Below are 72089 nucleotides of genomic sequence, written 5' to 3'. Positions count from 1 at the left end.
AGTTACCTAAGTTAGGGCCTGCTAGTATTTATTTTACAAACAAAACAAAACACACACACAAAACTGAGGCCTGAAAAACTTTTGAGATACAATTTAGGTATACAGAACAAAACAAAATGCACAGATTTTATGGGTTTAGTTTGATGAGTTTTGGCAACGGCATGCATCTATTTGGTCACCCTCAAAACAGAATTTAAAACATTACAGCATTTCAAAAAGTTCACTTGTGCCGCATTCCAACCAGTTCTCCCTATGACCCCCAAAAATCGCTTCCTTATTTTAATTACCATGGATTACTTTTGCCTATTCTGACAATTCACGTAAGTGAAAATATATATTTTTTGTTTTTTTTAATTTTAATTTTTTTATTTTATTATGTTATGTTAATCACCATACATCATTAGTTCTTGATGTAGTGTTCCATGAGTCATTGTTTGCATATAACACCCAGTGGTCCATTCAGTATGTGCCCTCTTTAATACCCATCACCAGGCTAACCCATCCCCTCTCCCCCCTCCCCTCTAGAACCCTCAGTTTGTTTCTCAGTGTCCATAATCTCTCATGGTTCATCTCCCCCTCCGATTTCCCCGCCTTCATTTTTCCCTTCCTACTATCTTCTTTTTTTTTTTTAACATATAATGTATTATTTGTTTCAGAGGTACAGGTCTGTGATTCAACAGTCTTACACAATTCACAGCACTCACCATAGCACATACCCTCCCCAATGTCTATCACCCAAAAATATATGTGTTTTACTTAACATGACATTTTGGAGACTCATCCATGTTGTTCTGTGTACTATAGATTGTTCCTTTCTACAGTGAGTTTTATCTCTTTGTATGGATATACCACAAGTACTTCAACTATTATCCAGTTATTGGACATTGGGTTGTTTCCAGTTTTAGGCTGTGATGAATAAGGTTGCTATGAAAATTCTTTTTGACAATTTAGAAAGATATTTTCAATTTTTTGGGTAAATGTATAGAACTAGGCTTGCTGGGTGTTTGGGTATCTGTATTAGAAGCTATCAAACAGTTCCCCAAATGGTATCATCATTTTAAAGTTCCTCCTGCAATGTATGAAAGTCACAGTTGTTTCATATCTTGCCATTGTGTGTTGAATTTGCATTTGTGACTAATGATGCTGAGTATCTGGTAAGATCTTCTTATGTGAAGTATCTGTTTGAGTACTTTGCCCATTCTTTAATTTGTTGCTTTGTGTCATTGTAGGTTTGGAGAAATTTTTTACATATTGTGGATATAAGACCTTGGTCAGTTAATGCAATGAGAATATGTTTACCAGTGTGTGTCCTATTTGCTTTCTCATGTTTTTTTGAAAATTAAATTGATTTTTTAGATTTATTTATTTATTTGAGAGAGTGAGCAAGGGTGAAAGAGAGAAAGAGAGAGAGAGTGGGCTGGGGAAGGGGCAGAGGGAAAGGGAGAGATAGTTTTAAGCAGACTCTATGCTGAGTGCTGAGCTGGACATGGGACTCAATCTTACAACACTGAGATCACAACCTGAGCCAAAAACAAGAGTCATATGCTTAACTGACTATACCACCCAGGTGCCCCCAATATTAAATTTTTTTAATTGGTTAAGTCCACTTTGTTAACTTATTTTTTTTCATTTTGGTTAGTGTTTTCTGTAGCATGTCCAAGAAATCTTTGTCAAAATCATGAAAATGTTTTCCTGTTTTAATATTTTATTTTTTTATTTACTTATTTTAGAGAAAGTGAGAGTACTCATGCAAACAAGGGTGGAGGGACAGAGGGAGAGGGAGAGAGAGAATCTTAAGCAGCCTCCTCGGGAGCCTGAGATCATGACATGAGCTGAAATCAAGAGTTGGACGCTTAATCAACTGAGCCATTCAGGTGTCCCATTTTCCTGTTTCATACTAGAATCTGTTTGTGTCTGAGTTTCATATTTAGGTCTATGACTCATTTTGAAGTGAGTGTGTGTGTGCGTGCTATAGATGGAAAAATAAATCATGCATATATCCAGATTTTTCTTTCCCTTTTAGTTTGACCTGGCATCTTATCTAAAAATCAATTGTGGGTCCATTACTATTATGGCTGTATAGTTAAGCCTTGAAATCAGATTGGGACAGTTGTCCAATTTTGTTCTTTTTAAAATTTGTTTTGTCTTACCATATACATTTTAGAATCCAATTGCTTATTTTGTCAAAAAATCTTTTTGGTAGTTATTGCATTCAATATTTGTATCAAATTTGGGAGGACTGGCATGATACATCTCACCACGTATTTGTGTCTTTTTCAAGTTCTCTTGATGTTGTTCTATAGTTTTCAGTACAGAGGTCTTTCTTATTTTTTTGTTAGAATTATCCTAAGGCATTTAATGTGTGTATTTTTTATGTGATTAAAATTAAAATTTCCTAATGTTTTCCAGTTTTTTAATGTTAGTATATAGAAATACAACTGATTTTTAATACTTATAATTTTAACCTTGTATTTTAGAACTTTTTAAAGTTCACTTATAAGTTAAATTGTAAGTTTTTCTGGTAGATTCTATAGTATTTAAAAATATAGCAGCATTATCAACAATAGCCAAATTATGGAAAAGCCCAAATGTCCATCAACTGAAAAGAAGATATGGTATACATATATTTTATATATATAATGGAATATTACTAAGTCATCAAAATAGTATCTTGCCATTTGCAACAACATGGATAGAACTAGAGTGTATTATGCTAAGCAAAATAAGTGTGTCAGAGAAAGACAAACACTATATGATTTCACTCATATGTAGAATTTAAGAAACAGAACAGATGAATATAAGGGAAGGAAGAAAAAAAGAGAGAGAGAAGGAGGCAAACCATAAGAAACTCTTAACTGTAGAGAACAAACTGAGGATTGATGGAAGGAGGTGGATGGGGAATGGGCTAAATGAGTGATGGGTATTAAGGAGGTACTTGTTGTGATGAGCATTGGGTGTTATATGTTAGTGATGAATCACTGAATTGTACTCCTGAAACCAATATTACACTATATGTTAACTAACTAGAATTTAAATACAAATTTGAAACATACAAACAAACAAAAATAACGATAATTTAACCTTTTTTTCTAGTCAGCATAACTTTTACTTCTCTTTCTTCTTCTTTGTCTTATTTCATTGCATAGGACCTTTAGTACCATGGTGATCTCTGAGTTTTTCACGAACTTACCCAAGTTCATGCATAATACAATATGGAGGCCATGGATAAAACTACATAGTTTGTCTCCAGAACCATGTTCTTAACCCCTATAGTAGATGTTGTTATGGACTACGTATATTCATCCTTGAGAACTAAGTCACTCATTCCCCTACCTGCTAGAAATATTAGTGAGTAACAGTTCTCAGTTGATTCCATTTTTAGGAATTGCCCTCAGCTAAAGAGAACTACCCAGCCCAAATTTGTACTTTTTCCCAGAGTGGAAGGACAGATCCAGTGATTGGTAATACAGAGGCGAAAGGTTCAGCCTTTTTGCCTCAAGGCAGGCAATTTCCAAGTGATGATGCATCTCCAAAACTCTCCAGGGGATCTTGGGATTGGGTTGATGCCTTCTAAATTGCATTTCTCCCTCTAAACAATCTTACTTCCTTCCCTCCTCCACAAAAGTTGATGCTGAGGGCACTTCTCAATCATCTTTCTATATAAAATCTCTGTTTTTCTTTCTAGGAACCTGATCTAAGATACCCATCATGCTTTGTAGTTACTAAACTTATATTGTGAATATCATTAGAGATTGTATCAAATAATATTTGCTGTGAATTTCAAAAATGTCCTCATTCAAAGTGAAAGACTTACTTTACTTAGACATACATTTTATAATATTGCGTGCAAAATGATGAAAAGATTGAAAAAATATTCCTGAGAGTTTGTGAAATTATGCTACTGTAAAATGAGTTTGTAAATTTGAGAAGTTTAGTTAGTGCTGGACTATAGGATTATTTCCTACCACTTGCCCCTCACAATCTAACATTTTCACAGCCAAAGTTATCTATTTTCCCATAAATGTGCCACACCCTGGCTCCTCTTCCAGGCTTTTTACTATACTAATTGATGTTCTCTCTTTCTTCACATAGCAAACTGAAGTGACACCAGAAGTAAGCCTTTTCTATAGTTATGTTGACGTATTTCATTGTGAAGGGAGCATCTCCAGAACTAATTAATTCATATGATATCATGCTTATATAACTCATTATCATAGGTTTGTCCTCTTTAGTGATAACAGCAAGGACTGGGGTCAGCCAGATCCAGAGCTTCAACTTTGATAGATAAAAATTTTGAGAAAGGTGTGAGTGTCAATAGAGTAGTGTCCAGAACACTCTTTTCTTGGTTTATACATTTTCCTATAAGTGCAAGTGCAAAAGTTCAAAGCCAGACTTCAGATGTCAACTCAACTCCATCTTAGCTATTCAACGTTTATTAGTAAGGAGCTGTCAACCATAGACTTCAGAACATTCATAGTGGTATGATAACTAGCTCAGGGTAACAAAATGAATTAAATCTCTGACCTCATTCTTATAGATTTTATTTATTTATTATTTTAGAGATAGAGGAAGAGAGAGAGGAGCAGACTTTAGGCTAAGTGCAGAGCCTGATGAAGGGCTCAATCCCATGAGCCTGAGAGCATGACCTGAGCAGAAACCAAGAGTTGTACGCTTAAGCAACTGAGCCACCCAGGTGCTCCTTCATTCTTTTATCAGAAATAAATGTCTAAACATGTATAAATTAATAGCATTTCACAATCCTGTATATGATTCAGGGTTATTGTTGGTGCAGCAGAATTTGAGAAAGAACTGGAGTGCTCGGAGCCATTCTGAGGAGCTCTTTGGTAAGAACCTTCCCTTGAAATGGTTCTATAATAGCAAATGGATTTTTAGTAAAGGTTCATGGGGGATTTCCATAAAAAATCAGAGCCTCTAATAGAGTAAGTTTATAGCTTCATTTGTACTACTTTTACAGATTTTCCAATATTAGATTCTGGTCCAGAGAATGAAGCGCAGCTTCTACTCAGTGATTTTAAGGGAACCAATTCCAGAAATGTGTTATATGCAGTGCTGTCAAGATAATTTGACAAATGTTTTCTGGAAGAACAACATAATCTCTCCACAAAAGATATTCTTTATCAGAACACAGTTGGTGGGCGCCTGGGTGGCTCAGTTCGTTAAGCGACTGCCTTCCGCTTAGGTCATGATCCCTGGAGTCCCGGGATCGAGTCCCGCATCGGGCTCCCTGCTCAGCAGGGAATCTGCTTCTCCCTCTGACCCTCTTCCCTCTCGTGCTCTCTATCTCTCATTCTCTCTCTCTCAAATAAATAAATAAAATCTTAAAAAAAAAAGAACACAGTCGGTGGACACGTTATTTCTATTCTGTCAGCATCTCTTCTTTAGGTGAATCACTCCTGTCTACCCAATATGATCCTGGGAGACCCTGAGAGACTCATGATGTTTCACAACCTCTGACCATATTCTCTGACCACAGTTATTAGCTTATGACCCAAGTTGGGCCAATAATAAAATTCCATCTTCTTAGACCCAAAGATTTGTTCAGAAATGAGCATAATACTTAAGTTGGACAAGCAGAATCTTCTGTAAGATTGATTCATGCTTATGGGTGGAGATAATACCTATCTATGTTGGGACTCTAAAGCTAAGAAGAGGTGAGCCAAAGATGGCCAGTGGTAGCCAGGGCTATCTTACTAACTCTATGAAAGAAACCTTCATTTCAAGTGAAATGAGAGCTTACAGGTAGATGCAAAGAAAGATTCCTGACAGAATGTGTTGAGTCCATGCATCTGACTGAACATTTAGCTAGCTGTTCTCTTGGACATCCGTTAGTGCACCAATGAAATTTTTTCCCTGCCTAAATTTGTTTGAATTAGATTTTGCCACTTTAAACACATTCAGTCTTATTTAACAAATTATTTGTATGAATTGTGCATTAGTTGAACTTATTAATGGTTCATTCCTCTTGCCCAAATTCTCCACACCTAACTCGAGTCAGGCTAATCCAGGACCATTGCATATAGTTGTATTGTTTCTCTCTAATTGAAGACATACCACAGGAAGTTTTTCTTACAGTAATATCTTTAAGTAGAAATCTACTCTGATCAAAAGCTTAAAAAATGCCCATTGCTCCCAGATCTCCTAGGTTAATGAAAATGTGAAAGTGTTATAAACAAATAATTCCAATGTCACAGAAATGGTAACAAAACTAATACAGGGTTCTACTTAGGAAAAACTTCCTGCAAAAATATGATGAACAGAAGTTGTAAGAACATGACTATAGAGGTAGCTGTGGAACTTTATTCTTATGAAAATAGAAAGGATTCCCTCATGTATTAATGTCCCTTGTTTCTTTTTAAGTAATCTGCAATTGTTGTTTCTGTGCTATTAGGTAGAGCTAATCATTGATACAATCATGTAAGGTTGAATATCAGTGATTAGGAAGAAACACTTTATATTTATTATATAATATACTCCTTCAAAGTCAAAAATCAGTAATAACTTGGAGTTTCAGAAATCATCTTCTCAGTTATGAATACAAGTAAGAAAATGATTTAAGTTGTCTGTAAGAAATTGCTTGTAAACTCAACTAAAACATAAGCAGAGGACCTGAATAGATATTTTTCCACAGAAGCCTTACAAATGGTCAACAGATACATGAAAATGTGCTCAACCTCACTAATCATCAGAGAACTGTAAATTAAAACCATAATGTGATGTAATCTCACACCTGTCAGTATAGCTGTTACTGAATAAAACAAGAAACAACAAGTATTAAATGGGAGAAAAGTGCACAAAAACCCTTGTGCACTATTGGTGGCAATATAAATTGCTCTAGCCACTATGGAAAACAGTATGGAGGTTCCTCAAAAAATTAAATATAGAGTTACCGTATGATCCAAGAATTTTACTTTTGGGTATTTTTACCCAAAGGAAATGAGAACACTAACTCAAAATCATATTTGTACCCTCGTACTCATTGCAGCATTATTTACAATAGCCAAGATATAGAAGCAACATAAGTGTCCATCAGTGGATGGATTGAAGAAGAAAATGTGGTTGATGTGTATATAGTAGAGTATTACTCTGCCATAAAAAAGATAGGTATCTTATTATATCGATAACATGGATGGACCTTGAGGGCATTATGCTGAGTGAAATCAGTTGGACAGAAAAAGACAAATACTATATGATCTAACTTATACATGGGATCAAAGAGCAGACAAACAAAAAAACTCCAAAACCTGAATTCATCGATACTGAAACAAGACTGGTGGTTGTCAGAAGCAGGGGCTGGGGAATGGATGAATTGGGTGAAGGGGGTCAAAAGGTATAAACTTCCAGTCGTAAAATAAATAAGTCACAGGGATGTAATTCACAACATAAAGACAATATTGTATTGTATATTTGAAAGTTGCTAAGAGAATAAATCTTAAAAGTTCTCATCACAATAAAAATATTTGTGATGATGCATGGTGATGCATGTTAAGTAGACTTACTGTATATATTTCACAATAAATACAATTATTGAATCATTACGTTGTATGCCTGAAATTAGTATCATGTTATATGTCAATTATATCCCAATTAAAAAAAGAAATTGCCTGTATTTTACCTCAAAAATGTTAATTTCATGTGTTTCAACATAATAGAAACCTAATAATTTACTGATTATCTAATACTATTACTGATAGTATTAGATCTAATCTAATTAAATCTAATACTATTACTGATAGCAATACTAACATCACTAATAAGAGAACACTTAGAAAAAGCAAGTGTTGTGATAGGTAGTTTATCTATTTAAACTCATATGACCTTCAAGACATTTACTATTATATCAATAGGTGTAGTTATTTCTGTATTATACAGTTGAGGAAAATGAGTCACAAGGGTTAATTAACTTGCTCACACTACAAAGTCAGTAACCATGGGGCTAAGATTTGACCCTGATTAATCCAGTTCCTGAGTTTGCACCCATTAGCCACTACGCTACATTATCCCACAAGGTAACACTCCAGAGTCTAGGTTTGTATCTCTCCCTTTCCACTCATAAGGTAGGTGTAATGAAACAAGGTAGGGCTTCTTGAAGTCTTTCATCCATCTTCCTCTGATTTCTTATTCAGGGACCACTTTTGGTGTTAACAAGTTTCAGGGCTTCTCTGATGCCCTGAATTGATCTTGGGTCAACAGAATCACAAATCAAAATCCTTACTTAACAAGGATTATTCTTTGATAATGATGTCTCAATCACTTCCTTTTTACTTCATTAGTGAAGGAGGGACTCCCACCCTAAGCTTATGAGAATGACCAACATAAGACACTTGACACCAGGCAGCTGAGATTGACAGTATTTCATTAGTCACCTATACTCACAGCCTGGGGGAGGAGGATGCCGCATGCCACATGGGCCACAGGGGATTGTGCTCAAGACAGATGATAAAGCAGGTCCTTGGGAGGAACTCTTTGTAGTATAAAGAGGGTGAGGTGACCCCCAGTTCCCACAGGAGGATATGATTGGCTTGTTTGAATAATTCCACAGGCTGGCAGGGAACTACTCAGGGATACTCAAGAGATAAGTAGGAACTATGCCTGGTCCTTTTGACAGGGAGGATTATTTGGCAAGGGAACCTTAATCATGGAAGCAGAATGAGGAGGAGAACATCTGGTTAGGCCATTCAAAGCTCTCCCAGTTTCCCCAGATGTCAAGGCAGTACAAAATGTTGGGCCTTAATATTGGGCTTTAAACACAGTTGTCTGGCTTGATATTTTTAGTAGGATCTAAAAAGCAAAACAAAAAAAATCCAAAAAGGAAAACAGTCTCCATGCTGACATGTTTGGACAAACCTGAATGTGAGAAAATGTTTCCTGTAGCCAAAATAGCTATGAGGCTTATTAATCATAAATAGTGATTAGAGGCATTATTTCAATATCTTGTAATCTTAAAATCCTACTTTATCCTCAGATTTTTATGGGAACCTAAATAGTTGGGATCTCTAAATGATTTGAAAATTTCCAAGTTATTTATTGAAATGTTCAATGTTTTAGGCTAACACCAACAGGAGAAGGCTATCTTCAAATATCTTCAAACACCTGCTTTGAAGGTCATCTAGCATGAGTCTGAGCTTAGACTCTGCTGATTACCAGCTTTGTCATCTTGGGCTAGTGTCCATTTTCCCAGTTTCAATTGCTTGATTTTCAAAGTAGATCTAATAATATCTACCCGGAGGGATTAAATGAAGCTTGAGTGTGGTAGCAGATATGAATAAGCTAGCACTTCAAGTGGCTCAATAAATATTAGTCCTTTCTTCCTGCCCTTTCCATTTAGCAAACCTGTTTTTTGCCTCTAGATATTATTAACAATTATTAGATGCTACCTTACTTTCTGTGGTGGGCAGATGCAGTTTTTATAACTAGGTCCCTTTATCAGGCTGGTGTAAATGTAATCTTTGAATCAGTCAAAAGGTATCATATTCGTATTTAGTACAAGCACATAGTAATTCTATATCTTTTAATCCATGAAATGCTTAAAGTCTTAAAGTTGAGAAAAAGAGGCACCAGGGTGAAACAGAAATGGCCAAGTCTTCACTAGTCTGTGGATTCCATTTGTAATATTTCAATTCTAAACTGATGGTGCTGGTGGGAAGTAAAATGTCAATAACTCCAGTAGTTAATCAAATGTTTCTTTGTTAGATAAAGCAGAAGGGAAATAAAATATGTATAGCCTGTATTTAGAGTCCAAGATAGTCCCATAGCACTTTTCTGTTAAAGGTAAATTTTAATTTAGTTTGTTCATCATATGTATGGAGCACCTGTTTTATGTTAGTGATTCTATCCACTGTTTACTAAATATCTTCAATATGATGTCCCATGGACACCCCAAACTTAAGATGTCCAACTTGAAACTTTTATCTTGTACCCATCCCCAAATTATTTCTCTTTGGCCCATTTCAATGAAGGGATTTGCCAAATATATAGCAAACTAAATTGGAACCAGGTTTCATCCCTGACTCCTCCCTCCCACCCTTCATATCAAGTCATTCCTGTTGTCCCATCAATTCTTACTCTTAATCCACTTTGTTTTCTATCTTAGAGCCTCTATCTTAGTTCAGGCCACTTTTAGCTTTAATCTAAATCAAATCATTCAACAACAGCTCTGTTGTCATACACATTTTCCATATAGCACCCAACGAACTTCTTTTATTTGAAAACTTTATACAGTGTAGAAGATGAGAAGGTACGAGCACAATGACAAAGGTCCACTTTAGCCCATCCCTTCCACTAATTGCAACTAAAATGTCTGCACAAAATACATAAGCAACTACCTAAGGACTCTCTAAAGTAAAAAAAAAAAAAAAAAGCAGGTACAGTAGAGCTGAAACTTGGAAAAGTGACTGCACAGAGATGAGTTTCCTGACATTTTTTGTCTTTTTCCTATCATGCCTTAACTTTTTTATGCCCCAGTCATGTGGCAGCATGACAGCAGTGGTGGAGTCTTCAGCTAAAACTTTGAAAGAAGCTCTGTGTTTCTGGCCAGTGGAACTAAGAAAAGGAGGCTTTCAAGGATTATTGAAGGATGGATGCTGTAAGAGAGAAAGAGAATCTTGCAATCCTATGTATAAGAATGTATAAGTCTTAGCCTAAGCCTTGAGCTACATCTGTGTGGGACAGACCCACATAGTTTAGCTAAGACTTAGATAAACAAAAAGAGATTTGAATGACACATGTGTCTTTCAGTGCTGTTCCTGAGGAGTATACATGTGGAATAAATACAAACCAAAAATGATGAAGGTTCATAGAACTAAACTGAACCACCTTGAAGCACAGAATACTTGAAGCACAAGTATCTGTCTAACTCTTGAGCTGGTCCTACATTGGGCAGACTCAGATCAGCAGAGCAAAGACTTAGAGAACTAAGCTGAGAATTCAACCACTTTCCAGAAGAGAAGGCATAACTTCAACTGAAACCTAATTAGATTGATTGACTGCTAAAAGCAAAACATAAATATTCTTCAGAGGACTTTAACAAAATCCAACATCCAACAACTTAACCTTCACAATGTCCAGAGTACAATCCAAAATTAATTGATGCAAAAACAAAAGAAATAACAATAGTAACAATAAAAAAATAGTAAAATGTGACAAAATCTCAAAGGAAAAATAAATATATGCCAAGCTTGAAATTAATCTAAATGTTAGAAATATCAGACAAATACTTTAAAGCAGCTTTTATTATTCACATGTAAAGAAAACCACACTTGAAATGAATGATAAAAATGAGAAATTGTCAACAGAAATAGAAACTCTACAAGGAACTAAATGTGAACTTTAGGACTGAAAAATGCAATATAAAAAATTAAAAATAACTAGGTTGACCCATTAATAGAATAGTGATAACAGAAGAAGAATAAATGAACTTGAAGATATATCAATAGGATTTGGCCTAAAAGTGGAGAAAAGATTGAAAAAGAAAATGGACAGAGACTCAGGAGTTTGTTGAACAGTGTTAGAGGTTGATCATATTTGTAATTGGAGTTCAGAAGGAGAGGGGGTGATTGAGGCTGAAAAAAATATTTGAAGCAACAATGGTTGGAAACATCTTCAATTTTGTGGAAGACAAATATTTACAGTTTGAAGACTGGCAAATTCCAACTTGGATAAAATAAAAAAAATAATGCTTGGATATATTATATCAGCACACAACCAAAGATGAAGAAAAAGTCTTGAAAGTAGCTAGAGAGAAGACATTATATGTAGTGGAAGAACAAATTGAATACTAGTGAATTTCTCTTTAAACATCTCTAAAGCAGTGAAAGAAAGAACTGTCAATTCTGATTACTATTTCCAGTAAAAATATTCTTCAGAATTGAAGGTGAAATAAAGAAATTTTAAAATAAAGGGAAACTAAGGAGTTTTATATCCAGCAGGGCTGCTTTACAAAAAATGCTAAAAGAATTTCTTCAAGCTAAAGAGAAAGGATACAGAGAGAAATTTGGGTATTTAGAAATAAAAAAAAAGCAACAGAAATGACTGATATCAGGATAAATATAAAAGATTAACTTGGGGCACCTGGGTGGCACAGTTGGTTAAGCATCTGACTTTTGATTTTTGGCTCAGGTTGTGATCTCAGGGTCATGAAATAGAGCCCTATGTCAGTCTCCATGCTCAGAGTGGAGTCTGCTTAAGACTCTCTCTCCCTTTGCATGTCTTCTTCAGAGCATTGCCTTTTCATTTCTTCTGCCCATTTTTTGACTTGATTATTTGTTTTTGGGTGTTGAGTTTGAGAAGTTCTTTAGAGATCTTGGATACCAGCCCTTTAACTGTAGTGTCATTTGCAAATATCTTCTCCCATTCTGGGGGTTGCCTCTTTGTTTTGTTGACTGTTTTCTTTGCTGTGCAGAAGCTTTTTATCTTGATGAAGTACCAAAAGTTCATTTTTACTTTTGTTTCACTAGCTTTGGGAGATGTATCTTGAAAGAAGTTGCTGTGGGAAATGGCTAACAGACACATGAAAAAATGTTCATCATCATTAGCCATCAGGGAAATTCAAATAACCACATTGAGATACCACCTTACACCAATTAGAAAGGCAAAAATGGACAGGGAAAAATCAACAAATGTTGGAGAGGTTGTGGAGAAAGGGGAACCCTCTTACACTGTTGGTGGGAATGCAAGTTGGTGCAGCCACTTTGGAAAACAGTGTGGAGGTTCCTCAAAAATTTGAAAATAGAGCTACCCTATGACCTGGCAATTGCACTACTGGGTATTTACCCCAAAGACACAGATGTAGTGAAAAGAAGGGCCATATGCACCCCAATGTTCATAGCAGCAATGTCTGCAATAGCCAAACTATGGAAAGAGCCGAGATGCCCTTCAAGAGATGAATGGATAAAGAAGATGTGGTCCATATATACAATGGAATATTACTCAGCCATCAGAAAGGATGAATACCCAACTTTTACATCAACATGGATGGGACTGGAGGAGATGATGCTAAGTGAAATAAGTCAAGCAGAGAAAGTCAATTATCATATGGTTTCACTTATTTGTGGAACATAAGGAACAGCATGGAGGACGTTAGGAGAAGGAAGGGAAAAATGAAGGGGGGGACATTGGAGGGAGAGATGAACCATGAGAGACGATGGACTCTGAGAAACAAACAGGGTTTTAGAGGGGAGAGGGGAGGGGGGATGGGTTAGCTCAGTGATGGGTATTAAGGAGGGCACGTACTGCATGAGCACTGGGTGTTATACGAAAACAATGGATCATGGATCACCACATCAAAAACTAATGATGTATTGTATGGTGACTAACATAATAAAATTAAAAAAAAAAAGACTCTTTCTCCCTCTCCCTCTCCCTCTGCCTCTACCCCTGCTCTCTCTCTCTCTGTCTCAAATAAATAAATAAATCTTAAAAGAAAAGATTAACTTTATCCTCCTAAATAACCACACACACACACTCAAATCAAAAGTTATTATATTGTTGGATCAGACAGTTGATGTATGCAGAAGTAATTCATATGACAACTATAAGATGAAGATCAGTGTGGTGGGGAAAGGAATTGATATAGTTGCCAATATTTCCATTTAACATAAAATAATACAATATTAGGTGTAAAAGATTAAGAATGCATATTGAAATCTCTAAAGAAATCACTAAAATTAATACAAAGAGATACAGACAAATGTCCAATCAATAAAATAAAATAAAATATTTTCTAAATCTTCAGATAATTCAAAAGAAGAAAGAAAAGGGGGAATAAAAAAACAAAATAAAAAGGAAAAATAATAGAATCATGGATATAAATCCAACCATATCAATGATTGTATTAAGTGTTAATGGTTTAACTATTCTAATTTTTAAAAAAGGCAAAAAAAACTGCCAGAGTGGACTAAAAAACAAGATCTCACTCTATGCTGCCTACAAGAAACACATTTTAAACATAAAAATGGCAGAGTGAAAGTGGGTGGAAAAATACATGTCATGATAACAGTAAGCATTAAAAGGCTAAAGGGGCTATTTTTACAACAGATAAAATAAAGTTAATGAAAAGAGTACTACCAGAAAGAAAAATAAATATTTCAGTACCATAAAAAGAGATATTTTGATACGATACAAGGGACAATTTATGAGGAAGACAAAAATTATCAATGTACAGGCACTTAATAATATAACCTCAAATTACAAAAAGTGAAAAATGACAGAGGAACATAGATAATTTTACAACCATAGTAGAAGATTTTAACAATTGCTGCTTCTCATGAATTAATAGATCGGACAAAATCAGTAAGAAAACAGAATATCTAAAAACCACTATCATTTCAGATCTTTATATGCAGTAGCTGTACCATACACCTTCTTTTCAAGTATACATGGTACAGTCATTATAATAAATCACAAATTGAGAAAATAAAACAATTCTTATTAATTGTAAAAGGATCAAAACTATACAGAGTGTATTCTCTGATCACAAAAGGATTAAATTTGAATACAATCCAAAGAAAATATATAAGAAAACACCAAAATCTGGAAGTTAAACATTTCCAAATAATTTGTGGGTCAAGGATGAAATTGCAAGAAAAATTGGAAAATATGTTAATAAAAATAAAACATATCAAAATTTGTATACTATAATTAAGACATATCAGTTATTTCTAAGTATACTAGAAAAGAAAATCTGCCTTAGTAAGCTAAAATGAATCAGATAAACAAATTTTATGTATTTTACAAAAAATACAAAGTGTAGTCCTAAAGGTTAAAAGTAATGACATCAGACATCAGTTAATTCTTAAATGAACAGAAAGAAATTAAGAGTACCTGAAGTGATGAATATGTGGGTAGAAATATAAGATTGTATATATTCTTTTCTGTTTTCGTTTCACTTCTTCAAATGGCACAAAATTGCATAAAGCCACATTACATTACAGCCCACTATTGTTGGATTTATAAGGTATATTGGATTTATAAGGTATATGACAGTAACAGTAAAAACAAGGGAGAAGGAAATGAAGCTATATTGTAATAAAATTTCTATATCTTACAACAATTAATCTAAAGTGGTTTGTGATAATGACTGTGTGATCCACATAGAATATAACTAAAAATATGCATACATAAATCAATAGAGAAATTAAAAATGGTGATAGAAAATATATATTTGCCATATTGCTATTTGATATATTGCTATTCATGTCTTTTTTTGTTATTCTTTCTTTTTTCCTATGATCTTATTTTTCATATGTATATGAAAGATATATATATAACCAAATATATGTAATACTATATGTATATATATTTATAAAATACAAATGTACACATAAATAACACCAAGTATACATATATAATATCATAAATATTGTACTATATATCATATTATACCATTATATCAAATATATATATGTGTGTATGTATGTGTGTATCTATATATGATAACATGGCAGGAGAGGAGAAATAGAGTAACAAAAAAGACATGAGACATATTAAAACCAAATAGCAATATGACAGATGTAAATTCAACCACAACAATAAATATACTACATATATAGACTAATCCTTCAATGAAAAATCAGTGATTGCCGGAACAATAAAAAGCAAGGTTCTACTATATGCTATCTTCAAGAAACACATTGTACATCCAAAAACACCAAACAGGTAGAATTAAAAGGATAGAAAAGGATAAACCATGTGAACAGTAACCATGAGAGACATGAAGTAGCTATATGAATATTAGATAATAAAGACTTTATGACAAGAAATACTAGAGGTCAATATATCTGGCAGATATGATAAATATAAATGTATATGCATCTACCAATACAGACCTATAACACATGAATAAAAATCTGATAGAACTGAAAAGAAAAATAGACAATTCAAAAATAAAATTTCAATACTTTGCTTTCAAAAATAGAAAGAAATCTCTAATGATATGAAAGCCTTGAACCACATTATCAACATTTTCACTTCACTGACAAATATGCTATGCTCCATCTGATCACAGCACAATGTGTATGCTGGGCCATAAAATAAGCATCAGTAAGTTTAAAGGGATTGAAATAATACAAAGTATGCTCTCTGATCCCAAAAGAATTAAATTAGAACTCAACAACAGAAAGATATTTGGGAAACCCTCAAATATTTGGAGATTAAATAATACATTCTACTAAATAACACTTCGCTCAAAATCACTACAGAAATTAAAAAATGTATATTATTAAATGAATGGAAAAAATATCAAAATTTATGGAATGAAGCTAAAACATTATTTAGAGGTATATTTATAGTGTCCAAACACCTATCAGTTGGTTGAGCGACTGCCTTCGGCTCGGGTTATGATCCTGGAGTCCCAGGATCGAGTCCGTGTCAGGCTCCTTGCTCAGTGGGGAGTCTGCTTCTCCCTCTGACCCTCTTCCCTCTCGTGCTCTCTATCTCTCGTTCTCTCTCTCTCAAATAAATAAATAAAATCTTAAAAAAAACATTTGAAAAAGTAAAGAGAAAAAATTTAAAATCAATATTCTAAATTTCCAACTTAAAATACTAAAAAGGGTAAATTAAACTCAAAATTAATAAAATAAATAGTAAAAATTATACAGAAATCAATAAATTAGAAAACACAAAAGTAGAAAAGAATAAAACTAAAAGTTAATTCTTCTAAAAGATATTCACAATTGAAAAAGTTTAGCTAGACTAAGACAAAAAAGGAAAGACCCAAATTTCCTAAATTTTTTGTAAAGAAATTAAAATATTGCTATGTAGTATTTTGAACAACTTTTTGCCAATAAATTAGATCATAAATGGAATGGAAAAATTCCAAGAAAGACAAAAATTCCCAAAATTGAGTAAAGGAGAAATATGTAATCTCCCAACATTGAAAAACCCAAAACAAGTATCTTCACTGGAAAATTTTATCAAATACTTAAAAGAGGAATGAATACCAATCTTTCACAAACTCTACTGGAAAATAGAGGAGAGGAGCCTTCCTAACTCATTATATGAACCAGTATCAACTTACCAAAGCCTAACAAACATGTCACAAGAAAACTATGGACCAACATTCCTCATGAATATATATATTCAAAAATCCCTAGCAGAATATTAACAAACTGAATCCAGCAACATATAGAAAGGATTATACACCATGACTAATGGAATTTATCCCAGAAATTCAGTGTCGGTTTAATGTAATACAGCATAGCAATTTACCAATTAATTAATATAATTAACCAATCAACTAATGCAATATAGCATCTTAATAAAGAACAACAATCACACAATCACCTGAATAGATACAGAGAAAAGGCATGTGGTAAAACCCACCACATGGTCGTAATTAAAAACTCTCCACAAATCAGAAATTGAGAGGACTGGATAGAGGACATCTACCAAAAACCTATAAATACCATCAGACTTTATAATGAGAGACTAAAAATATTCTCCTTAAAATCAGGAAACAGGCAAGGTTGTTCACTCTTGAAACTTCTATTCAATGTTGTACTAAATTCTAGACATGCAATGAGCAGAAAAGAAAAAGAAAATTAAGACATCCATATTGAAAAAGAATTCAAACTGCCTTTTCCCACTGATGGCATGCTCTTTATGTATGAAACCAGGACTAATAAATTAAATCAAGAAGTTATGAAAGATAAATGTGCAAAACTCAACTGTATTCCTATCTACTAGCAATAAACAATCAGAAAATGAAATTGACACTTTACACCATACCTCAACTCAATACCCATCAACTAGTGAGTGGATAATCACATTATGATATATTGATACAATAAAATACTATTAAGTAAAAAAAAAGAATAAAGTATGAAACACACAAGAACAAGGAAATATGCCAATTATTATGCTGTGTGAGTAAGTCATGCAAAAAAAAAGAGTAGCTACAGTTTGAATCTATAAATCCATAACATGATTTATAAAACATATTCTAGAACACATAAGTAGGAAGAAGTTTCAGTGGCTGTCTGGGGATGGGCAAAGGGTGATGAGGAACTTTTGATGGTTGTGGATTTCTACATTATCTGTGGTGATGACTTCATAGGAATATACATATATTAAAACCGATCAAATTGTGCTCCTTACACAGGTTTGGGTTATAGTACTGCAATTATACCTCAATAAGACCTACCAAAAATACATAAAACCTTTATGGTAGTCCATGGTCATCTGGAAAATTTTCCAAATTTTTATTATTTTTTCAGCATGACAGGTATCAAAGAATTCTTTATTCCCTTGAATTAGGTTTAGTTTTGAGTGACAGAAAATCTAAGTGAAAAATGGTTTAAATCAGGGGTCAACAGCCTCTGTAAAGGGCCAGATAGTAAATAATTTAGGCTTTTCAGGTCACCTGGCCACTACTCAACGCTGCTTTTGTAGTATAACATCTGTTGTAAATGATACCTAAATGAACGACGTTACTGTAATGAATCCAGTGGAACTTCAGTCACTAAAAACAGAGGGTGGGCAGTATTTGGAAGGGTGGGCTGTAGTTTGCCTGTCCCTGGTTTAAAAAATAACAGTTTTTGGGGTGCCTGGGTGGCTCAGTCGGTTAAGCGGCTGCTTTCGGCTCAGGTCATGATCCTGGAGTCCCTGGATCGAGTCCTGCAGAGGGCTCCCTGCTCAGCAGGGAGTCTGCTTCTCCCTCTGACCCTCCCCTCTCTCGTGTGCTCTCTCTCTCTCATTCTCTCTCTATCAAATAAATAAATAAAATCTCTTAAAAAATAATAGTTTTTGTAAACATAGGCAATCCAGGAATAGGATGATGATTTCATCTATCTCCTGGCCTTTTTGTCATCCTTAATATATGGCTTCTACTTCATGGCCCACAGCAGCTGCTTCTGCATCAGCCATGTACATATTTCCACCAACAGGAAGCAGGAAAAGAATGAGAAGCATATTCTCCCCTTTGGATACTCCTAGCAAGTCATACACAGTTTTATTTACATTTCTCTGTCTGGAAATTAATGACATGACCACACTCAGATACAAGGGAAGTTGAGATATGTAGTCTTCATTTGGGGTGACCAAGTGTCCAGATAACAGTGTTCTATGACTAAGAAGGAGGCATTAGGCAAAAGGTTCCTTCTACACCCTTCTAAATATAACATATACAAAATCTCTAACGATGAGAAGGAATCAAAATTGAAAATAAAGTTTCAGACAGGAAGTGTAAGCTGGGCTTTTTGTTTTGTTTTTAAATAAAAGTAATATGTTTGGTCTTAGAAGACATTTGTTTACATGAAGGAATTTAAGATTCCCTTAATGATATAGAGGCAATGTCAAACATCGTGTGTGAAAAATTCTATGTATTGGATTCAGACAGGCCTGGATTGGAATTCTGGTTCTAACATGCACGTTTATGTGAAGCTTAATAAATGTCCTTTGAATCCTACTTTACTAACCTGTATAATGGGCAGATATATTTTGTTTAATACATGTATACCTATGTATTTGGACAGGGAGAGTACAGTTTATCCATTGAACATTGTAGGCATGGTATGACATGATTCTCTTTTGCTCTGCTCCTCAAAGATTATGTCCATTTAGGATGATTAATTTCCAGTATCTACGTTTTATTAAATCTGAATATGGAAAGCATGGAGGAATTTGAGGGACTGGGAAACTTAGGTGTGAGTAGAAATTTTAAAAATTCACATTGTGTGGGGCTCCTGGGTGGCTTAGTTGTTAGCCATCTGCCTTTGGTTCAGGTCATGATCCCGGGGTCCTGGGATCGAGCCCCCAGTCAGGCTCCATGCTTGGTGGGAAGCCTGCTTCTCCCTCTCCCACAACCCCTGCTTGTGTTCATGCTCTTGCTATCTCTCTCTCTGTCAAATAAATAAATAAAATCTAAAAAAAAAAAATCACATTGGGTGTGCTTAAATATAGGTAACTGATAACATCTTGTTGCAAGTAAAGCGAGCCACTCACGGCAAAGCCATTCCTGAAACTGACATGTCAACACATCACCAGAAAAATACTGGGGTTGGGGTCTGAATTTTGAGCCATGCTTGCATTTATTGTCAAGAAAGTCATGGCTATTACACATTTAAATGAGATTATTATCAGTTTGTTTTGAAAATAACTTGCGACCATAATTGTATTCTATTTTAAAACAGCTTAGTTTGGTAATCCCTGCTTGACAGGTGACAAAGCCAAGACACAGAACAGGTACCTGCCTCATAATGATAAGCAGACCTTTGCTGCTGCAGCATAGTGCCACTGTGGGAGTATAAGAATGTAAGAAATAAGTGGTTGATCTGCCTTCAAGAAATTTACAATCACGATGGCACCTTGTTGGTACTGGGTTAGTCATTCCTTACCTCTGCAATGCAACCATCCAGATGCTGGATATTTTAGTGGCTACAGCAGTGGGTGGAACACTCAGACACATTTGCTTTCAAATTCTCATCCCCAGTCCTCCCTGGATACATTTAGTAGCTATAGGACCTACAGGAACTGTCTGCCTCTGGGGTCATTTGGGGGAGTAAAGATACTAAGGGGTGACAGCTGAATGCATGGCTTAGTTGTTACTGTAACTATCACCCTGGGCTGAGAGATTCAGGTTGCAGGCCAGGGAAAAGTACAAATTGGGGCTGGTTGCCCACCACCTCCAGCCTAACCACAAGCTCCCTGGCGATAGGTGATCCTTCTCTTAGGTCATCCCAACCAGGTACTCTCCCTCACCCAGCAACTGGCTAGCCCCAAATATAAGTCTGGAAACTTTTAAAAACATCAGTTTGGTCTAGCCTTCGACCTCCAGAGTTTCTGATTTAATAGGACAGGTGTAGGGCCTTGGTTTGGAACTCTTGAAGAACTCCCCAGGTGTTTTTCATCTGCAGCTTGGGTTGAGAGCAGCATCTCAGGGGGGTTCCCTGATTGGGGCCACAGGCTGCCTTCACCTTCTGGTCCCTCCCTTCATAATGTGAACTTGGCCCTCACCATTGCTGTCAGCTTGCTTTGCCTGATTCTCAACTGAGTTTGGACCTCCTCCTGGTCCTGCATAATCTGCTGTGTGTCTTTTCTTCATTCTCTTCTACCTCCCTGGCTTTGGCTGGCTGCTTGCTTGCCCTTGCTTCCCAGGTATGTCTAGGGTAAATCCACGCCTTGCTTCAGTCTCTCCTACAGGCTGGCTCCCGAGTCCTTTCCTGACAACCATGGTCTGAAGCTTAGCGAAGTCTTCAGAACCTCACTCCTCAGGGACCCTTCCTTGAGGTTCCTCCTAACCATGGGCGCCTCCAATGCAGACCCAGCTTCTGGGGGAGGCAGCAGCTAAGGGCTGCAGAACTGGTCTCCCAGACCCTAGATATTCTTTGAGTTCCTCTTTATTTTCTCCTTTGTATTTCTCCCAAGGCTTTTAGAAATACATAGTGAGACTCTCTGATGTTCCATTTGTAGAGAGAGAGAGAGAGAGAGAGAGAGAGAGATGGGGGGGAGGGACATTCCAGAATGTATTTTCCCATTTTTATTAGACATAAATATTTAAATTTGATATACTTTATTCATTTTTTCACATTCTATAAAACCTAGTGTGTTTTTAGGATTCTATTAAAAACATTGACTATTTATTAACAAGGGTTTAATATAAATTATTTAATTTAACTCAAATACCTGTATCTTTGATGAAATTCAAAGGAAAAACTGTTATCCATACAAAACTCCACTTAGTGTTTACTGAAATTTGGGTTCCTGCAGCTCACGTTATTATGCAAAAGGAACTTATAAATGTGATATATCATGTAAGTAAGAGAAGGAAGTGGAGAAGCCATTTTCTTAAGCCTATAAAAATGGAAAACCTGGGGCGCCTGGGTGGCTCAGTCGTTAAGCATCTGCCTTCGGCTCAGGTCATGGTCCCAGGGTCCTGAGATTGAGCCCCGCATCGGGCTCCCTGCTCGGTGGGAAGCCTGCTTCTCCCTCTCCCGCTCCCCCTGCTTGTGTTCCCTCTCTCGCTGTGTCTCTCTCTGTCAAATAAATAAATAAAACCTTAAAAAAAAAAATGGAAAACATTGTCTTCTGTCCATGCTCTCATTTGTATCCCCCAGAGATAGTTGGGAAGGAAAGTTGGAATCAAATTATCATTTAGTTATATAAAGCTACAAATTAATAATTACCACTTCACTTCCTCTTCCTCAATATTCTCCAGTGGAATAATTCTGGAAAATCTGGAAATAAGAAACTGAAGGTATGGGTTGAAGTGGCTCATTGAATGTTACTGTCCTCTATTTTACCATTATATAGGAGATATTAAATGGGTAGAAGCATATTTATTATTTTACCTCAATTTTCAATATCATGAATATACAGCATAAGTCCCATGTGTGCCAGTGACTGACATTTACATAAAATTTCCAAAATAATTATAAGAAAAATAGTCCTAGAATAATATTCTGCCCTGTTTCCTGTCAAAAATTAGTCAGACTATGTCAATACACTTTATTGCTTCCAATTAACGAGTCATAATTCATTTGTCTATGGTTTCACATTTAAACCATTTTTTCATTCCATTTATTTTATTTTTATGCCGATGTAAATAACATTGTAATGGCTTATTTTGTGCATGTTCTTTCATATTTTGAATTTCTTCTCTAGTAGAGATTTCCAGAATTATAAACACTGGTTACATATCATTAAACTTTTTAGTCTAATTGATAACCCTACCAGTACGATCAGTTCTCCAGGCTTCCTAAAGGAGATGAGAGAGATTTTAAGAAGGTACTTATGTTGGTAAGTAGTGTTCAGGTTGAGGAGGCGAAAGAAAGTAATCTAGAGTATGTCTACTCCTATTCTGCGGTGAGTTGGTCCTTTTTCCAGAGAATGGCAGTTTTAGATCCAACCGCTAACTGATGTTTTTATGATGTTGACAGGTTGGGGTAAAACCGCATGAAAGATTCTTACTGTGGAGAGCACCCACTGTGAACTTTGTTTGGTTTTTTTTGGACAAAAAAAATTGACTTTTAATTTCTTGTTATCCTTATTTTTCCCCTCAAGTGTATGACAACTTCCATACCCACTCCCCAGTTCCCTCTCAATTGGTCATGTAAAAGTTATTCTTTAAAAGCTACTGCGAGTTTTCTAGGTCCGGATTTACCTGATGCTAGTCAGTTGACACGCTATAGAAGCACCCTCTCCAGTCTCTCTCCTGGTTAGAGGTCTAAGAGGCTAGGCTAAGAATATCATAGTTTGGTGGCACAGGATGCTCAAAGTCTGCCCTTAGTGAGGTTTAAATTTGCATCCAAGGGTGGAGGAGGTGGCTGGTTCCATATCTGTGACCCCAGCACCTAGCTCAGAGCTTGGTACCAAGCAGGGGCCAAAGGACATTTGTTGAATGCAAGGAAGCAGCTACACAGAGCTTACAGGTGAAATTAGGAGGGAGCTAAAGGAACATCTTCCCAACTCAGACCAAAGCAACAAACCAAGGTGTAGCCCTTCCGGGATAAGCTACCATGAAGACCCTGGAAACATCAAGGAAGTGCCTGGTTGCAATGGAGGGTTGGGCAAAAGAAGATGGGGCTCAGTTCTAGTGATTTCCTATTTCTAAGCCTCAGTCCACTGTGAACTTTGAAAGGAACTGACATGCAGAGTAAAATATATAAATAAATACTTTGGAAGTGGGAAATGTCCAATATGGCCACCTTTATTGTTTGGGGACTTCTGTTATTTGGCCTCTTCTAACTGGTCACTGTGCCCTGTGGCTGATCAGATCCAGTTGGGTGGCCAAGGGAAATGAAGCTGTTCAGCTCTTACAGGTGCATGCGCTACTTCTTGGGGACCTTATTTTTTCCACCAGTTCCATGTACATCAGACTTCTGTGATTAAATGTCTTTACCGTTCGGTCTCTCAGCTGTGATCAGCAAACTCTTAAATCCCAGGCAGAACTTCCAGCGGGGTGCTATAGTATATACGACAGCTTCTCAGTATGTCTGTGTGCTATAGAATTAAGATCACAAATACTTTCCTGGCAATTATTTTATTGGGACTGAAAGGATATTTGATCTTAGTCTAGTGTCCAACTAAGATTTATCCCTCTTATAATTTTACATGGTTAAATCTATAACTAATCATAATTTATCTTTTATTGGGAGAATAGTCAATGTGTTAACTGCCATGAGCAACTTCTTTCTATTCATTGATTTTTCTTTTTTTTTTTTGGTCTCAACACACTGACTTCTTTTGTTGACACCGTTGCAAAGATCATCCCTCTGCATACGTTAAGAGGAGAACTTCTAGGCAGGTGGTTTTAGGTATGAGGTTCTATGTCAGGATTGAGTTATTGAGTTTGGTCAGAGAAGCCAAAGCTTGTGTGGTTGTTGCTGTTTTTGCAAATTCTTACCTCCTCTTTTCAAAATGAAGGATACAGTCCCTTAAACTTTTCCAGTCAGCCTCCTCATCTCCACAATGACATTCTTCATGCCTGGGGTGGGGGGTAGAGCACTCTTTATTTTCCCTCTCCACAGCGCATGGTCCCAGCTGTGTGGCTCCCTTCATGAATATGCATGAAATCAGATATGACATTGCCCTGCTCCCATTAATAATCTTGTCATCGGACTGGTGCTCCAGAAAGCTCCAGCCCATGGCTTCTCAGAGCAAATGTAGCCTGAAGAAAAACAAGACAAAACAAAACAAAACAAAGAGGTCATATCGTTTCGTTTATCTTGGTATTTGACTGGGATTCAGGATTCCAACATTTTGGGCAAGGGCTCATGAGGGGAGCCAAGGAGGGCTGGAGGGGGAGGGAGGGAGCACAGCGGAGAAGAGAAGTCCGCCCCTGTGTGAATGGCCTGGCTTGTTGGGAGCCCAAGCGGTGGGTGTAATGGTATGCCAAGTGACCTTGAATATAGGCGCTGTGGGTAGCCCCAGCTTTTTTGTAAAAGGAGCATTTGCAGGGGAGGTTTGGGTTTCAAGCCTCCCAGTCATCAATCATCCCAGGCCATTCTTCTCTTTGACAGCTCAGTACAAGGCCTGACATTTGACACCCAAGACCCCAGGACTTGCGCACAGACACAGGCTGAGGCCCTAAGGGAGGGGAGGAGGGGAAAGCGGGGAGGGGGGGGAATGGCCCTTATGTTTTTTTGTTGTTGTTTTTCTTTCTTTCTTTCTTTTTTTTGAAGCAGCTAACTGAAGAATATACCAAACAAATTCTAACTGTCACGGGAACTGATTCTGCAGAAGAGCCGCACAGTGAATTTTCCTGCTGCTTTGTAATTTTTCATGCTGTTCAGGGTGCTTAAAATAGCTCCATACAGACTCTGTGGGGCAAATACTGGAGCCTGGCTGGCCACTTCCCATTTGGCCAGATTGAATCCAACCTCAGCATTCAAGGATAGATTGGTGGACAAGGGGGTTATCACTTTTGGGACAATGGCTCATGACACTGTGACCTGAGTGTCATTACATCATACTGTCACCTCAGAGGAAGGCCACCCTCAGGGTACTTTCCGTTTGGAAAATTGAAGAAATAAAAAAAAAAAGAGGATAATAATTCAGGTTCAGATATGAGCTCACTGAAGTTCGGGGTCAACTAATGCAAGTGTTTCAGGGATCAAATAATGGTAATTGGTGTTAAAAAGAATTATGTAATTTATGGTTCTAAGACTGAAAGAGTCTAAAAGGTTTACAGCATGCAACTCCCAGGATTTCATGGGTGAAGGTCCAGGTGGCTCAGCCTCAAATCCCTATTCATCTCTGGCCAGTTAAACTGAGTGCCAAGCCCTGAGCATGTGAGGCCAATGGTGTATGATTAAATTCTTACCCAAGTCTGAGACCTGACAGATCAATTGATCAAGTTATTTGTTGACACCGACTGTATGTCCAGCCCCATACCAGTGTCCTAGAAGCTGCAGACCCTCTAGGAGACAGTGCCGGCCCACACAGATTCTACCGTCTATTTGGAGAGATAAAGCACACATTGATAAGATAGTGCATAACAGCAGGGTAAAAACAAATGTATTCAGATAGATCAACGAGGTTGTCTCAAGGATTACTCAGCACATCTTTCATTCTGGAAGCATCGGCATACCAGAAAGAGGCTTGAGACATCATATATTTCTCTCCAGTGGAAATGTGGGAAAAATTGGGGTGGGGGGAGCTGCTTAGGAAATGTAAAAAGTTTTCTAAGGATATTTAACAGTACGAAGTTAGAGATAGGGAGTTCAGTATTCAGTGTGGTTCAGAAAAATTAGAGAAAATGTACAATATCAGTGGTGAATGGGAAGGCTAAATTTGAAATATTTTCATTTTTAATTCATTTTCCAGTAAACTCTAATGAATATATGGAACTTTTTATTGATAAGCAACTGTTATGAGTACAAAAAAATGGGTATATTCAGTGGTTATCTGGAATCCTAGACCACATTCATTTTGTTCTATAGTTTTTTCTCAGTGTAGAAAGTCCATTAAGATCCTCTTTTCTTTACCTAAACTTCCACAATGGTTAATAACGTTCCTGCTCCTGTGAGAGCAAAGGTGGATCAGCTTTTGAGCTTAAGTAAGGCTCCTGATCATAGACTGATGGAGTTCCTCGTCTGTGTGCCCACAATACCTTGCACTCTAACATAGCTCCATATCTCCTGGGGGTGGGTCTCTGCTTTGTCAAAGGAGACACTAAATATGCTATTGCAGGATAAATAAATATATGAGTAACTATCTGTTTCTATTTCCCTTAGACAAGCATGTTCATTATTGTTTTGGAGTGCTAATTTCTGCACTCTTAGATTGGCACAAATTTATTAGACATTGAGCTTGGTTTTGTTATCACTTTTGGGAGTAAATAGACTTATTCCTCTGACTTTTCATAAAATTCTTGTCGGGAATGGACTATTTGGGGCACCTGGGTGGCTCAGTAGGTTAAGCGTCTGCCTTCAGCTCAGGTCATGATCCTGGGGTCCTGGGATGAAGCCCTGCTTTGGGCTTCCTGCTTGCTCTGTCTCTCCCCCTGCTTGTGCTGTCTCTTGTGCAAGCTCTCTCTCTCTTTCAAATAAATAAATAACATCTTAAAAAAAAAAAAAAAAGGAATGAACTGCTAAAAACTTGCCAGACTCTAGTCTTCTGCCATGGAAAATCACTGTTTTTTGTTTCCTCCATAAAATTTGCTCTTCTTCCTTTACCTTTTCTTCTTTGTTCCCTATTTCTTTTTATTTGCCCTTCTACTTCAAAATAAATTGCTATTTATAATGATGTACACTTGAGTTTCACATAGTTAATTCCTGCTCAAAGTAGGTTTTTAAAATCAAGTTATTTTATTTACTTTTTCAAGTCTTTGGCTGTTCCATCAGTGTCCTCATCTATGTTTGGAGAAATTTGTGCTGTTACTTTAACCTGCCCTGTTTCTTTTTCCCCCTGGAAAACTCCACCCACTGCTGTCAAGAATCCTAAGCCCAAATCATGACTTTTCTTCCCCACTTGGGCAAAGAAGTAAGGAAATCTGCAGTACTGCAGAATGAAAGGTCTTAATCTTGAGGAAAATTCTTTGATCCATAAAATAAGAATTATGCTTAGCCATGAGCTTTTGAAAACAGTATTCTTCGTTTTGTGCAAAAGATCTACAGTTAGAAGTTTGAAAATGTCATAGAGTGGAGATGATTAGTTTTAATATAAATAGAATGGCGCCGTCAAAGGCAAATGAAAGACAAGTGCTTGGTTTTGTTTTAAAACATAGACATTTCCTACTATTGACAAAAAAAAAAGGAGGATTCAACATTTGTAATTAACAATATTGAATACCCTAATTTTGACACTTTCCAACTATGATATCAGCTGGGCTTTGGATACACTTAGGGTGAAGAATGTATTGTCGCACAGAGGAATTCTGTGGTTATTTTTCTCCTCTAGGCTCACTGTGTGTCACCACTAAATTGGAATTCAAGAGATGAGTCTGTATTTCTAATCATGTTGATATTTCCCATGTAGCTTTCTTAGTCAGCTCCTTGGATTCTTCACACAAAACTATAAAAGGTCATCAATTATAGGGACCTTATGTAAATAGTGGGCTGTTTTGTGATTCTATTCTGAGCAACGTTTATATACATCTGCTCAAATAAATTAATTTTCTTGTCCCAAATGACTCATTTAGTGGAACTCGAAGTTCTCATGCCAATGCAAATAGAGGAGGGGAGAGAGGGCACAGAGAAATGGGGAGGATGAGAATTCATTTTATAATCTACCAATTTATGAGTGCTGGCACATAATATTTAAATGGAAAAGCACTAAGCAAATATTTATATGGGGAAGAAAAAGAGAATGATGAATCTTGTCTTCTCATGTGGAATATAACCATCTTGAGGGTATGGGGATGGATTCAGATAGGCCTGCGTTCCAGTCTTATTTGCATTATTTTCTGGCTTTATGATCTGATTCAGTTTAGTTAACTTCTCAGAGCCAAAATCACAAAATCATAATATGATTTTTCAAACTGTGATAGCTGGCAAGTAAATTGCACAGCATTTTTTATCTTCTCTAAGTACTAGTTGAGTCATCTCCACGTGTATTAGGCATTCCATAGTGGATGAAGAAAAACTTGGAGACATTGCTCAGGAATGTTCCGGGCTAAGATGAAACTGACAAATCCTGGAAACCACCTGAGGCCTGTAGTCATGCCGTATGGATTTTAATAGCAGTTCCTTTCCTTCCAAGAAAGGAAGTTTCTTTACAAAGCTTCCACCATGTTTCTATCAACCCACTGCCATGCGTTGTATAGATTGTTCCAGAATCTATATTGGCCCCCTATCATTTGTTTGCTCCCAATGAACTCCCCACCCAGGCATTTATACCCTCTCACCATCATGAAGCATCAGTTATCCTATCTTTGTGATTATAGCTGGTTCTATCATTCCATGACTCCACCTTTCAAAACTTATTGCTAGCCCTTTGACATTGCTTAGGATTTTCATATCTTTGTACCTAGCATTGGCATTGTTCCTTTGTCTCTGGCTTGTGCCCACAATTTTTTTCAAAATTCAGTTCATCTTTCTTCAAGAATTCTTCCTGAACCAGACTCACCTTCTTTGAATTGTTGCTTTATTTTGTGTTTTTTAAATTTTACACAAATGCATGTGCTCCCATTTTTGACACTTCCTTTTTCTGTTTCTAATAGGTTTTCTCTCTTTTCTATTTAGAGTTTAGAAACTCTTCAAGAGATGATGGCATTTAATTTTTTTTAAATTTTATATTGCCTAACAGAGTTCCCTATATAGGATGAAAGTTCTAATAATTGTTTCTTGAATGAAATTATGATTAATTAAATGTCACTATGGATTCCCTATTAACTATTACTATTCTTATATAAATTCTGCTTTATTTATATCCTTCTCTAGATAGATAGAAAGATTGATTCATGGTTTGGATATAGGTATTGATAGTCATCTCTCTCTATTTTTAATCTTATCATGGGAGTGGCCCTTGAAATAAAGGTTCATTTTTAGTTGCTGTATTCCTTGGTCCTAGGATGGTCCTGGTACATATAGACCACATTTAACATATTTCTCTTTCTCTCTCTCTCTCTTTTTTTTTTTTTTAGAGTCAGGGAGGGGCAGAAGGGGAGGGAGAGAGAGAATCTTAAGTGGGCTCTACACCCAGCATGGAACCCAACTTGGGAGTTGATCTCATGACCCTGAGATCATGACCTGAGCCGAAATCAAGAGTTGAATGCTTAACTGACTGAACCACCCAGGTGCCCTCACATATAGCATATTTTTAATAGAAATTAATTTGAGCAATTCCTGCCACTAGTTCAAGTTTCACGCCTTTGTATTCTTAAATTCCAGTGCTGCAACCCTCTCTGTGCTTCTGACTACTTGTCCAATAAGACCTCAGTCCAAGTTCAAGAACTAAAATGAAGATGCATCATTTCAGTTGTGTTCTTGAAACTCCATTTTTATGATATAGATTAGTTAGTGACTTGATTTCCACCCTACTAAATAAAATAGGCAGTTGGCTAGTTCAATATCTTTTTTAATTAAAGAATTTACTTATCATTTGTTAGAAGGAGAGACAGTGGGAGCACAAGCAGGGGATGTGGCAGGCAGAGGGAGAAGCAGACTCCCTGCTGAGCAAGGAGACTGATGTGGGACTCAATCCCAAAACCCTGGGATTGAGTCCTAACTGACCTAAGCCGAAGGCAGATGCTCAACTGACTGAGCCACCCAGGAGCCCCAGTTGGCTAGTTTATATAAAATCATCTGTTCTTTGAGTCCCGCTATATTCTGTTTTTGCATTTAAGCACAGGGATAGCAAAACATTATAGGATTATAATGAGGCAAGAACACACTAAATGCTTAAAAAGGGGGAGGGGGGAGGAGACAAGCAGTAGAGCAGAGGATTAGTGGTATGGATTCCGGAGCCACAATATTTTGTTTGAATATTGACTTGCCCCTCCCAAGTTATGCAGGCTTACTATACCTCAATTTTCTCTTCTGTAAAATAAAAATAAAATGCAGCTTTGCAGGGTTATTGGGAACAACCAATGGCATATGGATGTGATGTGCTTATATAGCATCTGGCAGACTATTATTTTTTGTTTGTTTATTTTTATGAATGAATCAGGTGGACAGTGTGTCTGTGAGTTAGTCTACTCTGGGTCAAGCCCCAGTCAAGTGTCTGCTCATTTGGCCAGCACAGCTGCCCAGCTTCCAGCCTATGTGTTTTGTAGTTTCATTTGTGTGGGTTGATTGTGAAGGAGGATGGCAAAGTTGAAGGGGAAAAACAAGGCCCCAGAGCATTAAACGGAGTATATTCCCCACGCCTACTCCATGAGATTAAAGAGATGGATTCTCAAGCAGTTCCTCAGACTGACTAATTTATATGTATATGGAAGATTCAGCTGGAGAATTTTTTTTTTTTTTAAAGGAGCTGGGGGAAAATATGATGCTCTCACATTCCCAGTGGTGTTGCCACATTCGTTTTACTAGTGCGTTCATCCTTTAGTACTTTCATGGATTGACATGAGGGAGGAATTCGCATGTCACGGAAGATAATATCTCAGCGTTGCCAAAGGAGTCTATTCAGACATGCATGTTAGTGGGTTGATAACTTATTCGGTATTGCAGAGGACTCAAAGATAGACATTTCGCCTTTTATCTCCATCTGTGTGCTCCCTGCATACTAAAGATAGAGCAAAACAGCCAGATACATCTTAACTAACCCACGCAGAAAAGAGGGACTTTTGCTAGCCTGCTGTAAGGACTGCAAAGTTAAAGGAACGAGGTGTCACGTGGCCTAATGACAAATGAATTAAACATGTTTATCCACCCAACTTGAGCTGTCTGTGAATGTAATTTTAAAGCTCAAACCTGGTGATAATTTAGCAAGAAGAGGCATAAAATAAATGGAAGCCAGACATTGTTGCTGCTGCCTTGACTTGGGGAGAAGGGTGATAAAAGCCGAGCGAAGTTGCAATGAACGAAAGTAGGTTAACTCGTATGAATCTGTTCATATTAGCTGACATGTATTTTAAGGTGAGAAAAGGAAAAATGAGAACTGATTTAAACAATGCTTCTAATATGCGTGAAAACAGAACATTCTAGTTCCCTGTTCATTCTCAGACATGTGGGCATGGAAGACCCTGTTAGCCACCGCACAGAAGCACTATCTATCTTCTTTACAATACTAATCGTTGCACATTTATCCTTTACTCCAATAGCATGTTTTCTCTCTCACTTACATGTGGGTGGTACTGAAGTGGGGTCATTTAAGATGATGTTCAAAATATATTTCAGGGCGCCTGGGTGGCTCAGTCGTTAAGCGTCTGCCTTCGGCTCAGGTCATGATCCCAGGGTCCTGGGATCGAGTCCCACATCGGGCTCCCTGCTCCGCGGGAAGCCTGCTTCTCCCTCTCCCACTCCCCCTGCTTGTGTTCCTGCTCTTGCTGTCTCTCTCTGTCAAATAAATAAATAAAATCTTTAAAAAAATAAAAAAAATATATTTCAAACATGCAAAGTGAGGTTGACCATGAAGACAGTGATCCACTTATTTAAATAAGGAAAATCACAGTAGCTCTGATGAGATCAGAAAACTGAAGCCAAAAAGTGACATTTTGGGCAAAATTTCTAACTCACTTTTGGTATTCAGTCAGAATCTGTAGCTGTGTTAGTATTATAAAAATGTAATTATATAAATGAAAAATTGATATTCTGGGAGAAAAGTAAAAGTCTCTATGGCCACAGTTGTTCTGTTTAAAGTGCTTGAAAAGAGATTAGGAGAATATGAGCCAAGACGGTAAAAAAGTGGTTATTGGGTTCGAAGATTCAAGTGATTTTTAGTTTGTGTTTCATTTCCCTAGATTTTCTAGATATTCTAAAGTTAGCATGTATTTTTATCATTAAATACTTCTTAAAGAATATTTGCTATATGAAAACTCACTATTTGGATGATCCATATTGTTCTCAATTACATTTTAATCTAACAAATTCTACTTTAGAATCCTTGCATGTTCCTTTTAAACATGTTTGAAACAAAGAAATACTGTAAGTGAAAAAGTTTGCCTCCTACAGACACCACTTAGGAAAACATGTCATGTTTTTCAGAGCCAAGTGAATCAAATAGACTATTAATTTTGAGATCTTAACCGGGTCCTCAGGACAGTAAACTGAACTGTCACTCAGAAGTAGGTGCAAAAAAATTTTTAAATGAAAGTTTTGATCCAACAGCTGTAAGAAGAATACTAGATATCACTAAGACATGCAACTTAAAATATTCTGCATCTAACAGCATGCAATCTGCTCACACTCTTTACAGGGTTTGTGCTGGTGTTAGGAAGTATATGAGTCATGCCTCCCCTGCCTGGCTTCTTCCCTTGCTTCCATTTGGCTTTTATAATATGTTTGTACCTTGTCTACATAATCCAAAGTGAAGCCGAAGACAAGTGTTTTGTTCTTTGGTCAACATAGGGACTTAATCTGAAAAAGTCAGGAACCATGTGAAATTGTGTCATCTTGTTCAGCAGCCCATGCTAAGATAGAAATGTTTGTTCTTCAGCCTTGTGCCCTGTAGCACCAGCACCAGCTGCTCCTTAGTGGAAAGTTCTTTTGCCTCAGCTCTAGTACCTCCTATCATTTTCCAGATGAGCGTGAGTTTCCCTTCCTTCATTTTCCATTCCCAGAGTGAGTGCGTTCTGATGGGTCAGGGAGCTTCATTGAAATCTGTGAGTGCACAGGATATCTCACTAACTCGAGAACTATTTAAAAATAAATGATAACTGTAAATGCAGTTTTACAGTAAGGCTATATGTTTTGAAAATATACATCTATATTATTTAGATACGAGCTGCAATTGCAGAGAAGTCATAACCTGCTATGAGAATGTCTGAGGGGCTATACGTTTGCTTCCCACCTCAAATGCTCTTAACTTTCAACTTTTCTTCAAGAGCACCCAGGTTAGTACCTGTGACTTATGGCCACATCAATTCATCTAGAAATGTGTTCTACCACCCTAACGGAATAGTTCATCTTCTACATGAAAACACTAGCACATCCCTAAAGCCTGGAGTAACTCAGGAGATGCAAAGTCAAAATGGCTGTAGAAAGAATCCAGGGTCTAATTATAAACCTGACAGGCAGGAACTTGCAGAAATAGAACAGAGCCATGCTGGGTGATGTGTCTATGGTGATTTGTCTATTTATAAATTGACATGGAGCTAAAATCCTAGGTAATTTGACCCTCTCAATGAGAACACAATGTTGTTCATTCAGAAGTCAATTGATTCGCAAAGAGTTGGTTAATAATCTTGGGTCCACCAAATTTTTTCTTTTGATTATCCAAATTAAGTTGTGGGCTTGAACACAATATAAATAATGTGCTCAATATTTTAGTTTCTTCTGTAGAACAAATGTTGAAGTTCCCTACATATATAAGTGTAACATTAGAAATCATTCCCCTACATACTCACTCCTATTTCCTAATCACTGTTACTAGGTGTTTGTTTATATTTATAAACACATGGAATTTGAATGTATCAAAATATACTAATTCAAAAGAAACCTCCTTTCCTGGATAAAGCATTTATGAATATCAATTATATAGGAATTTCTTTGATGTTTCTGGTAAGATCCAAGTGCATTTCACTTCTATCGTTAGTGGTGTCAGGATGAAAATAGCCATGTGTTATGGTCAACTTCACATCCAATGAATTGTGTCCGTAAATTTACACTTCCCTAATACCTCTGGCTATAGATTTGAGCCTGATAAATGTGACACCATTGGAGGTCCATTAAAAATGTGGCCCACATTAGATGCATCCATTAGATAATACCTTGTTCATTGACAGCTAATTGTATCTTATTTTAAATCTCTTTTGCCTATGACTGAGCAAAAAAGAGAGCCAACAGGACTTGCATAAACTTTAATTTTGAGTAGACTAGGTGATTAATAAATTTTGGTGATTAATAAATCTTGTTCAACAAAATACTTTTAAATGTCATTATCCACGAAGGCAATCAGCCACATGATTTCAGCTAGAGTCTCTATGTGGCTGACTCCCAAATACAAATCTCCAGCTGCCATATTTTTGGTATATTAACTTCAACTGTATGATGATCTTTTCTAAATGGTGATTTCCATATCCTCATAATATCATCATGTCCTTTTTAAGCATCTGCTTTCTCTTCTGGGCCTTGTTTCTGTAAAAGTCACCCCCACTGCCTTTACCATTACCTTCAAATCTTCAAGTCATCATTGGTTGCCCCCTTTCCCTCCTCTTCCTCCACTTACCGTGATTGTGAACTGAGCCTGTTCTGTCTTTGCAGTTCTTCTTATGCCCATCTTTTTCTCTACTACAACTCGTGCTATCTGTCCTTAAGCTGTCAGTATTGACTGTAGAGACGTCCATAACTTTCCAGTTGGTCTTCCATCCCACTGTCTCCTCTGACTAGCCAATTTCAGTACAACTGCTAATTAGTATTTCCTTTAGCATCTACTTGGAATGTAAGAACTCTGTTTCAAACCTGCAGTTGTTCTCAAATCCAGATTTCTAGAATAAACCCTTCCATATTTTGGCTCCAAGCTTGTTTTCTAAGGACGCTTGCTTTTATCTCTGATATGTCTCAGAAATAGTCATTCCCATTCTTCCTACAAGAAAAAGCTGGGCAAGTTAAAAATCAATAATTTTTCTAAGACCCATCAGAGAACTGATGTGGCAAAGCAAACCCTCACCCTGAAATCCGAAGACAGATACAGCAATGGAGATCTACTTACCAGGAGCGGAAGCTCCTGGGGCCCAAACTGCTAGGAATGCATAAATGGTAATGATGATAAATTGCTGGAGGCAGAGCGTGGATTGATGTGAGAGGGGAAAAAGCTCTTGGAGGCTTTACTTAGGGACCCCCATAATGTTTGAGTTTTCTTCCTAGGAATCTTCTGAGGATCCAAGAAAGATTCCCCTCATAGACAAGTCCAGAACCTTTTCCATAACAAAAGCCTATCTCCAGGGAAAAAGACTTTGCCAGAGTGTAGTTCTGGAAGCTTATTCCAGCTGGGAGAAAAGAATCCTCTACTCCAGCAGACGGTCAACAGACACGTGAAAAGATGCTGAACAGCTAATTATCAGGGAAATGGAAATCAAAACCATAGTGAGATTTCATTTCACACCAATCAGAATGGCTAGTATCGGAAGGACAAGAAATAACAGGTGTTGTGAGAATGCGAAGAAATTAGAACCCTGGTGCACTGTTAGTGGGAATGCAAACTGGGGCAACCACTGTGGAAGACAGCATGGAGGTTCCTCAAAAAATTAAAAATAGAACTACCGTATGATCCAGTAATTCCACTACTGGATATCTACCCAAAGAAAACAAAAACACTAATTCAAAAAGATATATGCACCCTATATTTAGCGCAGCACAATTTACAGTAGTCAAGATATGGAAGCAACCCAAGTATTCATCATAGATGAATGGATAAGAAGATGTGGTACATGTATACACAATGGACTATTACTCAACCATAAACAAGGATGAAATCTTGCCATTTTCCACAAAATGGATGGACCTACATGGTAGTATGCTAAATGAAATAAGTCAGACAGAGAAAGATTTCATACCATATGATTTCACTTACATATGGAATCTAAAGAACAAAACAAAACAAAAACACAGAAACAGACTCATAAATGCAGAGAATAACCTGGTGATTGCCAGATGGGAGAGGGTGGGGGAGAAGGATCATGTAGGTGAAAGGGATTGAGAGGCACAAACCTCCAGCTATAAAATAAGTCCTGGAGATGAAAAGCACATCATAGGGAACATAGCCAATAATATTGTAATAATGTGTGGTGGCAGATGATGACTATATGTATCATGGTGAGCATTGAGTAATGTAAAGAATATCACTGTACTGTAAACCTGAAACTAACATATGTCAACTACACCTCAAGAAAAAAAAAAGATGAAGGTGAAATAAAGACTTTCTCAGCCAAATAAAAACAGAAGGAGTTCATTAAGAGCACAACTCCTCTGTAGGATCTGTGAAAAGAAATTTTTAGACAAAAGAAAAACTATACATGGTCAAAAATTTGGATCTACATAAAGAAACTGAGAGGTAGGGAGAATGAATAAATAAAGTATTATTTTAATTGATCAAAATGTCAATTAAAGTTTAAATAATGCTAAGGCAGGTAACAATGTATTGAGTGATATACATATAAGCCAAAGGAGTGACATCAGTAGCCCAAGGGTTAGAAAAGAGGGATAGGGAATACTTTGTTATAAGGTACCTGTACAGCACATGAAGTGGTATCATGTCATTTGAAGGTGGACATAGATTATTTGAAAATGTATATTATAAATTCTAGGCTAATCTCTAGTTTAAAAGAAAGTATAAATGATATGATAAGAGAGAAGATAAAATGGAATCACATAAAACAGAAAGCAGAAAAGAGTAGAAGGGAGAAACAAAAAACAAATTCAACAAGTCAGAGCAAGTGGAAAGATGGTAGATCTTACTCCAGCCATATCAATACTCACTTTAAATAAGAATGGTCTAAACACACTATTTAATTGTCAGACTGCGTTAACAAAATCAAATTATACGTTGCCTATAAGAAACTAACTTTAAACATTTATATTTAAATTTCTAGACTGCATATTTATGTATCTCAGAAATATAAATATATATATGTAAAATACTGAGAAATGTTAAAATTAAAGGGACAGATATATCATGCTAACCATTAATAAAAATGAAAGAAAGCTGGAGTAGTTATATTAATTTCAGACTTTATGGTAAGGGCAATTACCAAGGATAAAGAGGGTCATTACATGATGAAGGGACAAGATACTGCAAAAAAGACATAACAACTCTGAACATGTATGCACCTAACAACAGGATTTTAAAATACATGAGACAGAAACTAATAGGACTAAAGGAGAAATAGACAAATCTCCTGATATAATTGGAATCTTGAATAGTCCTCTGTCAGTAATTGATAGATCAAGCGGGCAGATAATCAGTACAGATATAGATGACCTGAACAGCTCCATCAATCAACTTGATCTAATTGATATTTATAGAACACTCCATCCAACAACAACAACAGAAAATATTCTTTTCCAGCACATGGAACTTTCCAAAGGTTAGAACTCATTCAGGCCCACAAAACACACTTCAAAAATAAATTTAAAAGAATAGAAATGATACTTGGATTTTTTCCAAGTTTGATCTTTTTCCCTTTTACTTAGAGCTAAACTAATCAAACCAGACCCCTTGCTATTGCCACATATATTCTATCCCATCCTTCCTCACTTCTTTTATTTATTTACTGAATACCTATCCAAGGACACTGGAGTATATATGGAGATATATTTTAGTCTTGTTAGTCTGTCAGCTCCTTGAAGGCATATTCTATTTCTATTTTATTTGTTCATCCACTCCCACATTCCAGTATCCAATACTCTAAACAAAACAATTTCTCAAGAAATATTTTTTGAAATAATAGGATTGAAAGAATCAGGCTATCATGACAAACTGTCTTCTTTAGGAGTAAACCAATGAGACCAACTAGATTATTGATCCTGTAAGTAGACACTAGATGAGATAACTCAGATTTCCGGGTGACCTAGAACATGTCCTCAGGCCTAGCTCCCCAAAGAGAGAGTAAAGCTTTGAAAGGAGATCCAAAATTTGATTGAATACAACATAGTAAAATGAAATGCATCAATATTCAGAGGGAAAATAAAAAAAAAATTGGGAACAAATGAATACTGTCCAAAGAGCAATAGCAGCAACAAGGAAAGGAGCATTCCAAGTGGAAGACTGAGACAGTAGCATAGCTACTGGACCACAGTGACTGGAAAACTTACTAAATGTAGAAGAAACATGTAAAGCACGAAACCCAACAGACGTAAGTGAGTGAGGATAAAGATGCTGAGAAGATTCACCTCAGCTCCTAGTAAAGAGACAATGGGTGGGTGTTAACACCAACAATTCAACTCCATTACTACAAGTAATTAGTTGAAATATTTTTGTTTCAAATTTAATAATTCAAGAGAAATAAACTCAATATACAAAATACAATCTACAGCAGTTTTAAAAGACAATTAATCCCAGCAACTCAAGCAGTGTCTTAGGAGAGTAACTATATGTGAGCAGACCCTACACATACTGTAAGAGATTGGAGTCTTTAGTAGGGACTGGTTTTATCAAAAGGAATCTTTCTCAGGTTGTCATGAGTTGGTTACATCTGCTCCTGTATCGTTCCTAGTGGGCAAAAATAAAAAGTTGTTATATTTGGAAATTAAGTTACTTTTTAAAACCCACTCAGTTACTATAAGAAATAAACCTGAAATGAAAAAGCTAGAAAGGGGCAGAGCTGAGATTTATTTTAACTTTTGACTCTGAAAGTCATATTTTTATCAGTGATTGTTCTACATGAGCAAACTAGCTACGACTCTCCTAAATCACCTAAATGTCTCCAGACTATCTAAAGTGAAGTTGCATACGTGCAAGGAGATGAGCATTCCTTAATCTTTTGAATAAGTCTTCATGTGAGGGGTGGGAAATGTTTAACTCTCTAGGACATCCTTTTAAAGTATTATGTATAAAGTATGGTATTAGCAAAGCATTATTTAAATTTATGACTCCCCCAATTCTTCTTTCCTTGAGCCATTCCTCATTCCCATTCCATAAGCAAGCTGCTAAGTCCCAGGGATCATTATAACCAAGCAAGCACCTTGGGTCAGAACAAAGACTTTTTAAAATAGAAATTTGGGAACAATCTTCACATTGTGAGTAGAACCCAAATGAATAAATCTTCATTTTCATCTTTTGGACTTACTCTACTCCTATTTTAAATATAATATGCTTTGATGATAAAACAACAACAACAACAAAAACACAAATAGTACTCTCCCTAAACTCTACCCACAAATCAATTGAAACATACAGATTTAATTGAATTGGTTTAAGTGAGTAGATATATTACATTTGTACACATTTATGATTAATGATTTCTCTCTAAGGTCAAGAATTAGGTCAGTAGAAAAACTAAAACCGAATCTATTACATTCTCTTCATTAGAGATTTTTAAATTTATTTATAGACGTGTGCTATCTGAAATACATTTACTAAAAATGTATAATAAGTGATAACTAAATAAAATATCTAAAAATACATTCATACCCATACTCATTTTTTTATATTTTTAATTGATATGAACAATGGCTTCTCTTATCGCATCTACGTAGATTTCAGGTATAATTATTTTGACATTTTTTTTTAAAGATTTTATTTATTTATTTGACAGAGAGAGAGATAGCAAGAGAGGGAACGCAAGCAGGGGGAGTGGGAGAGGGAGAAGCAGGCCTCCCGCGGAGCAGAAAGCCCAATGCGGGGCTCGATCCCAGGATCCTGGGATCATGACCTGAGCCAAAGGCAGACGCTTAACGGCTGAGCCACCCAGGTGCCCCTATTTTGACATTTGTTTTGGCTGTTTCAGAGAAACTGAGTAAGTGAGCTGTGCTATAATCCCTGAAATCTTCCTTCCAGGCAGAGCCCCGAGAGTTCTGGATCTGTAGCCCTCAAAAGACATATAGGTTTCCATGTTTAGACCAACTCGAAGATTTTAAGGAAGCAAAGGTGGAAGATGAAGAATCCTGTCGATGTGCTTCTGTTACAGGTTGTGTCTATTTATCTGTGGGAGAATTTATCTACAGTTAAGCTACCAAAATCCTCCTTGGTTAATGTGTTATTTATTTTGAAAGATAAACAAGAAGTGTCAAATCATAGGTTTTTCAAATGCAAAGAAAGCACTGTTTTTATAACACCATTCAATACACCTTTTCCCCTTCTAAATAGGTCATTATATTTCAAGCATTTCTTTTAGCAAAAGATGCTTTCTTCTCCCTTTTTTTTTTAATCCCAGCATAATCAGTAGGAATTTAAATAACTTTATTATTTGCATTTCAAATTACAGCTGAAGAGAGAAACTGAAGTCAGTCTCCTGAAAGCAGAGCTATGGAAAAGAATTCACAAGGAAACCAGTTTTACCTGAGCCCTTTCTTTACTATTAATGTTTAATCTCTTAAACTCAATGTAGTCCCCAAAAATGTACATTTCTGTTCTCCTTCTTTGAATTTACAAAAGAATGGATAAATTCTGGAGTCAAGTTGGAGTACATGGACTCATGCACATTCTTCCACAGACAGAAAATAAACACTAGGCGATTATTTGCACACAAATAGATTGATATAGCTACTCATTTCAAAAATGCTAACTTTATCTGTGAACAGCAGATGCAGACAAGTGTGGGTGCCTGATAACATGGATACAAGATGGATACAAATGCTATCAGCAATCTTGTGCATTAGGAATGTGTGCTGCTGCAGCCAAGTTGACACCACCAGGGTAAATACAAACTTTTTCTGTTCTGCGAAGATTTTGAGCCAAACTTTGGTTTTCTTCTGGATATCCTAGATATCTTTTAGGACAATGTTTTTCAAACTTTAATATGTATATGGTCACCTAATGATCTTGTTAAATGCATGTTCTGAATCAGTAGGTGTGGGCTAAGGACCAAAAATTTGCATTTCTAACAAGCTCCTAGATAATGCTGATACTGCACTTCTTAGGACCACACTTTAAGTTATAAGGTTTTAGAGGGCTACTACATTTAAGAGAAGTTTTAGCCACATACATATTGTTATACATTTTTCCTTTATATTAAATAGCATTTTCTTGGCTATTTAGATATACAATAAAGTTCACAATGGTATTCTCATTTATATTTTGGTAGCTTTTGATACTATGTAGATGAGAAAGAAATGGTTTTGTTTGCTCTGATGACTCAGGGGATTTTTATTTTGTTTTGTTTTGCAGTAGATTAGATTGAGTTCCTTTGTAATGAATCAGATTTGGAGACCCAAAAGCTAAGTGCTGTATTTGTCAAGAGAATGACAATTCTTTTCCATACTGGCACAATTCACTCTTGGCTTTGTTTCTTCACTTTGCTTTAATTCACATGTCATCATCCACTGTTACATCTAGAGAGCACAAGGTGCTTTATCAAGTTGTGGATACATGTTGATTTCAGAGTCAAGACCTCACCATATTAGATATTAATGATACAAAAACAAATAAGGAATCATCCCTGATGGGCAGAGATGTATCCAAATAATTTCAGTGTAGTTACTGAAATGTTGAGAGAAATAACTGGAATATTCTGAGAGATAAGTGATCATTCTAGTTAGGGGAGAGTCATGGAAAGCTTTATGGATAAAATGTTGTGATAAGATTATTTTTTCTCATAGCTCCTTAATCTGCCTTTACTTCAAGTTTGTTATATAGAACAAATCTCTTCCATATAAGTTCCTACCATTGCCCCTTCAGAGTTTAGTGTTTATTAGATTCTGCATGTCAGCTTTTGCTGTTGTTTTTTACAATGGCTATACGGCACACAAATTACTAGTTTTTCCTGACTTGTCAAAAATCCAAAAAAAAAAAAAAAAAGAACTGTAGCCACTAATTCTACTTTTCTTTCCTGTCTTTTGCTTATTGGTTTTTCAACAAAAACTCTTAAGTGTTAACTCATAAGGAAGTTACTAAAACCCCGTACTTCCACCTAAAATCTCTTTAAATCTGGTATCTCCAGGTCATTTTCTTTGGACCAAATCATAGAGCTTCTGATATGTTTCCTTTAAGCTCTATTAATTTTAGAAAGTGCAATAAATGACTTTACCATGTTTTTTAGAAATTATATTAATGACAACAGATTCTAGCAATGGGTCTATAAATTAAAACATTAGAAAAAATCTTCACCAAACTTTTTTTTCAAATAAGTTTAAACCTACATAAACTGTGAAGATTTGCATAATAAACCCCTCGATACCCTTCACAGAGATTCACCAACTGAGATAATTTTTTCATATTTCCTTTCTTCACGTACACTTGGGTTAGGCTATAGTGTTTGAAAATAAGTCACAGGTATCATAACTCGTTCATTCATAAAAACTTCAGGATTCATCTCCCCAAACTAAGTAAATTCTCCTTAAATAAGCCCAATTGCCTATGACTACTAAGAAAACTAGCAGTAATAACAATACTATAACGACAGTATTAACAGTGTCATTTAATATGTGGTCCATATGCAATTTTTTTCTGTTTATCTCCAGAAGGACATTTATAGTATTTTAAAATCACAATTACACATTGAGTTTGGTTTTTGCATTTTATGATCTGACTAATGTGAAGTTACCTCCAACTACCACCACAGTCAAGGTACAGAACTGTTCATAATGATCTCTCCAAATTGCTCTCTTGTTTCTCGGTAGTCAGTTTACCCCCAATTCTCCCTACAAATAACCCTTAAAAATTTGTCCTCCATTTTTAGAGCTTCTTTTTTTCCTTTTTGAGGAGGTCATATAAATGCATCCATACATCCAGTGCCCTTTGAGGCAGGCTTCTTTAACAATACGCATTTCAGATTAATCCATGTTGTTGCAAGTTTCAATAGTCCATTCATTTTTATTGCTAAGTAGTAGTATATTTTGTGGATATATTACAGTTTGTTTACCTATTGCCCATTTGAGGGGCATGCGAGTTGCTTCCAGTTTAAGACAATTACAAAGAAATCTATAAAACATTCACATAAACGCTTTTAAATACAAATAGTTTTTCACTTCACTTGGGTTAATACCTTGTAGTAAATTTATGTTTAACTTTAAAAGAAACAGCTAAAAATGTTTTGAAATCTACTTTATCAGATATTGATATATCTAGTGAGCTTTCTCTAGATTAGTGTTTGCATGTTGTATATTATTTTTGTCTGTTTACTTTTAACCTATCTATCTCATTATATTTAAAGTAAATTTATTTTAAAGAACAGTTTTGTTTTTGTTTTTTAAATCCAACATGACAACTTCTGTCTTTTAGTTCATTATTCAGCTCACTTCCGTGTAACATAGTTATTGGAGTGTTTTGAGGTAGGGCCATCATTTAATTGTTTTGAGGTTTGTCTACTCTGTTTTTGTTTGTTTGTTTCCTATTTCCTATTTTATTTTGGACAATTTGGATATCTTAGAATTTCATTTTAATTTATCTGTTGGCTTTTAACCACTTTCTGTATTTTTGATGGTTCATCTTGGGATCATTACTTTTCACAATCTATATATGTATGTTCCTTTTGTCATCACATCTGTTACATCTATATGTATTGTCCCCTCCTTCAGCAATGTTTGCTTTTATGAGTCTGGTCTGTTTTAGAGTGTAAGAGGATAAAAACAATTTATTATATTTACCCAGAAACTTACCATTTCTGCTGCACCTCATTCATTCTTGAAGTTACAAGTTTCCTTCTGGTATTATTTTACTTCAACCTGATGAACTTCCTTCAGCACTTATTTTTGAGCAGTTAATTAATTCTCTGAATTTTCTTTATGTAAGATTTTATTGTTGTTGTCACACTTGCTTATTTTCATTGGACACAAAGTTCTGCACTGGCAGCTTCTTCTTTTGTGGGCATTGGGAGGGCAAATGAAGGGCATTTCATTGTCCTCTGACCCTCATGATTTCTTTTCCTTTCTTTTTTTTTTAGATTTTATTTATTTATTTGAGAGACATTGAGCACAAGCAAGGGTGGGAAGGGCAAAGGGAGAGGGTGAAGCAGTGGGGCTTGATCCCAGGACCCTGGGATCATGACCTGAGCTGAAGGCAGATGATTAACCGACTGAGCCACCCAGGTGTCCCTGGCCTTCATGGTTTTTGATGAGAAGTCTACAACTGTTGCACCTCCATCTGTAATGTATCATTTTTGTTCTGCCTGTTTTCACAATGTTTTTTCTTGTAAGTTTCAGACGTTTTGTTATATATATATATATATAATTTTTTTGAGTTTTTTCTATCTAAAGTTCTCTAATTGTCTCAAAGTTTTAATTTATGCCATTTATCAAATTTGGGAAGATTTTCAGCCATTATTTTGTCAAATATTTTATCTTTGTGAATCCCTTTCTCTTCTCCTCTGGGACTCCAGTGTTATAAATGTTATACCTTTGGATAATATCCAACAGGACTCTGAGCCTCAATTTAAAAAAAAAATGTGTTTTGTCTCAGGTCTTCAGATTGGATCATTTGTATTGATTCACCTTCAAGTTCACTGACTCTTGTCTGTCATCTCCATTCTTCTGTTAAACCCATATGGTAATTAAAAAAATCTCAGATACTGTATTCTACAATTCTAATGTTTCCATTTGGTTATTTTTTGTAGGTTTTACCTCTCTGCTGAGAACTTTTACCTTTCCATTTACTGTAAAGTGTTTAGACTTATGGAGAATAGTAATATTGCTGCTTTAAAATTTTTGTTCAATAATTCCAATCTGTGTCATTTGGAGATTGGCATCCACTGATTATCTTTTCTTTTGAGGGTTGTTCAAATCTTCCTGATTCTTTGTAGGCTTAAGAACTTTGATTTTATCCTAGGAATTCTGAGTATTATGTTGCAAGGGTTTTGAACCCATTAAAATTCTCTGGAGAATTTTGACTTTTTCTTTAACATTCAATTAACCAAGTCATGTTCAGATCACAATTATTCTACCTTTTGTGGACAGTTGTTCTGGTGTGTCTATCTCCTTAGATAGAGAACCGAAGTTTCAGGTAGGACTTAGGCAGTAGCTTACATCATAGTTCAGCTCCAGAAAGGTTGCTATGCTTCTTGTGTGTGTTCTGTGCTTATGAAACTTAGAGTGTAAGGTGGGAATTTTGGCCAGTTCATATGCATACTTTGAGTATTTCCTCTCTCCTTCTCAATATTTCCCCCACACTCTCCAGTGCCAAGGGTCTTGTTTGCTCAGTTGTCTGGTTAGAAAACCAGAATTTCTCTCAGAATTTTAGTTCCTGCACTGACACTCAGGTCAAAAAGCAACGATAAGATGAGAAAATGAATGGGTATTTCCTCATGTTCTTCTTACGACCCGGACCACCTTTTCCTGGTTTCTCTGTCCAAACTGAATATTTTTTTTCTCAGTGTTTTAGGTTCCCTAGCAATCAGCTTTTTTACCCAAATGAACACGAAGTGATGAGAACAACTTATATGAATATTTACTCTCTTTTCAGCAGGGGATCAAAATACCAGAGTCATTTCCTTTACCTTTCTTAAGAGAAGTTGACTTCAAAACCACTTATAGGAATGTGTTCTCTAATCATAGATTTCTCTCCAGGTGAATCCACTAATTCTGACCTAAACTATCAGGATTTGTCTCAGTGTTTAGTGAGTTCTTTTTACTTAGGTTGTTTAAAAAATGTGTGAAATATGGAGCACTTTTGCTACAGAAATATTTAGAATTGCTTAATACATTTTACTTTAGGTGGCTTAAAGATCAATATACCTTTTGAATTAATTTTTTGTATAGTGCTAAAGATTTTCCATCATATATTCCTTATGTTAATATTTATTTTTGCTAATGTAGTCCAAAGGTTGTGCTAAAAACCTAATTTGGATGCTCTTATCCATCATGCTAGAGTGATACAAGAGCACAAATTTTTGCTATTAAAGTTAAAATGTCTTATTATAGGGTATTTATGCTATGGATGTTCTTAGTAAAGTGGAATTTTTATATTATGTCATTAAAATGAATATTAAAATGGTACAATGGCAAGATATGGATTTTCATATTTCTTTGGCAGAGAGAAATTCTAATGCCAAGTAGAAATGTCATAGAGTAGAAAGATCTGAATTGAAGCTTTTGATTTAAAAGGAGAGCCATGTGATTTTTAAAAGATCTATTTTAAATTCCCTTAACTATTTCACTAAAGTGATTAAATAAATAGAATAAAGTCTCTACACACTATTACTATCTCCTTTTCCCCCAGTACTGTATTCATGAAGAAAAGAAATTGAAGAGCTGACTGCTGAGCTTGAACACAAAGAATAGCAGTTTGGTATCATTATATCTTATCTTGTTGCTATGCTAGATATTCTTTTTTTTTTAAAGATTTTATTTATTTATTTGAGGGAGAGAATGAGAGAGGGAGAGAGCACAAGGGGGGGGTAGCAGGAGAGGGAGAAGCAGACTCCCCACTGAGCAGGGAGGCTGATGCGGGACTCGATCCTGGGACTCCAGGATCATGACCTGAGCCGAAGGCAGTCGCCTAACCAACTGAGCCACCCAGGCACCCTATGCTAGATATTCTTGACATAACTTGTCAGCTGGCCATCATCTATTCCTCTCCCTTTCTGGTGAGAACTTTCCAGATTACTTTTGAAAAAACAACGTTCACTGGTATGAGGTGATCTGTCCCCTTTCCAGCAGAGTGGTTCTCAAACTTTAAGTGTACCAGAAACACCTGGAGTATTTGTTGAAGCACAGATGTATAAGCTCTACTCCCAGAGTTTCTGATTCAGTAGGTTGGAGGTGGGGCTTGACAGTTTGCTTTTCTAACAAGTCCCCAGGTATCCCTGATGCTGTCAACCCAGGGAAGTCATGTGGAGAAGCACTGATCCAGGGTAAATCACTTTCTTTTCTCAGCCTGCATCATCTCTGAATGGTCACAGCCTAGGTCATTGTCATACTCTCCACGCTGAATCAGAAACCCAAAACTATAAAGTCAGGGCATGACAATGAAGTGTTGAAATGTGGGTAGGCTGTTGTTAGAAGCCAAAGGTTGATCTGTTGTGTATTATAGTCAGAACCACAGTGATAGCAAATGACATAAGCCAATGTCCAGTGGGACGAGCAATGTATTCTCATCTTTGTTAAGAAGATATATCAGAAGCCCCTTTGTTTGCCTGGCTAACATCACTTCACTGAAGTCTTCCTTGATCCATCCCTTCACCAAGCTTGGTTATGGATCACTTCTTCTTGCTCTCAAGACATTCTGTGAATATATCTATCATTGAACTTTGCCCATTTTTAAATTATCTTTTTTATGCATCTGTTGTCTTCATTAAACATTTGGTCTTTTAGGACAAAAGTCATTGCTTATTAATCTTAATAATCTTTTTAACCTTAACATTTTAGACAAAATCTTGTGGGTGGTTGGCACCTTATAAATTTTTGTTGCATAAAAGAAAAGATTAACAATGGATGATATGTGAAAGGCAAAGGCAAAGAATAGCCTGTCCAAGATGATTTCCTGGGACAGTGATTGTTTACAGCAGCATTTCTTCATAAACTCATGCAAGTCTGTACATGAGAAGTTATTGTCACCACAGTCCTTAACTCCTTTCAAGAAAGTGTTCGTGTGCTTGCAACTTGTACAGAGCATGACAAATAAAATGCTCAAGGGGATAAGAGGTGATAGACTGGAAAATTTAGATCCTAGCTGGAAAGACACAAGCTGAAGGGGAACATGTCTGAAGTTTAAAATTCATTGAAGACATGGATGGAGGAAGGTGTATTTAACAGTCAAAGTAAAATAAGCTAGATCAAGCATTTCCTTTAGGATTTAAGAAATTACATTAGCTCACTTTTTTTTAATACTACTTTGCATTATTATATATGCACAGCACATTCATCCTCTACCTATATTTTTGTTCTTAATGCTTTGTTCTGTTGGAATGTTCTCTCCCTTTAAAATCTAAGCATTATTTACAGACTTAATGGCAGACAAGTTACCTGAATTTACCTCTGTTCCTGCTCCCACTGGCAGTGATTTCTCCCTTTACTGAACTCATACAGCCCATGTCTTACTAATCAAAATATTGCCTTAAAACATGTAAACATTCATGGAATACATACTGTCTCCGACTAGATACAAATTCTTTGATGTCACTTATCAGAAATGGCAAACTGGATGCATCTTCAATGCACTTCTCCCAAGTGACAGTAGCTGCCTGAAGCCTTGAGATGAGAAGGATTCTGAGGGTAGGTAATGACCTCACAGTTATACATGCAAGGAGAAATTGGCCAAACCTATGCCAGATATGAGATTGTCATTAATTTTTGTATTCAAAGCTTGTAGGACTGAGTGAATCACAGAGAAGAATCACCAGTATGTTTAATGAATAAATGAATAAGAATATAACATTAAAACATTTTTTAAAGTTCAAAGTTTAGTGTAATTCCTAGATAATGATTTATGAGATGTTAATGAGTTCATCGGTGTACATACTTAATTTTCTAAAATTGTGTTCTCCACCAAATACTTTGTTTATAACATCCAAATAAAATTATCAGGTCCTTACTTAGGTTCCTAAGATAAGTGACTATAACTCTGTGTAAACATCCAACTTTAATTTGTAGTCTCCAGACTATATCTTTCTGTAATTGTTAGTTTTTTATAATTTATCATATACTATGCAACTATTATTAAAATGAGAGATTTCTAATTGTAGAATATTAGGGCTTAAAGTTTGAATGGATTTAAGAACCCATTCCATATTTTTGTCTCTGTATTAATGCAGGACTTAATTCCATCACCTCAGAGATGTGAAAATTTGAATCTACTTTGGTGATCTTCAAAACTGGACAGCATTTGACTAGTAAGTCAGTTGTTGCTTCTTTTTTTTTTTTTCTCAGTGAAATTAATCTAACTTGTTCATGCCATAGAAATAAGAAAGATTCTTAGTTCTTTTCAATGATGAAAAATTGCTGCTTCTTACAGATCTCAAGGATACCTTGATTAGAACATGGATATGGACAATGCTTTTACGTTCATTTTTTTCCCCAGAAGTGGAAATGCCATATTCATCCATGGCTGGGACTCCTAAGCCCTGAAACTTGCAAGTTCCTAGTCTTCACATACAAAGTAATTTGATGGTTTCCACTTCTTATGGATGGCATATTTTTATTTATTTATCTCCTTTTGGTTCTCATTCATAAATCTGTGTTCTCAACTTATGTTTATTACATTTCTTCTCTACGCCAGATACTTTGCTCAGTAGAGGGTTACGCAACTGAAAATGACACAGACCATGCACTTAAGAAACCACAGACCAGTGAAAAGACAGATAAATAAATAGGCAGCTAGACTAAAATATAAATGTTATGATAGAAGTAAGTGATTGTTAACTCTTTAATCTTTTATCTTTTTTGTCTCTCAGGATTTGGGGCCCCCAACATCAGTAAAATCTCTAAACCTATTGCGGACATTGCTGCTATGAACATTGGGGTGCATATGGCCCTTCTTTTCACTACATCTGTGTCTTTTGGGTAAATACTTAGTAGTGCAATTGTGGGGTCATAGGGTAATTCTATTTTTAATTTTCTGAGGCACCTCCACACTGTTTTCTAAAGTGGCTGTACCAACTTGCATTCCCACCAACAGTGTAAGAGGGTTCCCCTTTCTCCACATCCTCTTCAACATCTGTTGTTTCTCGCCTTGTCGATTTTTGCTGTTCTAACTGGTGTAAGGTGGTATCTCAATGTGGTTTTGATTTTAATTTCCCTGACTAATGATGATGAATATTTTTTCATGTGTCTGTAAGCCATTTGTATGTCTTCTTTGGAGAAGCATCTGTTCATGTCTTCTGCCCATTTTTTGACTTGATTATTTGTTTTTTGGGTGTTAAGTTTGAGAAGTTCTTTATAGATCTTGGATACCAGCCCTTTATCTGTGGTGTCATTTGCAAATATCTTCTCCCATTCTGGGGGTTGCCTCTTTGGTTTGTTGACTGCTTCCTTTGCTGTGCAGATGCTTTTTAACTTGATGAAGTCCCAAAAGTTCATTTTTGCTTTTGTTTCACTAGCCTTTGGAGATGTATCTTGAAAGAAGTTGCTGTGGCTGATGTCAATGATACTGCCTACGTTCTCCTCTAGGATTTTGATGGATTCCTGTCTCACATTGAGGTCTTTCATCCATTTTGAGTTTATCTTTGTGTATGCTGTTAAAGAATGGTCGAGTTTCATTCTTCTGCATGTGGCTGTCCAATTTTTCAGCACCATTTATTGAAAAGACTGTCTTTTTTCCATTGCATATTTTTTCCTGCTTTGTCAAAGATTATTTGACCATAGAGTTGAGGGTCCATACTGGGCTCTCTATTCTGTTCTATTGGTCTATATGTCTGTTTTCGTGCCAGTACCATGCTGTCTTGGTGATCACTGCTTTGTAATATAGCTTGAAATAGGGCAACGTGGTGCCCCAGCTTTGTTTTTCTTTTTCAATATTTCTTTGGCGATTCAGGGTCTTTTCTGATTCCATAAACATTTTAGGATTGTTTGTTCCAGCACTTTGAAAAATGTCATTGGAATTTTTTTTTTTTTTTTACAAACTGTTTATTTTCCGTCAACCCTTTCCATTTCTATTTCCATTTTGTGTGCCTTTGTGGAAGACCAGCTTAAGACCACTCAGTGGTTGTTCCTACCCATTCAGTGGCCTGAGCAGTGGGAGCTGCAGACCAGTCTTCAGTGGCCGGCTGGGCGCTCCAGTCTTCAGTAGGGAACTGCTGAATAGGCACCGAGGGCACCTGCATGCCTTCAGACCAGTCTGCGACTTCAGGCTGAGTAGCAGTGAACTCAGGAGCTGGAGCTGTCCATTCACCCTGAAATTCCTCCTTGGTCACAGCCTTTTCAGCAGCGGCCTGCTCTTCCTTTTCAATCTCTTCAGGATCTCTGTAGAAGTAGAGATCAGGCATGACCTCCCATGGGTGTTCCCAGGAAATGGTGCCACGCATGCGCAGAACTTCCCTGGCCAGCATCCACCATATCAGACCCACTGAGTGAGCTCCCTTGTTGTTGCAAGGGATGGCAATGTCCACATAGCGCAGAGGAGAGTCTGTGTTACACAGAGCAATGGTAGGCAGGTTAACATAGGATGCCTCTGTAAGAGGCTGGTGGTCAGCCCTGGGATCAGTAACCACCAGAAGTCTCCGCTCCCGGAAGGCTGCCTGGATCTGGTTAGTGAAGGTTCCAGGAGTGAAGCGGCCGGCAATAGGAGTGGCTCCGGTAGCAGCAGCAAATTTCAGCACAGCTTGCTGGCCAGTGTTCCTGGACGATATGACACTGACATCAGCTGGGTTTTCAATGGCAACAATGGCACGAGCTGCCAGCAGAAGCTTCTCCCAGGTTCTCTTCAGATTTATGATGTAGATACCATCACTTTTACTTTTGTAGTTGTACTGTTCCATTTGAAAGTTAAGGTTGGTGCCACCTAAATGGGTTCCTGCTGCAAGGAATTTGAGGACATCCTCCTCCTTCATTTGCAGGACATCAAGGGCTCCGGACATTGTGAAAGTTTCCCTTTAAGTTACGACGGGAACGTAAAACAACGCCGTATGGACCCTTCCCCGGGTAGCTCGGAAAGTGAAAATTGTCATTGGAATTTCGATCGGGATGGCATTGAAGGTCCAGATTGCTCTGGATAGCATAGACATTTTAACAATGTCTATTCTTGGTGGCTCAGTTGGTTGAGCAGCTGCTTTCGGCTCAGGTCATGATCCTGGAGTCCCGGGATCGAGTCTCACATCGGGCTCCCTGCTCGGTGGGGGGGGGGGTCTGCTTCTCCCTCTGGGCCTCTTCCCTCTCATGCTCTCTGTCTCTCATTCTCCCTCTCTCAAATAAATAAATAAAATCTTAAAAAAAAAACAATGTTTATTCTTCCGATCCATGAGTATGGAATGTTTTTCCATCGTTTTGTGTCTTCTTCAATTTCTTTCATGAATGTTCTATAGTTCCTAGAGTATAGATCCTTTACCTCTTTGGTTAGGTTTATTCTGAGGTATAGCCAAACTGTGGAAAGAGCCGAGGTGTCCTGCAGGGGATGAATGGATAAAGAAGATGTGTTCCATATATACAATGGAATATCGCTCAGCCATCAGAAAGGATGAATACCCAACTTTTACATCCACATGGATGGGACTGGAGGAGATGATGCTAAGTGAAATAAGTCAAGCAGAGAAAGTCAATTATCATATGGTTTCACTTATTTGTGGAACATAGGGAATAGCATGGAGGACATTAGGAGAAGGAAGGGAAAAATGAAGGGGGGGAAATCAGAGGGAGAGACGAACCATGAGAGACTATGGACTCGGAGAAACAAACTGAGGGTTCTAGAGGGTAGGGGGTGGGGGGATGGGTTAGCCGGTGATGGGTATTAAAGAGGGCACGTTCTGCATGGAGCACTGGGTGTTATACACAAACAATGAATCATGGAACACTACATCAAAAACTAATGATGTATTGTATGGTGACTAACATAACATAATAAAATAAAATTTAAAAAAATCTCTAAACCTAGTAGACTTCTTGTTAGTTTTTACACCTTGCTTTTTTTCCACTACCATCTTTTTTACAACAATCTTCCATTCTTGCTCAGCATCATTGAGTTTTAAAACCTTTAATTATCATTCATGTACAATACCTACTTCTTTGATGTAGTGATAATGGTGGTAATAAGGCATTAGAGAAAACCTAAACAAACTGGAGGTATGTCTCTTCCAGGATCAGGATTAATTGATATATTTAAAGCATGAATTACCTGTGAAGGAGAGGTGCAAAGTGGAGTAGGGTGGCTGGCTCTGATTTAATACTAAGCAAAATTGTAACAAGTCAGTTTTATCCTCAGTGTCTCATCCTAGACATGCCTTAGGCCAGATTAGAAAATAGTTTTCTTAGGATACCTGCGTGGCTCAGTCTGTTAAGTATCCGCCTTCAGCTCAGATCATGATCCCACAGTCCTGGGATCGAGTCTCACATTGGGCTCCCTGCTCAGTGGGGAGCCTGCTTCTCTCTCCGCCTGCTGCTCTCCCTGCTTATGTACTCTCTCTCTGACAAATAAATAAATAAATAAAATCTTAAAAAAAAAAAAAGAAAATAGCTTTCTTTCCCTTGTTCTTGCTACAGATCTTTTCATTACTTGGTACCTGCTTTCTACTTATAGCACCAAAGAATATGAGGCAGATCATGTTCAAAGGGATGGGAATTATATAAACATGATTATATAAACATCTCTCCATTCCTGAAAAATGCACCAAGCTTATTTCAAAATCCCTGATTTCTATAGAAAATGGGAAAAAAACTATTCAGTGCTAATATGTTATGTAAAAGATTTATTGATTTAAATAGTGGAAGCTTTGGGCGATGGTAGACATTAATTGCTGACAACACACAATATGCGCCACCATATAGTCTACATATGAATATACACACTCTAGTAATCAAAAATATAAAGTTGAGACCATGCTCTCCTTGTTCTTTTGTAATTTTTTTATTCATTAAATAATATTTTATATTTTTTAATGTCAGTACATTCTACATGATGGCTATTAATGCCCACAGAATATTCAAGGCATCTATCCCATATCTACATACATATAGTTGATTTCACCTTCTGCTGTTAGACCTTGCATTTGCTTACATTTATCAATTTTTTTAAATGGGACAAGTGTTTTGTGCATCTTTAGTTACCTCTTCTGGATAAATGCTTTATTAAAAAATACATGTTTTTCAGTTTTCCTTACTTATTGTCATATTTCCCTCCAGAAATACTGCTTGCAATCCCAATAACTGTCTATAAAAGTGTTCTAAAAAGCCAATTAATCATTTATAAAATATTTATTGGGCATTTAGAATAATTAGAGTTCTATGTTAGGTGCTTGGGGTATTTTAATAACGCATAAGACCGGAAATGTTTTCAGTTATATGTTCAATTTCCTTATCAGTTAAAGGACTATGCTTATTGTCTATTTCATCTTGTGTCAATTCAAATTTATTAATAAAAACAGGTTCACAATATCACCATACAATCCTTTTAATGTCTCAAGACCAATAGCGATGTTGTTATTTTCATTCCTGAAATTTGTTATTTTTATATTCTCTATTTTTGCCTTTTCTAAAAATTAGTAAAAAGAATATGTTGATCTTTATTGTATTTCAGCTTTCTATACACTTAACTTGTTCTTTTATATTTATTATTGACTACTTTCTTTGAGTTTTTTAATACTTTTTTTATTTTCTTGACATACTTAGCTCATTAATTTTCAGCCTTATTGTGGATTGTAGATCTTAATGTGAAAGAATAAAAAATAAAGCTTTAAAAATATAATATAGAAGTGATGGGAAAGAATTCTTAAATGGAAGGCAAAAAGCCTTAACCAAAAGAATTATACACAAAAACTAACATATTAACTTAATTGTATTTATGTTCATCAAAAGAAACTATTGAGAGTGAAAAGAAAAGGTACAAAAATGGTGAAATTGTTTAAAATACCCATAACGAACAAAAGAACCTTATTTGAAATATATACAGAACTTCTACAAATAAATTTTAAAAGACAAATGATTGGGTAGAATCAATAAAACAAAAAAAGAACTAAAACTGTCACATCAAGAAGAGACTATTGAAATGAGCAGTAATCATATGAAAAGTTGCCATATATGATTAGTAATCTAAAAAAATGCCAATTAAAATTACAATGAAATGAATAGTACCCATTCACCAGAAAGGTTAACATGATTGACAATGTTACAATAGCCATAATAAAGGATTCTGTGAGGAATGATCAATAGATGGTAATATCATTGAATGGAAGATAGTTGGGAACAAGATATTTTTTGGCTCTTTCACCTCCTTGGCACAGGATGCTGAGTCAAGCATATGGTGTTTTGCAAAGAGTGACATGCACCATGAGTGTTATAATTCCAGTGATCTAATATTTCATCAGCAATCCTCTATTTCCTTTCCTGCTATTTTTTTGGAACTCCGTGAATGGAATGCAGAAATATAGTAGAGGAAGCATACCCTAGCAGCCTCAAAAAGTATCATTAGTAGAGAAAAAGGATAGTTCCTCAGCTTTCTGATAGAACAAACACTGGGTGTCTGAGATAGGAAATAGATGATATGACATCAGAAAAAAAGCCTTTCACTTCTTTTAGGACCACATTCATGAGGAAAGCAAAAAACAAAAAAAACGTAAGATTTAGTCATTCTTTTTCCAGTGCAACTCAATTGGGGTTTATAACCAATAGGAATTCTTCTCAAAATATAATAAGTTTTGATTGGTTTGTTTTAGCTTGGGGTTTTCTCATTTTGACATCTATTGGTCTCTGGGGCATATTTTTTTTCCCTCTTATTATAATTATGATAATATATTGTTGTAATTATTTGTCTTTTTCCTCTAAACTTCAGGTTCTAGGAATGTAGGAACTATGTTTATTGACTTATTTATCGTTATTTCTTAGCACAGTGTAGGTACTCGATTTAATTTATAAAGGAATGAATGGATCAATCAAACACTCAGTTTTATCGTGAAGTTTTCGGAGAATGAATCCATAATGGCTAGCCATATGGCATTATATTCCAGAAGTTTTGTTATTAATATTCCTGCCATTCAAAGGAACTACTCACTTGTAGTTGCAGAATAAGAAAGAGCATTGCATTCTGTAGATTGGGGCAAGAACATTCTGGGTTGGGTAAGGTAGAGTTGGAATGAGTAAATGTATGTAAAATGATAAATTAGCTATTTTGGCTGGACAAGTGAAAAGACTCAGAAGGTATATAATAAAAGCTTATAAATTCCTTTGAGTTTGGCGCTGTCCAATTTGGATTTATTAAGCGTAATAGAGTAATCAAACTTGTTTTAATAGGCAATGTTATGATTTAAACAATGTTGCAGGAAGAATTAATTCCATAGCCACATACATTACAGATTGTGCTCAGGAAGGAAGATGGGGTAAAATGCTGATGAGGAAGGGAAAAATTGGGCCCAACATCCGAGAGGTTCTTGGAGATGGGTTAGATGTGGATGGGAAGTAACAAAAGGAGTTAAAAATGGCTCCTGGCACAGAAACCACTGAGACTTCAGAAATGCACTGTGTATGGAGGCTCTCTTAACTTTCCTGTTACCATGTATGTTCTCTCATCACGGACCTCTGTCTTCAGGCCCCCTTTGTCCCTGTCCTCCTTCATCTTCTTTTTCTCCCCTCATTCATTCTTTCACACTTTCTTCATCTCTTTTCCTTGGGCTTCTTTATTTATTTTACTGTTTTTTCCCTTCATCTTCCCCCATATTAACCAACTTGGGATTGAAATTCACCCTTCTTTCGTGCATTTACTCAACAACTCAAAAAAAAAAAAAAAAGAATGGGCTACACACTATTCTATGCCAATCTTGTTAATTAGAATGCAAAGATTAATAAGACATAATATCCTGCCTCAAGACATTGTACCATCAAACAGTGATAAACATTCATTCATTCATCTATTTATTCGATCATTATTTATTTCTGGGGACATATGATTGAATAATGCATGATCTATGTTAGCAAGGAATTCCAAGCTTGGTATAAGAATATATAAGGTATTTTTAGTGTTTATCATGATAAGATGTGGAAGGAAACACTACACCATTTCATTCATTACCAACGAGATAGGGTTAGAGGTGAGGAGGGGGAAAAATTTTACTTTTTCTCCTACATATAACTTTTATTTCAATGAGAAAGTATTATTTTATAATTTAACAAATCAAATCAATAAAATAAGTACCAAATACAATGTTATGTTCCTGGATAAGTTTGAGTCTTACATTTTTCAAGATTTTTTGTCTTTTCATTAATAACCTCAAATTATCCATTTTTCTTCAGTGTACTTTAGCTTACTCTTTTATTCTTTGCTTCAGGAGTTATTAGAAGGAGAGAAAAATGTCTTTTCTGGCAATTTTAGTCTTACCCTATGACGGCACTCACTCAAAAAACATATCATTTAACATAGAATTCTCATACATCTATTTTCTTATTTGTGGCTCTATTCAAAATTTCCTCCAAAAAACTCGACTGTTTCCTTGATGAAATTAACTTTATTTATTACATCTTTCAAATTCTCTGAAATACAATGTCCATTTTCACATACATTGTATAATCAATAGTTAATAAGATTCCTTTACATTTGAGTCTCTAAGTTCCAAGCAGCCAGGAACAATAAGCTTCATTCAAGAACTCTGTATAGCCCGTTCCCTCCCAATTAGTTTCCATCTTTGAGAGAGACAGAATTGTATTTTGACATACTTAAGCTCTTGACAAGAAACCTGCCTCAGCTGAATGTGCTATCACTTCCAGCATGTCTTCCCTTGTCTTTTTTAGGCAGTTGTCCTGGAATTTCAAAATTGAAATGAAAACCCATCACAAGAAAGGCATCCATTTCCAGGTTTCAGTGGTGCTTCGTAGCAAAGAATCTGTTTTCATAAACTTACTTGAGTGAGAGAAAGTGTTGTGCCCCGATTGACAACGCGTTACCCTACTTGTCAGGTCTGCAGGTTGCTCTGGCTCTGTCACCTCCTCGGTAATGGATGCTGAGTCAAGCATATGGTGTTCGCTGCCGTAAGTGACACCGCACTGGTTTTCTTTACTCCTCAGGAGGATCTTCCCATGCCAAGTCAATTTGCAATGCCTTGGATCTTTCAACAGTCCTTTGGTCAGAATCCAGAATCCCTCTCAAATATCAGATGACGAGTGACCTCTTTGTGTAAACTTCAATATCTCAGAAACCCAACCTAAAATCCAAGAAGGTTTTTTCAGTTTTTGAACTTTAATCTTGGGGCTTTCCATACTGTCCTTTGAATCCATGGAGGGATTACTTGGTAACTTGCTAATATGCCATCCAATTTGTCTGGAAGCTTTGGCTTATAGCCCTGCAGAAGGAGAGACACAAAGATTTGGAAGATGAGAGGCAGATGAAAGCTGGCAATGTTACTGCATCCAATTAAGATTTCTAACTGAGGAAGCAGGAAAGAGGTGAAAGCAAGAGAGGTATGATGCCAAGGATGAAAACCAACCAACAAGCAAGGGACAGAACAGGACAAGACTTTATTTGTTGTAGTTAGAGGATCACAAATGTTAGGTGAATGTGGAAGAGTTTGGTACAAATCTGGGGCAAGGGAGGCAAAACGTAGAGCTCATGATAACCAAGTGGCTCTAGAAATAAAGAAAATAGAAATATATTAGAGAAAATTAATTACTTTCCCTTCTTTGTTTCTTTTTTAATATTTAAATTCTCTTTAAGGTCAAAGGATCTTTTTTTTAAAAGATTTTATTTATTTACTTGATAGAGGGAGAGAGGAAGAGCACAGAGGGAGAGTGAGAGGGAGAAGCAGACTCCCCACTGAGCAGAGAGCCCGATGTGGGGCTCGATCCCGGGACCTGAGCCAAAGGCAGCTTAACCGACTGAGCCACCCAGGCGCCCCTAAGGTCAAAAGATCTTAATGCTAATATTACCTACCGTTATTTTCTGGCACACCTTTGGTTTATTCTATCTGTGTAAAAGTGAAATTGGTCAGAAGTTGTAATATTCATGCACATAATGACATTGTTATTTCTCTGTAGGGTGATTAAAAAGGAATAAATGTAAGGAAAGCCTTTTATTTCTCAAGCAACTTATTTTTCAATTGGACGAAAGGTGCTTCTACATTTCAAAAAAGGTGAAAAAGAAAAAAAAAAAAAACAAGACATATTCTCTCCCACCATTGTTTGTAGGTTAAACACACACATGTGTGCACACATCCCTTGCCTTACTAGATCATTCTAATTGGCAACACTGTCATTGTTAACATCACCATATCTCAAATAGCCTTAAAGGTTTCCCATTTTCTCCTTCTTCTTCTTTTTTTTTTAAGTTACTAATCTTTGGGGCTTTTTTAAGCTGTGTTTTACATTTACAGAAAAACCAAGCAAAAGTACAGAGTTCCCATATATCCTCCTGTACCCCTGAATTTCCCTCTTACTAGTACCTTGTATTAGTGTGGTACATTTATAATTGACGGGCCAAGATTGATATATTGTTACAAAATAAAAAGTCCATAGTTTACATTAGGGTTCATTCTTTGTGTTGTAAAGGTCTATGGGTTTTCACTAATGCATCATGTCATTTGCCACTGTTATAGTATTAAAATAGTTTCACGACTCTAAAGATCTTTTCAGAAGCATTGTTAAGCATATTTCCTGTGTGCAGTGTAAATGTATTTCTTGGGTAGTCAACAAGAAGTGGAATGGCTGAGACGCTGGATATTCACTTTGGAAAATGACTTTAATAAATACTGCCAGTTTTCTCCAAGATAGCCATACCAATATGCACCCCAACCAACCGTTGGAGAGTTTCTATTTCCCTTTGCTGTTTCCAATACACTACCAAGGTTTTAAATCTTTCCAGAAGGGTATCTTATTTCAATTGGCATTTCCTCCAGTTAGTGGTAACGTTATGTATCTTTTCAGACGTGCCATTGATCACTTGTGTTTCTCTTTATGATAATTGCATTGTTGTATAATTTGTCAATGAAATTGGGGGTATGTGGTTTGTAATTTTCTTATTGGTCTTTGGGGTTTTTCCATCTTCCAGATATTTATCCTTGACTACCAGGTATGTCGAAATACTGAATTTCCATTTGTTTCTCATCTCTTAACTTGGCTGATGATGTCCTTTATTGTACATGAGTTTGAGTAAAAATAAATAAATATAAAAACAAAGTCTGGAGTATAACTTATAGTAAAATGATATAGTAGTGTTGGGAGTGGGGTATGGAAGTGAGGAAAATAGAAACTTTTGCTATGGTCCCAGTTTTGCGTGGGGCCCATCCTCATTCTGGTGACTCATTTTCACTTCTCTTCTGAATAGCAGTAAGTCCCCCTTTTCCTTCTTTAACTGTCTGCAAACGAATTTCATTTTGTTTTTATGCCACCCAACCATGTCATTTCATGAGAACTTCCTGCTATTTAGATTTCCTCATTCAGAGCTCTTGTCTTCTGTGTTTGATGCTCTATAAAGAACTGTGTACACTCATAGCTCTCTATAAATAATTGAAAGAGTAATAATTTGCATATACAGTGGCCTGTAATTGGCTGTGATATGCTCACTAGTAATTTTGCATGAGGGATGCTCCAGTAAAATAAATCGTGCTTGTCTGTGTTTACTTTGGACAGGTAAAGTACTATATGGCATGCTGAATTTTTATATCAAGTTTTAATTAGGTCATTCTGCTTGAGTTACCAAAATAACCTGCTTTCCCCAATAATGAGAATGGGATTTATTTAGAAATAAATATCAAGGACTCATCTCTATATTTCAGAATATGAAAGAACTCTTCTCTGTAATATATTCAAGTTAAATATTTTGCATCCTAATCTAGTCAGACTTACTGACTGATTCTCTGCCAAGAAGAGTTGCTACCAAGCTAGGGAATGGAGATACCGAAGTCAGGGCTTCACCGCACGTCCAAGGAAACACTTGTAACCCAGTCTTTGGGGACCCACGGAGAGATCAGCCTCCTCCTTTTCCACAAATCTCCTTCTAGCTAAGACCAGGTCAGACTGGAGGCAGATATACTCCCAACACCACTTCACTTTTGGCAGTGTGCATTTGTACTAGAAGAGTCTTCTATTTCAAAATGAGGGGCTGGAGACTTTTGCTTCCCTTTTTCAAAGAATACATTTTGACAAAGGAGAATGGGTTCTTTGGAGCTTGTTATTTTCGGTTTGGTGAAATTCAAGGCATGGAGGAAGACAGAATGAAATAGGTATATGTTAGGTTAATACTTTTTATTATGATGATTATGGTTTTTAACCTCATAGAGGACTTTTTTTTTTTTAATTCTTACCCCAACCAAACAAGGCAAACTTCTTCAGAGAAGGAATGCTCCCAGTATCAGTCAAAAGGCGAAGGTACACTATGCACATGATTTTAGTCTAGCTTGGTCACTTCACTTATACAAACTGGCATTTGTGACTCCAAATGATGTGCAACACGCAGCCCACACACAAAGGAATAAGAGAACGGACTTGTGTATTTACACAAAGAATGTGTTTTTAATCTAGTTAGATTCTCTGAGGTGTGAGATACAAGACAGGAATGCTGTTCCCAAACTAAGAAGGCTTTGTATCCCCGAGAGACTTAAGTCAACAATTTTGCCTTGAGGATGTGTTTTCTCATGGAAACAACTGTATGCATCAAGAGTTCATAAGCTTTGCTGGAGCTATGACTTCTCCCTTGAAACACAGCCCTCCGGCGAGGACGGTGGTGGAAATAAAGTTCTTTAATATGAGGCAGAAGTGTTTTGGTGGATCTTGTACCAGGAGCTCTGGCAGACACTGGCCAGATGGAATGAGGAGTGTAAGGGAAGAGAGAACCATGGGATGGGCAGCAGGAGGATTGAAGGTTAAGTAAAAATGTGGGAAAGAACAATAGTAATGGGCTGATTGAGACCACCTTCTATGGATTCCACCTAGAGGTCTGAGCTTCCTGACTGAGATTCCCTGATAATGAGATGGTTAGTTTGCCTTGCTAGGCCACCCAGTCCTATGCACTCCCCAAATATTTTGTAATTCCTTCCTCACTCCAAATAATTAAGCTTTGTCTGGTAAAAGTCTGAGGAAAAAAGAAAAAAGGGGAAATCCTCCCCTACCCACTAACCACCTTTTCCTCTTTCAGGCGCACGTAGCCTAAGGAAAAAATGGTAAACTAAGCAAATTTCAACTCACTACTTGCTTCCTATTCTACACTCCTCTTTCAAACTCCCTTAATTCTCTTCCTCAGAATGACAATGTTCTGGTGAAGTTCTAAACATGACCACGATATCCCTGCTCTTCCAAAGCACTACAGGTAATTCCTCCCATCCATTCCCAAACAAAAAGCAGATTACCGTTTTATCTTAAGAGAACTTAAAATTATATCCACCTTAGAAGAATAGCACTTGCTTAAATCATAAGGGTGGGAATGATAACCAGTATCGACCCACTCTCATTGTTTCAAGTAGATGCTTCCTAATCTAATGATTCTGTAGATAATGGAATTTCTAAGCGGATTTTATTTTTTTTTTATTTTTATTTTTTATTTTTTTTTAAAGATTTTATTTATTTATTTGACAGAGATAGAGAGAGAGCACAAGTAGGCAGAGAGGCAGGCAGAGGGAGAGGGAGAAGCAGGCTCTCCACCGAGCAGGGAGCCCGATGCGGGACTCGATCCAGGGACTCCAGGATCATGACCTGAGCCGAAGGCAGTTGCTTAACCAACTGAGCCACCCAGGCACCCTCTAAGTGGATTTTAAAAAGGGTTATGCAGGAGAGTTTCTGAAAGGGGGAAAAAAAGCTCTATTAATTTTTACTAGGAATGGGCTCTGGTATTGGTTTCTTTGAGAAATTTCTACCTTTCAGAATTGTTTTTACTTTCGCATTTCTACATTTGGTTTCCATTGAGGTATGAAGTTTTTTTGTTGCTGTTGTTTTAGCCATCTTATATTTCACTGCTCTGTTCATCCTTCAGCATCTCTAATCCATCTGGGACCCTGCCCCCAAATCTGAAAGCGTATGCTGGTCCCCGCACGCAGCAGCATCCATTACCATGCCTAATGTTTGTTTATTTTTTTATTTTTATTTTTTTAGATTTTATTTATTTATTTGACAGAGAGAGAGAGCACAAACAGGGGAAGTGGCCGAGAAAGAGGGAGAAGCAGGCTCCCCACTGAACAGAGAGCCCAATGCAGGGCTCCATCCCAGGACCCTGGGATCATGACCTGAGCTGAAGGCAGACGCTTAACCGACTGAGCCACTCTACCTCATGTCCACCAACTCCTATGGTTCAAAGCCTTCCCTGGCTTCTCTTTCTGCTTCCTGCCCTTTGTGTGTGGCCTCTCCCAAGCCTGTTTGTTTGGTCAAAGATTTAGCCTCCCCAGTTTTCTGTCCTTTCCTCCAGACATTTTACCTTGTTCTCTTGAGTTCACTTACCTTCGAGACCTCTCAGGGGAACATCTTGCTCAAGACCTGCCCCACTGCAGCCCTGAGCTCTCCCCTTTATATAAACTGGTCTGCAGAAGGGACCCAGAGAGATTGGCAGCTTGAGGACCTTCCCCAGAAGTCATTTTGCCTAGCCCCATGCCTTGTAGGGGTCCATCACTGGAAGGTGGGTATTGCTCATCTGGCAACAAAGGTGGGGACTCCAGTGAGAAAGGGGCCTGTAGCTGGTTGTCACCCAGCTTCTGTTCTCATTGCTCTGTGGAGAGAGCCTTCAACCAATCACTGATGATTTTCTAGCTGGTAAACCCAATGTCTATTTTTTGAGTCCTTAAACAATGCATTCTCTGTTTATTACATTTTATATCCTCCTCTGATAAACTCTATTTCTCTTTTCCTGTAATGCCACGCTCTCCAGGTTTCTCTCTTACTCATCCATTTATTTTTATTTTTTTGTAAACAAATATTTATTTGGAATTCTATTATATTCCAGATACTTCTGGGAGCAAGACCTTGCCCGAAAGAAATTTTACCAATTGGAGGAGGTAGAGAGCAGTATTAAACAAGTAAGTAAACATGTAAACAAAGTGATTTCATTTCCTACTTCTTAACCTTTCTCTGCCTCATACATAGACTTCTCGTTATTCTAGCAACGCTTTAACCTTGGCGTTTTTTTAGGTTTCTCTCTTTATGTCTTTTCTCATTCCTTACACTTTTCTATCTTTTCTCATGGTTATAACTATCTGTTTAGTCTTGATCTCACCCCAGTACTCATGTATACTACTGTCCATCCACAGATAATTCCACTGGCATTATCTGGCGAGCATCAGACTCAAGAAACATCAAGATAGATTCATCATCTCCTTCTTTAAACTTGGGTATCTTTGGGGGGGTCTCCCCAGCTGAGGGGTCTATCCCAGCCTAGAAACTACAGTATAATCATGGAAAGCACACGGGTTGGAGGGATGTCATTGATGGTCATTCCTGGTGTCTCCAATCTCCCAGTGTACCAAATTAAAGATCTCTTGGTGGAGGTATTTTGGTTTTCATCTCTGGTCTTCCAGAACAATCCATAGCATAAGTACAGTGACTTCCTTATTTTAAAAATATAGATGATAGATAGATAGACAGATAGATGTAACATGAGCAACACACATTAAATTCTTAGAGGTCAGTTCAAGGTCAAGTGTTCCAATCTAATTTCATTCATTTTGGATATAGGTGTTCAAAATGAGATGTTAATATCAGAAATCTTGATTTTTGTTTCCCCCATATATCTAAAATACAAGTTTACAGTTAACATCAGGTTCTGAACATCACGGCATCTCACTTAGGACCAAGTGTATACTAGCCCCTCAATATCCTCAATCAATGTTAATTAACTCATGTTTATTGAGAGACTGCTTCTCTCGAGGCAGCCAGTCACTCACTCAAGAAAGAAAACACAACTGGGTAATTTGTTTTCTAATTCAATATAGAGTTTTGAATTTTTTTCCCGGGAAGTAGAGAATAGATGTATAGCTTCAATTCAACATTATGCGCGATGTATTTTCTGCACTTACCTCTTGGCTTTGTTATTGTCAAAGATAATTTAGGATCTCTTCCTTTTTGTTGTTGTTTTAAATGAATCTTTGGCAATCAAGTGAATCTATTATCTGTTCTATTTTTCACAGTGTATTCTTTTTCTCTCTCTTTCTTAAAAAAAAAAAATTCTAATTCAGCACAGCAATCTAATGTGAACTGGGCTGACATTAACACCCCAATCCAGCTGGGTGCAGATTTCCATCCTGCTCACCCGGCAGCCTGGAATGCAAGACTAGCTGGATGTGCTGACGGTCCCTCCTCCAGCTGAGCTACTGGCCTAGGGGAGATGCTGTCCCTTCCGAAGAGACCAAAGGCAGCTGTTGCAGGTCATGGACCCGGTGCTAGCAGAAGGCACACTGGACCCATTGGTGAGACCCAGTCTCTACTGACCTCTGAAGCTACTTCTTTATTGGCTGGCAGACCCTTTCGAGGTTGAAGGGTGAAGTCCATGCATATTTTATAGAATAGGTTTATTATAGCTACTAGAAGCCGATTCCAACCCACATCATCACCTTCCAAAAGCACTCATGCTCTTCCCTCCAAACTTCTGCGTGCCACTTTTATTCAGTGAAATCAATGCCCCATGAGGCCCCCAAAGCCCTGCCTGTTTTCTCTTTTCCCCCATCTACATGTTGTCATCCTTGTCTCCGTTCCTCTCGCTCCTCTTTTGCCTCTGCAGCATCTAGGAGAAAGGAGGGTTGGGAAGGAAGGTGTGAAACAGGTTTCATCTCCTTTTACTACTTCTAGAACAATAAAATCTCTAATAACCACAATACCCACAATAACGAAGAAACCAGGCCAGAAAACCAGAAAACCTCTACCTTAACATTCAGGGTGTTTTAAAGCCTGGCACTTAGTGGAGCTCATTAAGAGAGATGGTGCATGACAGTAATACACACAAATGAGGATAAGAACTTTTTTAAAGCATTTCTTTTTACCACGAGACAACGAAATGGGAAAGAAAGAGCAAGAGATTCACTGCGTTCCGACCCAGATGTGCAGAAAGGGAAAGGGGGGGGGCTATTATTGGCCAAAGGTGCTCTTTTCCACCACCCCCTCCCTTTTGGGGATCTTTGTATACACATTCCAGCCCCAGACAAAAGGAACAGGGCAGCTTTAGAGCCTGCAGAACTGGGGGCTGAGGAGGCGAGGGAAGAGAGGAGCATGATTGATGGAGTTCTGGTTGGCTTATAAAGGGCAGCCGGGAGTGCAGGGAAATAATCAGGGAAAAGGGCGTCCCGTGCTGGCTTTCTCAGAGGGGCGAAATGAATCCTGCTCCTCTGCATTATTAAGTTGTCAGGCGGGCTGATGATGAAAATCTGAAGGTCAGGCATAACAAGAAGCACCTTATGGGGGGGTCATGACCTTTCTGGAAGTGCTACACTCATGTTTATCTGCACCTAACCCTTATCCACAATTCTTCATTTGATAAGAACATTGGGAGAGGGGGAGGCAGGGGAGGGGTGTCTCCTCATATGTATAAGCAGTGAGTGAAATTAGGCTTCCCGTGAAACTGATTGTAGAAGCTCAATTCGCAGTGAAAGATAATAAACCAAAAGGACACACGAGGGATGCAGGCAGAAATTGTTCGCTACAGTGGAACTCAATAAAGGGAACAAGAGCTTCCCTAAATGACAAATTTGGTACAGTGGTGCTAAAACCGGGATTCTCCCTGGAATTGCCAAAGCAATTCGCTCTAGGCAGTCCCGCTTTTTATTTACTTTGGAGATCCTAATGGCATGGGGAGGGAGGTGCTTTTGGGCAATGTTTATTTCTTTATCTGCTTGTTTTAAACCAAAGATTCATGGCGAAGGACCCTCAGACAGAAATCTTCTGTTTGATTTGTATTTGTGTGTGTCTGTTTCCAAATTGGAAACTGGAGCACCGACTGTCCTGCATCTTGTCTGCATGTATTTGGGGTGAGAGCTTGTATTTTATTTATTTATTTATTTATTTATTTATTTATTTATTTATTTATTATTTTTTTTAAGAGAGTCCTTTTCCAGGTGTTCTCTGTTTCTTGGGAACTGAGGAAGTGCTTGGGATTCTCAGCTGGGACTCATAGACCAAACCTCTAACTGATCACAAAAATAAACATATCACTTGTAAAAATAACACTGGAACAATTCACAACCTACAATGCAGGCTTCCACTGACGCTTCCAAATCTAATTGTTTATCCCTGTCTGTGAAAAGAGCATTCTTCAGATTTGGATTTGTTGGCAGTAATGTGTAAAATACAGCATTTACCAAATCATTTACTGCTCAAGGTGGAGGTATGTTTGAAATTGCACAGAAAGGGGAGGATTTCGCAAAATGAGGACAAGAAACAATTTACCAATGGAATAAAAAGTGATTTATTCTCCAAGTCAGTTAAGGACTTTAACCTTCCTAGAAATGATTTCTTCTAAATCTGAAAGGAAGGACCATTTTTATTGAATGCCCTTATATTTCTTTTGTTTGTATGTCTTTTAAGGAGTAACGCCTATTTTTCGACAAGGTCCTTTGAGATGGGTTCACTGACAAAATGAGTAGACTGCTCCTTACCTGGATGACATGCAATTTAGATGCACATTCTTTTATTTGCTAGGACTTTTTAAATATCTTTTGGTCAGGTTCCTAAAGTTATAACCTATTTGCCATCCCATCTGCCAACTCATATATACAGAAACATTCTCCCAATAGATTGCCGCAGATAAACTAAGAAAAAAATCCATTTTAGGTTCTCAATCCTATGCAGGAATAAGAGTACAAGCTATATATATATATGTAGCTTGACCTAGCCATCACTCATGCCCTACACATGTGAAGATCACATCTGTGCTTTGCTTTTTGCCTCACAGGTATCTCCCTGTGTGGCTGAGATGAAATCATTACCTTCCTATAGTGTTCGTATTTGTAATGTTTGTTGAAAAATCAGACTCCCTCTATAAAACTTGCATTGTAACATGAAGGGAAATGAGAATACTCAGCAGCAATGTTATGCTTGTTTTTTCTCTTTCCTTTTTTTTTTCTTTGCCAGAAGACAAGATAGGTTTATAATTGATGAGATGCTCTCGTTTAGAGTACAGTGACCCAGAAGTCAAGATGAGAGAGCAAGAGCCTATTATTGCTAGTGTAACCACTGTGGTTGGTTGTACCAAGAAGGACTTTACATGCAGAGTGGGACAGGTACTGAGAGATGAATCCACAGGAATAATCACTCCATAATAGTTCTTGAGAGTTTTAAATAAAAACTAATTTTTTTCCTCCATAGGATAAAGGAAGGGCATCATTTGGCATGTGTTTTACATAATATCCCTTAGAAACGATTAATATTCTTTGTTTCTTCAATCAAATTTTTAAAAAGACACAGTTCAGCTTGCCACTTAGCTCCATTTGTCAGAATGCCTCCATATAATTGGCCAAGATGTCTTTAGGACTTAGGGGGCATTTTCTAGTGACATTGTGAATTATCAACCAGCCAGCCACATGGTAACTATCCAGAATATTGCAAATAACAACTACCCTTGATTACACAAGAACTGAGAATAAAATTTTATTTTGTATTTGTTTATTTAAGATCAATGGATTTCTTCTTAAAAAAGTGGGTTTGAACCTACTTGCAGGAGATGATATACACATATTAAATATTTAGATCAAAACATCTACACAAAGAATTGAAAATAGTGAAAATTGAATAGTGAAAACACCTATAGTTGGTGTTTTTGAGAGGGTAAGGATGGTCTCTGGATCTCCCAGCCAGCTGATTTTTTTCTATGTGTCTCAGCTCTTCCTTGCTTTTACTGCCTTGTGTTTGGAACATGTTGTCCGACCTTGAGAAACTCCTTTAAAATGGTGTCTGGGGTTCTGGGGCCATGACTTTCAGTCTTCCCAGGTTTGGGTCCAGTGTTATAGGACATTCGGGAGTTTGTTTTAAAACATAGGTGACACGTGAGGGAAAGGAAAGGCACAGTCTGCTGGAACCTTGGTCCTTGGGGTGTGGTCCGCCGAAAAGCAGCTCTTGGAACCCATGAGAAATGCAGAGTCTCTGAGCCACTCAATCAACACCTCCGTTTTAACAAGATCTGAAGTGATTCCTGAGAGTACCTTTTGGCTTGATGGAAGTAGGGGCCATGTGGCATTTTGGGGGACTTCCATGGCCTTAGCAAAGGGCCACTGTGCTCCTGAATCCATGGCATTTCAGATGCTTGCCACTTCCAGGGTAATTTTCACTAGTGACCAAAATGGGCCACTGCATGACATTTCTCTGCTTGCCCTCCTCCTGGGGGTGCAGAGAGCATCAGAGGAATTTTGAGAAGATGCTGGGGATATTCTTGTGGAAGCACAAAATCAAATCTCTAGAGAAAAGGGGGGCTCCATTTCTTACTAAGGTGACTACCCAAAAGGTAATTAATAACAAATCGTCCTATGCCAAATACCTGCCCATCAGGTTAAACGCAAGGTCTTTTTTTTTTTTTTAAGATTTTATTTATTCCTTTGACAGAAAGAGAGAACACAAGCAGGGGGAGCAGCAGGGGAAAAGGGAGAAGTAGGCTCCCCACTGAGCAGGGAGCCAGATACCAGGCTAGATCCCAGGACCCTGGGATCATGATCTGAGCGGAAGGCAGATGCTTAACTGACTGAGCCACCCAGATGCCCCACACAAAGTCTTTTTTGGCATCAGCTACGCCCAAAGAAAAATGCACTCTACTGTGAGGACACATTGTGTTAGCTGCTTTTCTTTTCTCCTCTTTGCATGGGGCACAAAATACTGCCTGTGTTTTTAAAGCTACTGGAAAGTGAATGCTAACTATTACAATACCCTGTATTTTATTTTGAACTCTGTAAGAAAATTCCAGCATGACTTTTTCCTGCTGCCTTTTTTTATACATTCTAAATTTCATAGGGCAATCGATTCAGATCCATTTTAAATCTCAATGGGCTGGAGCTTGGCATGCAAGTTGGTTGGCCAGGTGCAAGTTTCTCTTCAAAATATGACAAAAGTCATGGCTGAAATATAGAGCAGCAAAAATGTTGAAGAGTTTTGCCAAGCTGCGACCAAACAAGCTGACAGTTATTAGCAAGGGGCAGAGGAGCACACGGGAGGTGAGGTGTGGGGGATGTGGGCAGCATGCCATTTGCATAATGATCAACCTAGCTTTAAACACACACACACACACACACACACACTTTGCTTCTGTTCATTCTTCTTTAAGCTTTTTTTTATTACAAAAAAAGGTAATTCAGAGAACTAACAATGCAGAAAACAAATGAAGCAGAGAGGTGACAATGGGAAATTTTAATGATCTTCAGCCCAATATTCGATCCCCCACAACTTCTATCTGGGTGACACCCCAAAATTTGCGGCTTCAACCATCATAGCATGAAGCCTTGCTGTGGCACACATAGTTTATGTGCCACCGAACAGATGCTGCAGAATAAGGATGAAACAGTTGCTGGTTCGTCTTAGATAATCACGCAGATTAAGCAGTGGTTTCATTACAGTGTTTTTACTATGCATTATTTTTACTAGGCAGCGTCCTTTGAAATAATGGGAATTGATTTCACAGATCTTTTGCATATTACTGATACTCAGTAATGTTGCCGAGTAAAACCTTTTCCATCCTGCCACTGTGAAAAGGCACTAATTGGGGAAGAAGAAGGTTCCCCCATGGAAGGCTCTCTTCCTCAGATTTGAGGCTAGGAAGCAGTTGAGCCAGGGAAACTATATGTGGGCCTTTGTGGTTTAGCAGCTGTAGCTTTGTGTCCTGATTTAGCTGACCTAAAATTCACACGCTCCCAGATCACAGAGCATCGGCCTGCACTGCCCTTGGTTTCCCTTTCTTGGCCCTCACCTCCCCCCTCCCAGCACATTTCTCCTGCTGGATAAAACAACTGGAAATGTGCTGCCGATGAATGGGAAGTCAAGAGAATGAATGCAGAGACAAAGCTCATCTGTGTCTTCTGCAATCGGATGCAAACTTTAAAATGCATTGAATTTTTTACCTTGACTTGATTCCCTTGCTGTGCACTATTCATGTTGACTGGGCCATTTGGCTCATTTTCCTGAGCAGCCTACACGCAAACATTCTCGGCAGACCTTCTCTCTCTCTCCTCTCCAAAGATGCCTGCATCACTGATTGACTTGGCAATAGCCTCTTTATTCCTCCAAGAAATGTTTAGAGGGAGCATCTCTCTGCTTTTCCTCCAGGCTTCATCTCTGTGTCGATGGAAATTTCCTCTCCCTGGAAGTGAGAAACCTTCAGTGTTCGGAAAAGAACTGGGAGAAGAAACAGACAATCCGGGTGCCGTGTCTTGTCATGAATTAGCTCCAGGACATTGATCTTTGCTGCTACCTTGCTTTTTTCCTATGTAACTTCTTCTTTGGAGGGATTAAGATGGCCTTCAGCTTCACCACTCTTACCTTTGGGGAGGCATGCTATTAAAGTTAAACTCCAGTACAATAATTCATTTGCATTACATTATCAACACTCCAAGCAGACCAGGCTGTCCTGAGCTGAAGACAGTGGGCGAGCCTGGAAGATTTACTCATTTTATCTGTCAAACTCTGAGAATGGGACATGGCAGGGTTTTTTTTTTTGTTTTGTTTTTTGTTTTTTCCTTCTGTTTAGTAGGTGGAAATAATTGGGCAGGGAAAATCTATTTGACTCTCTAAAATATTTTCGTTGATAAGGTTGGATGGATTCACTAGTAATATTCTAGGACGGCTTTAAATATAATTTGGGTAGGAGCAATCTGTTTTGGTACACTTCAAGGATAAAATGAATAAGCAAAGATCCGGAAGTATCTGTTATTCTGTAAGGCTTTGCATGGAGTTCAAAGTCACTTCCCTACAGAGTTACAACTGCACCAGCTCAAGAACTTCTCTGGAAATCTCCCAAATTATGTTTCCTAAAACGCTAAGTCAGTGGGATGTTAATGATTATTCTAGGCTCACAGGCTTGTGCTCATGCGCGTGCGCACACACACACATGCGCACGCATGCAGAGGCACATACAGAAGGAAGAGGTTTCATGGTTAAAAACAGTTTGCAAGATTGGGGATGAAGTATACTTACACTGTTTTTTGTTTGTTTGTTTGATTTTTTGTGTGTGTGCTTGATGTTCAGAGCCTTTTATCTTCAGGTGTGCATCAGGAATCCCCTAGAGAAGGCTGACAGTAACAGCATCTTTACAATGTATATGGCCATTAACTTTTTGTGAGGAAACACCCGTTAATGCCCTACTAAGCCAGTGCATCTCAAAAACAGTTTATTAAATTCCATCTGTTAGAACCAAATAGAAATTGAGATCCAAAGATGACTCCTAGATAACTTTAAATGGACGATGAGTTTTAGGAGCACTCTTCGTTAGTATTTTGTATCGTCTCTTTTGGTAAAAAGGGACTATCTACTGATAAAGCCCTTGCCACAGGTAGGCTTAAGATGTAA

General features: G+C 37.2%; 1 protein-coding gene across 1 annotated transcript; it reads right to left on the bottom strand.

Annotated features, from left to right (window-relative positions):
• Window positions 1-50620: 50620 nt before the first annotated feature.
• LOC112840059 (small ribosomal subunit protein uS2-like) lies at window positions 50621-51665 on the bottom strand. The gene has a single exon (XM_025893267.2). It carries the CDS (start codon window positions 51593-51595, stop codon window positions 50708-50710), a length of 888 nt encoding a protein of 295 aa, XP_025749052.1. The 5' UTR covers window positions 51596-51665; the 3' UTR covers window positions 50621-50707.
• Between the last annotated feature and the right edge of the window lie 20424 nt (window positions 51666-72089).

This window comes from Callorhinus ursinus, unplaced genomic scaffold, assembly GCF_003265705.2.
Source record: "Callorhinus ursinus isolate GAN/ISIS: 27379988/994484 unplaced genomic scaffold, GSC_fseal_2.0 scaffold47, whole genome shotgun sequence".
Taxonomy (NCBI): Eukaryota; Metazoa; Chordata; class Mammalia; order Carnivora; family Otariidae; genus Callorhinus; species Callorhinus ursinus.
This window is presented reverse-complemented; position numbering and strand designations above follow the sequence as displayed.

Bases quoted from the DNA above. Each gene is read 5' to 3' on its own strand.
- LOC112840059 (XM_025893267.2), bottom strand. From the start codon at position 51,595: ATGTCCGGAGCCCTTGATGTCCTGCAAATGAAGGAGGAGGATGTCCTC.